This window comes from Tasmannia lanceolata, unplaced genomic scaffold, assembly GCF_043159265.1.
Source record: "Tasmannia lanceolata isolate RefF3 unplaced genomic scaffold, GAP_Taslan_0.1 ptg000019l, whole genome shotgun sequence".
NCBI lineage: Eukaryota > Viridiplantae > Streptophyta > Magnoliopsida > Canellales > Winteraceae > Tasmannia > Tasmannia lanceolata.
The window spans coordinates 4,691,543-4,752,899 of record NW_027518696.1 but is presented as its reverse complement, the minus strand read 5'-3'; the positions used below and the strand labels follow the sequence as shown (position 1 = coordinate 4,752,899).

General features: G+C 37.6%; 2 protein-coding genes across 2 annotated transcripts; one reads left to right on the top strand and one right to left on the bottom strand.

The window, feature by feature from the left end:
- Nucleotides 1-12,854: 12,854 nt before the first annotated feature.
- Nucleotides 12,855-13,833, bottom strand: EDL3 (EID1-like 3). The gene has a single exon (XM_077362674.1). It carries the CDS (start codon nucleotides 13,799-13,801, stop codon nucleotides 13,037-13,039), a length of 765 nt encoding a protein of 254 aa, XP_077218789.1. The 5' UTR covers nucleotides 13,802-13,833; the 3' UTR covers nucleotides 12,855-13,036.
- Nucleotides 13,834-18,301: 4,468 nt separating this feature from the next.
- LOC143852220 (ERD (early-responsive to dehydration stress) family protein) lies at nucleotides 18,302-60,610 on the top strand. The gene is made up of 12 exons (XM_077361603.1): nucleotides 18,302-18,567; nucleotides 22,596-22,935; nucleotides 23,564-23,713; nucleotides 27,410-27,545; nucleotides 34,341-34,442; nucleotides 39,500-39,619; nucleotides 39,774-39,854; nucleotides 43,760-44,100; nucleotides 51,717-51,962; nucleotides 52,412-52,736; nucleotides 59,206-59,439; nucleotides 60,107-60,610. Exons 2-12 carry the CDS (start codon nucleotides 22,622-22,624, stop codon nucleotides 60,344-60,346), a joined length of 2,289 nt encoding a protein of 762 aa, XP_077217718.1. The 5' UTR covers nucleotides 18,302-18,567; nucleotides 22,596-22,621; the 3' UTR covers nucleotides 60,347-60,610.
- Nucleotides 60,611-61,357: the final 747 nt, after the last annotated feature.

The window sequence follows — 61,357 nt, the reverse complement described above, 5'->3', positions numbered from 1 at the left end:
TTGGACCCTTGAATGGGTATATATAAAGTCCCAACTCCATGTGACCGTTTGAGGGGTAAAACAGTCAAAACTGGGTCATAAAATCAACTAGCCGTTGCACCCCAACGGCTATATTTTTTTGAAGAAAAACATTTCTCGGAGTTCCGAGCAGAATTCTCGGAGTTCCTAGCAGAATTCTCAGAGTTCCGAGAATTCAAACAGAGCTTTTAATTTTGGAACCTGGTGCATTTCTCGGAGCTCCGAGAATAATTCTCGGAGTTCCGAGACTGGTTTCCAGCAAACAGTGTTGAACTTGTAAAATTAATATCTCCCTCATTTCTCGTCGAATTTTGACGTTCCTATACTCTACGGATATGAGAAAAATGAGAGATATCTGTTAAAAATATTTTCAAAAATATTTGAAAATGTTTTAAATAAGTTTTGATAGGATTTAGTTGCTGGTCCAGGTTGTTGCTTCGGAACTTTGTTTTGTTCATTCTTGTGTTGAATGTCATATGGGTCCCAACATGTTGGTACACCACCATGGCCATTCACTTATCCATTTAAGTCCTTAAAGGGTGTGTTAGTCTCTTTGAAAAACATATTTTTAGGGGTTTAAACAATGTGCCTTGACAAGAGAATATGCAAGAGAGATAGGAATACATTCTACCATTTCTATCACTCTCTTGAACTCTTCTTTTGAGCTGGGATCTTCTATGGTTGAGCTTCCATGCTTGACATCTTCAAGTTGTGGTACAAGCTCCTTGGTCCTTTGCATTAGGTTCTTGATCCTCCACCTTTGGCCTTCATGAACTTCCTTTGTTTGTTCAATGCTTTGAGATGGTTGATGATGAGATTCTCCTTGGTACTTCCAAGGTGTGATTGGTCCAAGTATGTTCCAAGCTCATTTGCCATTGTGTTTGGTTCATCTTCAAGCATAGGCCAACAAGGTGCGTGCTAGTACGATTTGACTTGTGTAGGACCTGTCTAAAGCACAACACTTAAGGCAAATGATCAGTCCATAAACAACTAATCAATTTGCGTTTGTTAATCATCAAAACAAGATGATTGAATTTACCCATGGGGAACCCTTGGGCTTACAATCTCCCCTTTTTTTATGATGACAAACCAAATTGATTAGATAGGTGGGAGGAACCTCTTATGAGGATAAGATAGACAAATTAATCATTACTACTCCCCATCAACATATGCATGAGTTATATTTAACAAGTTATAATACAAGAATGCATATGGTAATGGATCTAATCAATTATACAAATTCTCCCCCTTTTGGCATTAGCAAAAAGGAAGGATTAAGCATTTAAGCACAATTACATAAAGCATCAAAGATATTCAATGAAAATATGATGCTCCCCCTAACTTCTTATCATGAGTTAGCAATTAAAATCAAAGTATAATCCAAAGTATATATGGCATGATAAGAGACAATCAACATAGGAAATGAATAATCACAAAACAAATCAAGCCTATGTTGGCAAAACAAAGAGACATTTCAATTTTAGCACAAATTTTTAGGGTGTATCTTAGTATATATATATCCAATATAAATCTACCCTATGACCCGTAATATAATAATAGATTAGCAAGTTAAAGCTTATAGTTTACTTATTATGAAAGAAAAATAAGCAAGTGTATAGTTTAGCATGATAAGACCCATTTTTTCTTTTCTTTTTTAAATCTAATGATATGCAATTTTTAGCATAATTAGTGAGGAAATGTTTGAATGGATAGTATTAGCATCTTACAATGATCCATATAAACGTAAAGATAGCAACAATTAGCTCTCCCCCTTAGTATTTGTCAATGGCCTTAGATAAACCTAAGATTTAAGGCATGGCATGACAGAATAAGCCAAAGATATGACAATGGAATACTTTGCCACCAAAACTTATTCTTGGAATAGATGATATCATATTAGACCATCCAAGATAACTCAAGACGCCTAAAGGATATGACACTAACATCTAGGCAATGGGCTTCTTGTCTTCAACTACACTTGAAAAACACAAGACAAGCCCGATCATAATCCATATGGAGCAACAATGCTCCAAATGAGTGTACTTATCATATGCATAATGATATACACATCTAATATCATATGATAAGCCTTTTAGGACAAAATCTTATCATACTAAGCCCCCCCTTTGAAAATGAGTCATGCAATGCATGAATCCAAAGGGATGTCCTTGCATAGACTCCAAAGGTTTTTGGATATATTTTCCAAAAGATACCAAGTTAAACTCAACCCTTGGGCTACAATGACACTTACTCTCCAAGTGTCGGTTTATCATGATAAAATGATAGCCATAGTTTAGCTCATCATGATAAACAAGAATAGCACAAAAGATTTTCAATCTTTCGCTCATGCTCCCCCTGAATGTGATTTAATATTTTTCAAATTCACGCTTTACTACCCTAAGTATGTAATATACATAAGTAGCTAGGGAGATCACATATAAATGTATATCTATTCATGTTTGAGATGTTGGCACAAGGCCAATTTGTTAGATATTTTAATTAATGTGAATGTACCATCTCCCTTTTAGAATCTAAGAAGGCTAAGGGCACTAATTGAGTAACTTTTAAGATTAAGGTTTAACATCTCATATGTGTAGATATTATCAAACAAGGGGTGATAACCATAGAATATGTATATACCAATTTGAGTTCATTCTATAGGACTAAGACATAGTGAGAATAGTCAATAAAATACCATGTCTTAGAGAGACATCCATGATTCATAAAGGTGAGAGTATACCTTATGAGAAAGATATGATAATCAAGGTTTCCATGGATAATCTACCATGTTTGGACACAAAGGACATGACACATAATGTACATGGTCCAAACGTTACATCTACACCCACAACCACATGTAAAATGACAAGGCATTAGGCACAAAGTACATAAGCCAATTGAAAACCAAAAATGTGTGGGAGGCACATATTCCCATCACAATCTAATGTATACAACCACCTTAGTGAATTTTCATTTCACTCAAGTGAGTAAATGCCCAAATAAGGAGAGAAGGAGAGGGAACATCTAACTCTTCTAATTCTTCAAATGATATTAAATAATAGAATATTAGGAAGGAAATTTAGAAAATCATAGCAATGTTGTAGAAGAGTTTTGAGCAAAACAAACCTGGGGTTAAAATACAGGAAAGGGTCACTGCTTCCAACTGAAGACAACTGCTATGGATCTTGAGAGAATGCCTTGGAAGATCTCAGCTAAGAGAGGATGTCCGCCAGAAAATGATGGCAAGAGTCGAAATCATGAACGGTTCCAAGAGAAATTTGGAGACAGAGAGGGTGGACACCGATGCGTGGAGGAGAGGGTACGAAAGAAACTGGAATGTAAGATCGAAAAAATCTTCATAGAAGAGAAGAAGAAGACGTGAGCAGAGAGACATGTCGTGGGAATTTAAGGGCATTGGAGGTATTTTTCAATTAGATGTGTTGGAATTTGAGGGGGGTGATGTGTTAAATCCACAGAATTTTCAGAAAAATGGAAAATTTTCTCTAATTTCTCTTCTGCTATATATATATATATATATATATATATATATTCTCCTCACTCTCTGCATAGATGAGCTCGTGCTTATAAGCTTCAACTTTTCAAGTTTCAAGCTTTATTTTAAAAGATCTCATCGCAAGTAAGTTGAAAACACAAGAAATGAAAATGTAATATTTTTGTGTATAAGTGTCGATATAGTTGATTAATAAACGGAATATAAGATAACAAATAAGCAAAATAAATTAGATTATCAGATAGATAGAGTTAAAAAAATACTAGTCATGAATAATGAAATGACATAAATAAGGTGTAAATAAAATGAAGAATATTAATGTGAATAAGTGAAAAGGAAACCGTACTTTTCCGATCCATGTGATTCATCGTTGATGGCAGAATCGACATATGTGGACTGCGGAGAAGAATTAGACGTTCAGGGCTGCAAATGCCCTGTGTGAAGATCAAGATGGGTGTGAGATCCTATGTGTTGCCCTGGAGAAGACAAAAAATTGTAAAAAAAAATATGAATGAACGAGTGGAAACAAGATGAGAAAGGAGAAGAAGCTTTGTCCAGTGGTAGAGAGAAGGTGAAAACATTGAAGACTCTTTGACCTTTTTTATATAGACAGGCGATAGGGAAAAAAACCTCGAGAGAAGTGTCTTTTTCCAAATGAAAAGAAAGAGACCCAAAACCTTGGGATTGTCTCTATTTTTAGAGAAACATTTTAAATCTCATATAGGAGAGAGAGAGAGAGAGAGAGAGAGAGAGAGAGTAACTATACCTTTCCAAATGGTTTATTTTTTAATAAAATTTGCATTCAATATGTTGAAGAGTTTCTCCGATTAAAAGAAATATTTTTAGTAAGAAGATATTAGGTGTGTGGGAGGATGAAGAATATAGAAATATTAGATCGGGAAGTGATAAATGCACCCCTATTCATTACTTGGGACACCCAGCTGCAGTGTATCAATGACCGAAGAGGGGCTGATGTACTTCACATGGGAAGGATTCAACTTACCTTATTGCCACGTACAATCCATCCATGTGTCCGAAGTAATGAAAAGGGGCGCATTTATCATCTCCCATTAAACTATGATGATTTGTACAGTGTGATAATATTTGTTTTCATATTAAAATATTTTGTTTTTGAAAAGTTGTGTTTACATTTGCCCCACCCTGTCACTTGTTGTATGCAGCAAGTGGCAAGGAAGTAAACACGGGAATGAATAAGATCCCAATTTTGAATAAAATGAGGCTGGTTAAAGGGGATGCCTATAAGATGTCTCTCTTGGATGTTCCATGTGGGGTATCCAAATAGATAGGCATGGAAATGAATAACACAATGGCAAGGAATGTCTAGGAGACAAGATAGACGAGAAAATAAAAAAATCGGATATAGGGGTCTATCAACATCAATGAATTGTGATTTTCATGTTGATTTGGCAAGCATGGTATGCGAAACATTAAGAATGGTGGCTGGATCTACCGTACTTGCCCTTTAAATGTCATATTATTGATTGAAAAATAAATTACAAAGTTAAATAAAAATCAGATAAAATAATTTCGATTATGAAATACAAAATAATGGAAGTACATGATGATATATTTGATAAATATAAATGCAAAATAAGGAGTTTGATTAAAAAATAAGGCAATTACATTGTAAATAAAGTGCACGGTAAAAGTAAGAGAAACATGTGTATAATTTTCCAAACAAAGACAAAATATTGTGATGAAATTGTAGCAATTTCTACGAGTAAAAAGAGTCCTGCATACATATTGCGATAAAAAAATTCTAGCGAGGGAAGTCGCATCCATCCCGTCATAAGCACCTACAATGTCACGATCACATTAGTTTACCCTTTTTTTCTTGGTAGTTCAACGAACGGTCGCCCCTTTGGACGGCATCCTTTCGGTAAAGTCGTTGCGTTCAATCCCTCACCCGAGGGCCCTCAGTCTACTTCTAGTCGTCAGAGCATGAGATTCCTCTCTGCCATCACTCCCTTTTAGAACACTAAAATCCACCATCGTCTTAGAGCAAATAAACTATATGTGTGTGTGTGCGTGTGCGTGTGTGATGTAAAGACAGAATGAGATGAATTGTACATGTGAGAGAGCTCCGGACAAAAGAAGATTAATACGTTTTTATATAAGATGACGTTGAAGTTTGACGCAACATGATACTTGTGGTCATCCTGAACCATATCGAAGGCGACGTGGCAGTTAGGGTCATACCAAACCCTATCGAGGGGCAAAAGTGGGCATGCATTATGGTCATACGAGACCATTACGTGGTAGTTTCGAGTAATTTCAGACTATAAGTGGAGGTTTTAATGGCCTGTCAAACTATTTTATCAAGGCAACAAGGTAGTTTAAAGTCCTACCAGACTGCAGTCGAAGGCAATATAATGGCAAATAATCTTAGTGCGTCGAGTAATCTAGCTAGTAAGTTTGTCAGGCATAGGTATATCAAAGGTGTGTAATATTGTTTGTATCCTAGCATAGCTAGTATAAATAGTAAATGAATAAGTGGCATATCAAAATATACATAAATGAATGTGATGTGTGGGCATATGGATGACTTAAGTAACATTGTAGATGCATATATAATGGGTGAAAAATAAAAGTGAGAAGGATGTAAACGGATAAGAAATAAAAGACTAGGAGAGTGATGTGGCGGAGGTAAGAATGTGGAAAATGCACGTAGTAATGTTGTGCTTGTTAGATCTTACCAGTGTTTGTTCGAGCAAAGCCAATTTATACCTATAATTGAATTGTGTACATTCACACGACTCATTAAAACAACCTTTTTTCTAGAGGCATAGAAGTCATCCGATATACCTTCTTACTAGTTGGGTAAGAAGCAAAGCAAAATTGACAGTGGTTTCCATGGGCCTATTTTGTCGACAAGAAAAGATTTTATGAGAGGATTCTTTCCTGCAACGATTTTTTTCTCTCACCATTTTTGGAAAACATTTATAGCATACAAGAAAGGAAAAATTTATAAAAAAAATTTCACTTACAAAAGGAAAATGAACACTCCACCTAACAATAACCATAGTTATAGAGCTCAGATGTCAACATGACAATTGTTTGAAAATTGGGTTATGTTTTGGAAGAGTTTGGGAAAAAAATATAAGAAGATGCATGTGTTTTAGTATTTACACAACTCATACTGTGGCCATTGGCAACCATTAATTCTGTTTCAAAGAATATTAGCTTACTAAGTGTTGACAGACGGTGGGCGAGAGAGCGAATTGAAAGGGCGTGAATGTAGAGGTGGCAACAGGGCAGGGAGGGGCCGGATGTTGCATTCCTCCCCCTCTCCGCCCCCGCCCCCGCCCCGTGAGGAAAAGCTAATCCTCGTCCCTGCCCCGCACACTACGGGGGGGAATTCCCCGCCCTTCTATAATAACAATTTCTAGTTTTTTTTAGTTTAATCAAACATTTATTAAATAAGAATCCAAAGTTCCAAATTAAAATATAACACTTTATGAAGGTATTTTTGTAGTATTAAAGATGCGTATGGATATTTATGTAATTTTATATATGGGGATTACGGGGTGGGGCCATCCCCATCCTCGTCCAGTCCCCGCTTCGTGTTTTTTTATTTTTTATTTTTAAATCATTGTCCCCAATTGAGTGTAGCTGAGATGCAAATGCTTAGATGGATGTGCGGTCACACAAGGTTAAATCGAATTAATAATGAAGACATTAGTAAAAGGGTGGGGGTGGCACCAATTGAGGAGAAGATGAGAGAGCACCGCTTAAGATGGTTTGGGCATATCCAACGTAGTCATTTGGATGGTCCAGTGGGAAGAAGTGACTCGCACCAAGTTGATGGAGTAAAAAGAGGTAGGGGTAGACCGAAAACAACTTGGGCGGAAATAGTGAGGAAAGACTTGAGGGCTAGGAATATAACAGAGAACATGACTTTGGATAGGATAGAATGGAGGAAAATGATACATGTAGACGAACCCGACTAGTGTCAAGATTAGACTTAGTCAATTTGAGCTGGGGAGATCGTTTCACCTTCTTCATGAAATTTTTTAAGGGATTCATTAGCCGACCCCAACTAGTTTGGGACAAAGGCTTAGTTGAGTTGAGTTTAAATCCCCATCCCCACTTAAATTGGGGAATCTCACCTCCCCCGCCCCGCCGTGCGCGGATCCACATTTCTGCGGGTTTAATTGCTAGCCCTAAGTGAATGATGATATGGTGCAAAGTGGCTGAAAGATAAGGAAAACAAAAAATCTAGGGCGATGATATTTTCACCCCCCCCCCGTTAAGCATTTGCCCCCGTTTTAACATGATTTGACGTCAAAAAGCGTTAAAGTTGCCCACCTATAGACACCCCATTTTGACCGGACCTAGGTTGATAGTGTTTGTGAGAGACCTCATCAAATTAGTGAGTCAAGGTCCTGAATTCTATCCTAAGTTGGGTTAGAGTCCCATCGAGGGCCCTGTCAAATCTCATCAAAATCCAAGCATATTTGTCAAATAAGACGAGCGATGTAAGGAGTGTGGTGCGAACCTAAGGGGGGGGTGATTTAGTCGCATCAAGGAGTATCCAGTTGAGAAGGGGGGTGAATTATCCTGCGATGGGAGCGCCCGGACCTAATAGGACAAATCTGGCAGGCGCGCCTCATCAAGTGAGGGTGCAGATATCAACACGTTTATTTTGATATAAAAAAAAGAGAAAAAGAGAGGGGATTGTTCATCTTTCATAGAAAATATTAGAGGCAGAGAGAGGGAGGAAGAGGGATTAGGGGGTTTTCTTCTCCGACCTCACTCCCCGGAGCTCCGGCCAATAGAGAAATCTCAAATCTCAGATCTGAGATCTCAGATTTGAGAAGAGAGAAAGAAAAACAGAAAGAGAGAGAGATCGAGATCGGAAAAAGAGGATTTTTCATATCTTCTTCTCCGGCTAAGCTCGTCGGAGCTCCGGTTGTCCATTCTACCTCATTTTTCTTCATCTTCTCTCTTATCTTCTTCACTCAAGCTTCTTAATCACGATGTTGAAAATCCAAATCCTCTGCCATTTTTCAAAAATTATAGAATAAAGATATAGATCTGAAGAGGAATCCGATTATGTTCTCTGGTTTTCCGGGTGGAGCTTTGGTCATTCACTTGCAGCTTTGACCTACCTCCGTTAAAACCCTCTTTCATTTTCATCTCTGCCCAGATCTAGTGCTGGAATAAGCCTCCCTTCTTTTCTTGCCTTTCAAAAAGCCAAACCCTTGTTATTTTATCCGGCAAACCTTGCTAGACCTCCGATCTGAGCAAACCGACTCAGATTTGTGTATTTCAAATCTCAGATCTGATTTCTGGAAGGGCAAAAATAGAAGTAGTGGCTTCATTAGTAGGAATAGTCACCAATTTCTAAGGAGAAGTAGAAGAGGATTTGGCCCTTCCATTGCCCTGGATTTCAGTCCATTTGATCCTAATTTACTTCTTTATTTCATCAGATTTCTATCCATTGCTATGGTCTAATCGCAGCAAGTTTCGGCATACTCAGCGGTGAAAGAAAGGGGAGCTCACAGATTCAACATCCTAGGATTTAAAAAAAGAAAAGAAAAGATGAAAGATAGAGGAAATGAGGAGTTATCAAACAAGCTCAGGTAATTTTGTTTTTTATCCATTTTCAATGTTGATCTTTGCTACAATTTTTCTGAGATTGATTGAATTGGTTTCAATGAGGTTTATAAGTAGTATTGTGATAGTTGATTTTCTTCGGTCATGGCTGTGATTGTGCTTAGATATTTTGAGATTTGCATCATGATTAATACTTGCAAATAAATTCAGCTTGAGAAGGCTTTATCATTGTTGGAATAATTAAGAAGTTGAGCTCATTGAGCTACTACCTGTTTTTTAGTTGTCATTGAATTGGTTTCCATTTCATTATAATTGTGAGTTTCAAGTGTTTGCTGAATTGTAACTTAGGGGACTGGATGGTATTTTGTTTTCCATCTCGTGGATTATACAAATGATGTTGGGTTAAATGGATACAAGCTGATCCATACATGACATTTGTCAGGGTTTACATTTTATGTAGAAGTTCTGTCCGCAATGCATCTAAGTTTTGGCACAAATTAGTCCTCAAATCTGCCCAGTTTTGTTTGTACAAGTTTTACTCATAATCTGCAATAGTTCAGTCCCGGTTTTGGATACAGTTTGGTCAGCAATTTAACCCTTGTTATGCATAGTTCAAGTCCCATAACAGCCCCTGTCTTACTCCATAAGTCAGCTCATGTCTTTCACAGGTACTGCATTTCATAGCATATAGGTTTGTGCGTACAATGAATATTTTAGAAGAGGTCGATCTTGGAAAGGCAGTGGAGACATATTGCGGCTGGGGAACTTTGGACAAACTGATCTCCTCCATTAGCCGCATCATTTCTGTTCCTAAGGGCACCGAGGGATTTGTTTAGCATTGCTTTTGAAAATTTCTGAGAGCTTATATGTTATGGTCATAATTGTTGGAAATTGCATGTTCATAAAGTGGTTGTAAAGGCTTGTTCCCAAACTACTAATGGTTCTATAAAACTCAGTACTTGTCACGGGAATTCAGTACCACCTGAACTGTTAGAATAAAAGTGGAAAACGTAGTACAACAATCCCGCAGATCCTTCCAGCCCGAGAACTCCATTTCAAATTGCTATCAGTTGGAAAGGGCAGCATCTTCCTGCCTGGTTCAGAAATTTTGAAATCAGTGTCGCCAAGAAGGTCGCCAACATGGTTTAATACCTTGTCGAGATCAAGAACTATAGGAGCCTGATTTCAGCAAGGTTATCTCCTCCCTGCCACCAGTCTTCAACCATATTGAGACATTGCGATGTGATGAGGAGAGAGCCCAAAAAGAAAAAAAAGCGGGAAAAATTCTTGGCCCAACATCGCCGAGAACGGGAGACTCGTTGTAAAGAGAAGGATATTCTTGATTCCCTCACCATGTAGTTGCAGAGACTCGAGAGGTAGACACATACATCTCCTTCTCCACCCCTAGAGGCTGATGATGAGGTTTGCAAACGAGAAGGGAAAGAAGGGTGGTGGTGGACCCTGATTTTTATATGGCCAGTCAAACGAGATTGTTGACACTACCGTTTCAGAGCCAGGCGGTGGTGGTGGCGAGCTTGGCGCTAGTGATGTTGATTCTAGTGGTGATCTTCTTGTCCTTGATAGTGAGTTAAGGACGATGAAGGCGCTAGCCCAAGCCCATCCTTAGGGGACTTGCTCAGTCCAAGTAGAGCTCCCCTCCTTTGTATAGTAGACTTTAATAGTCTTTTAGACACCGATAGAAATTAGACCCGTACTAGGAGACATGCTATGTCTCATTAGGCCATGCTCCTTTAGAGACGAGCCTCATTTAGAGCCTACCCTCACGGAGGTTGCCTTGATTCTGATAGATAATGTACCCATAGGAGGCATGTCTTGCCTCATTTATAGAGCCCTTATTTGGAGACAAACCTTGTCTCATTTAGAGGATTTCCTTTTTTTAGAAGACTTACCCATCCTTATAACAGAGCAGCTTCTTTTAGAGAGTCTTTGACTCATTCTTCCTTTAAGTTGTAGTATCAGAGAGCCTTTGGCTCATTTGTCTTCGTTAGTGGTTTTTATTAGAGAGTCGTTGACTCACTCGTCCTTTGCATAGCATTGTTAGAGAGTCGTTGACTCTCTCGTCCTTCAGGTAGTATTGTTAAAGAGTCTTTTGACTCAGTTGTCTTTAGGTGGTTATTAGAGAGTCTCTGACTCATTCGTCCTTAGTGGGGAGTCTTTGACTCAGTTATCTTGCTTAGCAGTATTATTAGAGAGTCTTTGACTCATTTGTCCTTGTTAGGAAGTCTTTGACTCAGTTGTCTACTTTAGCGGTATTATCGAGAGTCTTTGACTCATTCATCTTTTCGTGGTATTATTATAGAGCCTTTGTCTCTGTTGTACTCTTTCCTTAGTATTATCTGTTAAGAGTTTCTCCTTAGTGTTGTCGTAGTTCTTCTTTGTTATAGACTAGCATAGTCTCATTAGAGCTTTTCTTATTTGTGATCTTAGACCATTTCCCTCGTCTTTGGCGTTTAGTTTACATGGTTTAGGGGTTTCCTCTGTTAGCCCTAGGGTTCAGCCCTAGGATTTTTGCTTTGTATATTCCCTTAGGTCTTTGACCAAAATGATGAAAACTCTTTAAATTTTAAAAATATTGGAAAAGCTTTAAAATTCAAAAACATTAGAAATTTGAAACTCAAAAACATTTGAAAACTTTAAAAATATCAAAAACATTTGAAAAACATTAAAACCGTTAAATCATTTGAAGTGTTAGGCTTTAATTATGAGAGTTCGTTTCGAACTACGTTGGCTTGATCCTCTTCCACGATGTACGTAGTGCAGCTTGAGATTTATATCCCAAGTCGAGCCAAACTTTTGTAAATAACATTTTAAACATTTTTGAATAAGCAACCTTTAAAACCTTGTTTTCAAAAGATCTTTCTCTAGAGTTAGGAGTTTCTCATAAATAGAGAGTTTTATAGTTAGGAGTTTCTTTTGATAGGGTGTTTGTTTGTTGTGTATTTGTTTTAGAGTTAGGGGTCTGTCCTAGAGTTATAGGAGCGCATCCGTCCGGTCAGTCGGCGATCCACATCGCCGAGTGATGACTAGAGTAGGATACGTTAGAGATCTCATTGTTTTCCTTAGAAAGCACAGCCTAGTTACACATAGATTGTAGGAACCACCTGCATTAGCTTAGGGCTAATCTGCATTTAGTTAGGGCATATAGGGTGTCCTAAAATCCACAATTCACTGGAATTTAAATAATCCACAATTTAATATGCACGTTAACAGGGGCGAATGCGTACTCCAGGGGTTGAAAATATCATCGCCCAAAATCTATTATGAATAGAGTTTTTCTTTCCCCTTCTCTCTCTCTCTCATGGACCTTGTCCCTCTCCGGCCCCACCACTTGATAGGCCCCAAACACAAGCAATCCCAAAAGATCCTTACAACAACCGACAAAACTAATAGGATTTCCATCCGGGAAAAGTAGATTTGTTCCTCACATGCGCTATTTGGGTTCTCTTATGTGACTTGTACACATGTGATTGGATCCATTGGTTCGACTAGCGACCACAAGTTCGGTCAAATGCCTTTGAGAACAATTTAATCCGATGATCTTAGTTCCTTAATCCATCAAGCCTCTAATAAGGACCAGCTTATAAACTAATGATACCAGAGTAAACCCGTGTCCCAAATTTTACCCTCTTTTGTTTAGTCTTCTCTTAAAAAAGAAATGCATTTATCTATTCTGTTTGTCTTTTCATTGAAACGATGTTATTTTCAGGAGAAAGACAAATGGAAGGAGCTGAAAATGATGGAAATGGGGGTGGAAATATCATTTATTACACTACCATAGCTACAAAATAATGCCAAAGGGGATGGAAATGTCCTCAACAACGAAAGCAAGCTCAATGACAAAAAACCAAACAAAAGTACACCACACACCACCGATACAACAACAAAAAAAATCTCAACTGGGCCCACCTAATCAGAAACATAACTCCCATTGGACCGACCACACAGTGCCACGTCATCATCCTCATCACTCGATAGTGGGACCAACCAGCAACTCCCGTGCAAATGCCCATTAACACAAACGAAGTACTCGAGGGTCCCATCATGGGACCCAAGTCTCCTCGACGCACTACGTGGCACGAGCCTAGCCGTCCTCATGCTCCAAACACGAGCCCCACAGTACGGACACCGAACCCTGTGCTCCAATTGGACCTGTCTCTTAATCAAACACGCGCGCGTCTTAGATTTCATGAACGCCCTAAAAACTCCTCTGTACACTCCCACGTCATCCTCAGTGGGCCCCATCGAATGCTCACACGGGTCACTCACGTACAACAAATCCCCCCAACATTTCCTCACTAAAAAGCTCTTCCCAGACGTTTTAGAAAATCTCGACTCTCTCATAAAGTGACCCCCCGAGCCGCGGCTCGGCTCAGAGCCACAGCAAAAGAACAAAAGCTTAGCCAATGCGTGGAAGCCACCACAGACCCTCCCTTCTGGCGAGCCGCTCATCAGCGCCCAAGCCATCCTCGGGGCGCGCGAGATACAGAGCTCCCTCCAAAGCACGCGCCGAGCTACTGCCCTCAGCTTTCGGCTCACGCATGCGGCAACACATACCACGTGCGGGTCCCAATTGATAACCCCGAACACGAGCACCAGAATACGCTCGTTCTGAATCCCAGACTCGCCGGAATACTCGCCGCCGGCAGGGTAACTTCTCGTTCTCCGACTCATTTCCGATCACAACTGCTCTGCTCCCCCCGCGTGTGGTTCAATATATATATAGCTCGACAAACGGTTGGACACGTGTCGAGCTTACATTAGCAGATTAACTACCTCCCTTTCTTGTCCTTAGCAAAGACACCTGGCGAATGCTACACTGTCGATTATTAAACGTGTTGAGAGGAGATTGAACCGAATTGCGATTCCAAATCAGATTTGCGTCAGCAATTGGATGATGTTCTTAGATCAGCACCACGTGTCGTGTAAGGGTTGGATAGTGAAATCTCGCTTTCGGGACTCTAAGAAAATATCTGGATTAGTAAGTGCTGAGTCTGCCACGTGTCGTGAAAGTGCTCGGATGGAGTTTTGGAGTTTTCCTCTTTTTTATTTGCGGGGCACGTGGCTTCAACGTAGCCGTACACGTATGTCGTTTAATTGCTTGTGGATTCCGCTTGCTTTGGTTTGTTTCGCTTTTTTGAACTTTTACGCGTTATTTTAAACCATGTGCGCTTAAAACTATTAAGATAGATTAGTGCGGTCATTAATTACCAGGAAACCACCGGGAAACTCGATTTGGAAAGGGAAATGATATCCACTTGGCGCAGATATCATTTCCCTTTGGAAAATATGGGCACATGGGAAACATCGGATTCCTGAAAAACAACATCTAACGCATACCCTATATTTTAAGAAGCGTTTTGCTAACGAGTGCCCTTAGGTAGGGGTGGACATGGTTCCGGTTCAAACCGAGGAACCGAACCGAACCGGCACATATGGTTCGGTTCGGTTCGATTCTATATGTATATGGTTCGGTTCCGGTTCCGAAATCCGGGAACCGGTGCAAATTCGGTTCGGTTCTGGGTTTCGGATTCCGGAACCGAAAACCGAACCGAGAACCGACCCTCACCTTAAGTCCTTAAAATCACCCCACGGCGTTTTAATTCACTCCCTTTTAACTTATAAGTTTTAACTTAAAACTAAAAACTAAAAACACAACAGAAACTCAGTTGAGATGGGTTGTCACTTGGTGAAGGGCCATTGGTGAAGGTTGGGTAAACCCAGAACCGAACCGATTATATATGGTTCTGGTTCGGTTCGGTTCCATACATATATGGTTCGGTTCTGGTTCCAATTTCAGGGAACCGAATATATATGGTTCGGTTCTGGGTTTAGCCCAAAACCGAACCGAACCGAACCATGTCCACCCCTACCCTTAGGGTATCCGTTAAGGTGCATTGGGAATGATATTTTCCAATCATTTTACACAATGTTTGATAAAAATACTCATTTTCTGTGAATTTATAATAACAAATGTGTAAAATATCATTTCCTATGCACCTTAACAAGTGCCCTAAGGGCACTCGTTAGCAAAACCCTTTTAAGAAATCTATCCCTTAAAATTACGAATATATTTTAGAAATCAACTTTCAAGTTTTAGAAAATTAATTTTCTTATGTTTTGGGAACCTTTTTCTTCATTCATTCAGACAATTGATTGTGAGACCAAAACTGGTTATTGGACTCAAAATCACAATTAATTTCGATTCCAATAATTGGTTTTGGACTCACAATCTATTGTCAAAATCTAAAACGAACAAAGGCCTTAGCCCGCGAGCTAAATAGCTATACCAAAAACAATACAATAAAATTTGTTCATAGAAATAAGATTCTAACAAAATTTTCATAGGAAGAAAACAAATGATAGAGGAAAGAAGCATGTCTAGTATGAGGAATTCTAAACTCACGGAGCCCTTGTAGAAGAGTTGCCGAATGGCAAGATTGGGAGGTAACACCGCAGTTAAAATTATTTTATTATTACGTAGAGGAAATCATAAATTGAGAATCCTCACCAATTTATGACGAATATTAGGAAGATGGATATTTGATTATTGCCAAAAGTTTAGATCAGAAGTCATTATCTTTTGATGATGACGAAGCGATCGCCGGATCACTTGAAGCGATGATTATTGTGCCGCTTGAAATCATGGACAATGAACCAAGAGAAATTGGATCCGACAATATATTAGGTGAACTAATGGAGATTGAAGAGATGGGAGAACGAAAAAATATTATATCAACTTTTTCATCAAATTATATTGATCCCTTTATATTTGATGTTGTGCTGGAACCTACGGTGAATATTTATGAATTCGAGCAGGTTCAAGTTCAAGATAGATTATATTTTCCTCTTCAGGATTATGAAGAAAGATTAGATGTTCGACGGTTTCAATTGATGATTGTTCTTCAACACTTTAAAACTCGAGGACGAGTTTTTTTTTTAAGCAGGGGAGTGTGATGTGGACGAAAATTACCAAGAATGACAATTTTCTTATCTTTTAATTTGTATTTTCGTCATTTTATTTGTAGTAATTTTTTATGGCATCAAATCTAGTTATTTTGGCATCATTTTGGTGTTTTTAGAAAGGTTTTTTTATTACCTTTATAAAGAGCTCAAGATTATGCAATTTATACTTGATTTGGCTAAGTTATAGGCAGTTTTAGAACATGGTAAGTGTCTATTACGGTATTACTATTTTAGGTAAGTTTTAGTCACGTTTTAGGTTTTATTTATGTTATTTTAGATGGACGGCTACGATTAGTTGCTTAACCCTTAAGTTAGATTTTAGGGTTTCTTTTATTATAAATAGATGTTATGAAAGTAATGTAGTGGACTTTGATTATTGAATGAAATTTGCCTTTGACTTTTTGAGAATTTTTTGTTGCTTAGATTAGCACCTGCAGGAGTATTTTCTAGTTTTGCTCTGAGAAACTCGACTTCGACGGGATCGAAGTAAATCACATCCCCTTCGATGGTGATCAAAGTTTTCTATTCCCTACGACGGTGTTCGAAGGGCCCATTTTTCATTTATTTTATCAATCTTGCATCCGCTGCTGAGCCACGAAGAGCGTCAAGATTTTTGGACTACATTCAAAATCCACTTTCAAGTTTTAGAAAATTAATTTTCTTATGTTTTGGGACCCTTTTTCTTCATTCCTTCGGACAATTGATTGTGAGATCAAAACTGGTTATTGGACTCAAAATCACATTTAATTTCGAGTCGAGTATTTGGTTTTGGACTCGATCAATTGTCAAAATCTAAAACGAACAGGGCCCTAAAAAGCTATACCAAGATCAATACAGTAAAATATGTTCATAGAAATAAGATTTTAACTAAATCTTTCGAAAACAAATGATAGAGGAAAGAAGCATGTCTAGTATTAGGAATTCTAAACTCACGGAGCCCTTGTAGAAAAAGCCTACAAGGGCGGGGCACTATTGGAGCCTCACAATTCTACAAGGGCTCTTGTGAGTTTAGCATACCTCGTCTAATTATCTAATACAATAAGCTGGGATGAAAAGAAGAGAGTTTTTTCGATTTTTTTGAAAATTGCGTGAGAATTACACCTGACATTTTTTGACTTTTTTGAACAAATGCATCCATTCAACTCATATAATTTCAATCCTACCACCCTTCCTTTATGCTTTTAACAAAGGCACCCATTGAATCATATAATTGCAATCCTACCCCTCCTTTATGCTTTTAACAAAGGCACCCATTAAAGCCGTATAATTTCGATCTTACCCCCCTCATTTATGGTTTTTTAATTAAAAAACTATAGGGTGATCTTAACCATCCGATTTAAGATAAGAAGAATTATGGAAACATCTATAGATTGGAGGGCTAGGATCAGCCTATGGAAATGATTTTTGGGGCACAACCTATGTATGTTGTGTTCCATCACATGGACGGTTTGGATCAACCTATGACGTGGTCCGTCTGTTCTTTATCGGCCTGTGCATCGCACGGGAATTTTTACTAGTATACTATATAGTAGAAGAGAAAAGAAGAGAATTTTTTTATTTTTTTAAAAATTCTATGAGAATTACACATTACTTTTTTGACTTTTTTTAACAAATGCACCCATTCAACCCACATATTTTCAATTCTACCCCCTCCTTTGTGCTTTTTAACAAAGGCACCCATTAAAGCCACATAATTTCAATCTTACCCCCCTCCTTTATGCTTTTTTAATAAAAAATCTATAGGGTGATCTTAACCATCCGATTGAAGAGGAATTATGGAAACCTCGATAGATTGGAGGGCTAGGATCAGCCTATGGAAATGATTTTTGGGGCACAACCTATTTATGTTGTGTTCCATCACATGGACGGTTTAGATCAACCTATGATGTGGTTTATACAATTCTTTGTCGGCCCGTGCATCGCATGGGGTTTTTTGCTAGCATATTATAGATGACCTACTTTCATCGCATGGTCTATAAAAGAAGTAGCTTGCTTTATATAATTATATATATGCTAATATTCCAATTGATTGCGCATACATGAGTAATCAACGGTCCAGATCACACGATTCGTGTCCCGTTGTGTGACCCATAACCGATCATTAGGGTTGAATCTAGTCTAGTGAGCGAGAGAGAGAGAGGGTAACTTAGATATATTAGGAAGAAGAGAGGGCGTTTTTCTAGAATGGGGGCCATTAGATTTCAAATTTCGTCTTTTTGTTCGATCTCTAACGGGCATTACGAGGGAAGTTAGAAAGGGCGGAAGAAGAGGAGAGTAAACGGACCCGCTATTGTTGCCGCCCTCCCTCTTCCCAGAGAGAGACAGAAAAGGGAACAAAAAACAAACCCTAGAAAAGAATAAGAGAGGGAAGAAAAACCCTAATTTTCTGAGATAGCTTTCACTTCCCTTTCTCTTCCACTTTTCCTCTCCGAATCCGCTTCGTCAAGATCGGAAACTAATATTTTTTTTTCGAGGTATTGAAGCTAAACTCTCGATCTCTGAGCATTTAGCATTATCTTTGCTTTGCCTATTGGATTTTTCTCTAAATTTCTGATTATTTATTAGAAATATGTATAACATTTTTAGTGTTGATAAAACTGAAAGACAGTTATATTGTTAAATCAAATCAAATCAAATCAAATAAAATGATAAAGAAAATGGTCTAAATGATTGAGATGAACAGAGAAGAAACGAGGTGATGAGGAATTCAATGATGAAAGCTTTTAAGAAATCCTTTGCAAATCAATATGTATTTAGAAAGTGATGAGACCAAAATCCGGATCTGGTAGAGACTCTCCGCTGGATATCTACAACCACAGAAAATGAGGTCAGGGGTCCCGGGCTTGGTCCCGGACGACCACTTCGACACTCAAGTCAGAACTTAGCTCAACCAGATAATAAACCAACAAGACAATAAGGAAGACAACCTAGTTACCAAGCTTAAGAACAGGCTTTTTCTGGGTATTGAGTGGGAAAATATGAGTGGAAGACTAAGGAAAAAGAGAGTTTTAGTGTCTCAGTAGACCCTTTCATCTTCTTTCCCGCGAGTAGAACCAAGCTTGTAGAATAAGAAGACTCTTTTCTGAGTAAGGTGAATTCTCTTTGGTTTTTCTCTTATAACGAGAAGGTTTTTGAGAACTCGATCCTTCTTTGCACGTCTATCTTTCCCTTATATATTGGATGCATGCTTTTTCCTCCAGATCGTGCTCCACGTGGACCATTTTAATCATTTGGAGGCAAGTTTGAGAAGTCTGGATTGGAGAATGGGAGAACACTCCATCCACCACAAGGGCAAGGTAGCGTGTAGCCGTGTACGGCAAGAAGATTATGCATGTTGAGATGTGGTAATGATGAGGAGTAATTGCGGATCTTTGTTGATGAGTATATGACACGTGTAATACTGTTTTTTATCCCAACAGAAAGGTCTTACAAGATAATTTCTGATAAATTTTGATAGAAATTATAATCCCTAGGTTGGGAGCTGTTTTGAACTTTCAACTTTTAATCAGAGCAGAGATGCGATGTGGCCAGAGAAATGGATGAAGGCTGGTAGTTACATTGGGACTATTTCGAGGAATCTACAATGAAAATCAACTAGAATGACTCTATTATGGGAATTGGACTTGATTTTTAGACTAGCCTTTTGAGGTTGTGTCATGTTTGTGCGATTGCGATAGATATGAAGGCAAGACTTTCTAGGCAGTTTCACTTTTATGCTCATCGCCAAATTCTGAACTGGTTTCCATTACTCAAAAGTGGTATTCCGCTCACTTCATAGTAATAACTAATAAGTTCCTCACTTTCAAGGTGCCATGGTGTTTGTCTTGTAGATATAATAAGGGTTTAAACATACATACACACGTAAAAAAATCACTGATTGTTTTTTGAAATGGGTAAAAAAAAATCTCCCCACTGTTTTTTTCGAAACGTGTAAAAAAATAACATATCTATGGTTTTCTTTGCATAATTCGTTCAACATATATCTTTTTTATTGAAATGGGTAAAAAAATCACTGATATGCAATGTTTACTTTTATTTCAATGTTTTTTAGAATAATGTGTTCAACACATATCTATGTTTTGATGTTTAATGTGAATTATAATGTTTCTAGTGTGCTGGTGAGTCAGTCAGAACTTGTCCTTTCTGCTTGTCTGTGAGCTTTTTAGGCTACTACTTGAAATAAATTTATAGAAGCAAGTGAACAAGAAATGAGGTATAAGTGGTATAAGTAATGAAACTAACAATATAGGTAGTAAAGGTAATGCACCAACTCAACTATATAAATGCATCAAAACAAGGTATCAGTAGTATTCTAGTAGGTACACTTCGCTATTAATCTATTATACAAAAGTAGTACAATACTACAAATGGTAGTGTTATGAATTGGAGACGAATATTCAATGTAGCAGCCAATGGGTAGTTAACTATTAATCTATTATACAAAAGTAGTGCAATACTACAAATGGCAGTGTTATGAATTGAAGACGAATATTCAATTTAGCATCCAATGGTTATTTAACTCTAGATATTTACCTCAAATACTCAATACCAAAATGAGGTCCTTAAGGTAGAGGTTGATGATGAAAGAAGTAATAGTAGGCACCAACACTACAATCAGGATTTTGTGACTGTTGATTACGGTATGAGTTGGTGTAGTACATCAAAGAATCATACCCATAGGTCCCATACCCAGACCCACCATATCTAAAATCTTCATAACAGTGAACTGCGTAATCAACAGCCTTCGATGGTTCTCCTAAAGGACATGCATTAGCCACCACCAAAGCCATTCCCATTGGTCTCACCTTGCCCCATTTATCAATATCACCACCAGTCTAATGTATATTTCACCATCTACCAAAATCGTAATTTCTCCGTGCCTTACTATCATAATTCTCATAATAATCATTAACCAAAATCGTATATTCACGCTGTGTGGATTGCTGTGTGGAAGGTCTATGAAGTACTTTAACTCTTGTTTCTGGACCTGCTACATCCTGTAGAGCTGCTTCGTTGTGTGGGCTAATTCAGACTACCATATAGCCTCTATATGAACTATTGTGGCCTTCTTTGGAGCTTTTTCCGTGGGCTGTTGTGAAGCTTTTATATGGGATGTTGTGTTGTTTTCCTTGTGGAATGTTCTGCTAAGCCTTATTACTGTGACTGCAAGTCCTTTCCGGGTTGCAGAGCCATTCTTGTAAATATATTCCCATTTCTTGTATGGCTCATGCTATTTGAATTGGTGTAACGCCATTTATGTGGGTTGATTGTGCCTTCTCGTACCATCTCATACCTTTGTGTTGTGATTGTTGTTGTGTGGATGCAAATGCACTTTTACAAATATATATATTTTTGGCTCCTAGATGTTTATGGTAGGGTTTGGTACTACAAAGTTGGTTCCTGAATTTGGCAATGATGAAGTCCCAATCATTTGACAAATGCCTTCTAGAAAGAAGTTAACTGTTGGAACTTTGAGACATTGCAGTCGATAACATAGACTTGGAATGACGTGGCCTAACATTTTATTGGCACAATTAGCCGTTAAGGAACCATGTACCTCAAGGAGGCGGCTCATACACCTCACAGTTTTCTTATATGTCTCAAAATTGGAACAAATCTTATGTACGGATAAAACACGTGTAATAAAAAAAGAGTCAAAATCCTGATTAGAAGATGTAGCTTGCCTGCAAGTTTGCTCATAGATAACTGCATACATATAACTAAGAGTATACTGTAATTCTTGATGACTGATATGAAGCTTAGGTGATAGTTAAGAGATGTCATCAATTGGCTATTGAATGATACAATGTCCAATAAAGAGAGATAGAAACACGATAATTAACCTAGCTAATTCTATATATGATGCTGGATGGCTGTGCAAAAGATTATGTTGTTCGTCACATAACCCAACTATTATGTTGATATCATTGCCATCATCGGCATATAAAGTATTTTGGGGCTTTCCATGTAAATCCCAACAGCTTTATCAGTGGCTATTGTGTCCATACAATGTGTATGACTGAAAAAGATATCCTGGTTATACTAAATTTTTTAAAATGGATCTACTCTAAAACCTAAATACACCATGTTTTTCCTATTCTTTTAGTTATGGCGGTACTGATTAATATGGTACCAACATTTCAAATTAGTAGCACAACAAAAGATGTTCCTCAACAATCATATGGAGTCCTTGTCGATGAGAAAATGATCCCAATCTTAAGCATGTGAAAATGCTTCCAATTAACGTCAACATTTGTTTTTCTTTCTTTTTTTCCCTGCTTTGAACTATATTCTTTTTTTTTTCCCATTTTGCACTTCATACAGATTTGTCCTCTTTATTGGGTTTTCCTCTCCATGCCCCTTGTTCGACTACTGATTTCTCTTGACTATATTTACTGGCTTTAAGAGTTGCCTTCTTTATATCAACTGACTGTTTTATTTGTAATATTACTCTTAGTTTGTAGGTTGAATCTCACTCTGTTTTCACATCTCAAAATTTCAGGAGCGTAATTTTTGTTGTTGAAATAAATGGCTACCGTTGGAGATATTGCTCTTGCAGCAGCTATTAATATTCTATCGGCATTTGCATTCCTAGCGGCATTTGCTATATTACGGCTTCAACCATTTAATGATAGAGTATACTTCCCAAAATGGTATTTTAAGGAGTTAAGAAGCAGCCCAACACATTCAGGAGCACTTGTAAGGAAGTTTGTTAACTTGGATTGTGGAACATACATAAGGTTTCTGAATTGGATGCCCGCAGCATTGAGAATGCCTGAACTTGAGCTTATTGATCACGCAGGACTTGATTCTGCTGTATATATTCGGGTTTACCTTCTTGGGTGAGTTTTGAGGATGCGAGTTCTGATATTAATTTATTGCCATTTTATTTAACTAATTCATTTTGGTTTTGTTAAAGTATAAAGGATTTAATAACACCATCTCCAACAGCTTAAGCTTTTGGAGTAATTGGTTTTTTCACATGATATCAGAGCAAAGGTCCTGGATTCAAACCTCCTTGATAGTAAAAATCCACATGCAATGGCTAAACCCAAAAGTGGGACCACATGTGCCACTTGTAGGCCAAACCTAAAAAGAGGGGTCACAAGTGAAGGGGAGTGCTAACACCTTCTCCAACAGCTTAAGCTTTTGGAGTAATTGGCTGTTTCACAGGTTTCATGCGTGTATTACAGTTCTTATTTACTTTGCAAATTATGCTTTTGCGAAATAACATTTTACTATCCTTTTAAAGTAATCAAATAGACTTAACAAATAAAAATCATGTTGAGAGAAGTTTAGGTTGCTTGTCTTCTCCTCTTCCTTACAAATTAGAGGTCTAAGAGCTTTTCCCCCAAAACTGATTATTTCTTTTACGAATTGGTGTTGTATTAATTTGATTTGATTATTTCAAATCTTGATTTTTGTTCCTTGGTTACATGGACCATCTAATTTTTTCTCTTTCTTATGCAGCTTGAAAATATTTGTCCCCCTAACCATACTTGCTTTTTCCATCTTGGTGCCTGTTAATATGACTGGTGGAACACTGGAGCATCTTCATGATTTAACATTTAGTGACATTGATAAGCTCTCAATATCCAATGTTGCATCTGGATCAAAAAGGTTACAATACTTTATTACCACTTCTTTTCCATTTTCCTGTTTGTAATATCCTAAAAGTATGATACACTCAATAAGTTCATCTCCTTTCCTCCGTGGTCATTCTGTAAAAGTGGGCTATGCTTCTTAGTGGTTTTCTTGGAGAAATGGGTCTTTATGTTTTGAGTTTTTATTGTACGTTATAGTTTTGTCTCCCTGAACTAAGTACTATATATTGCATTGAATGATGCCATAAAGTTAAATATACCTTGCAAGTCTCCCGTTATTTTCCCTTAGTGTTTTACTCTCCTTCCATATATAATCGAAGGAAATAAATAGACTAAATAAGACTAATAAAGATTAAAGAGTTCATGTCTACCTTTCAATAGAACAAAGAGTTCTTGTGAGATGGTACATATTAGATGCTTGATGGTTGAAATGGTAAAATTGTATAATATATTACTGACACAACAAGGTGATGTTTTGAGTTATATTTGATAGAACTTAGTTTAATTAGGTTCATCACATTTTGAGATGATAAAATTGTATAATATATTACTCTAAAATTTATACTTATGATCTCAACATAATAATTTTATCTTTTTAAATTATTTTAATGTATACTTCATAATATACACAATTAATAGATCTTATGAACGTTTTAAGAGTGTTGTATGTACACTATTATAGCTTCCTAATAAAATTTGAAACATAAATTATTTTTTTAAGATAGAGGTGAAAATTCAACTCAACCCAGTTTTAAACGAAAAGTTGCAATCTAGTCGAATAATTTTTTTCCTCTGGCTAGATGTATTTATTAAAAAAAACTAGAATATTGCCTTTCCAAACCTATTTACACACTAGAACTAGATTGTCGATGTCGATAGAAATGGCCTCACATCATTAGTTTCACATAAAATCTAAGTATACCTAAAAATGTAGTGTGCACCTGTGCTGCAACAATTGTGCATCTACTGTGTTGAGAAAATCCGGCAGATCCAATCCAATCATGCACAAATTAATAGAAAAGTAGAAAATTAAACAAGCCACACGATGAACACCAAGATTTACGTGGTTCGACGAAGCATACGTCCACGGGCGAGAAACACGATCTTCACTATGAGAAAATAATATACAAGGATTATAATGGATTAAACTTAGAACCCACAGAACCCACATACCTGCAACCCTTTCCTTACTTCTCTCACCCATGACCGTACACCGAGAGTAACCCAAGAAGAAACCCCAAGAAGAAACCCTCATTCTCCTCCTCTCTCTTTTCTCTGTCCCCTTTCTTTGTCTTTCTATCTCTCACTCCCTTGAGGTAGCCGACACACACCAAGCCTCTCACGACTCTTGCCGCAACCCACAAGAGCCCTTTCATATCACTTGGTTTATCAAAACCTAAACTACTGCTTTCTATTTTTTTTTTGGTTTCACCGACATTCCACATTGCCATGGGAAACAAGGCAACTTTCCAACAATCTCCACCGTGCCTTGTTTCCCAGCCACATGAAGATTTTTCCGTTGATGTTGCCACCAGTTCGCTGTCGCCGCAAACCACCGTTGGCCTTCCAAAGTGCCTGCTACACACCCTCGAATCATTATGGTTCAGACTCTTTCCGATTCAATCAACACGGCCAATGCACATGTGTAGCTGCCAACCCGTTGACTCACCTAGTCAACCCTGGAGAGGGATCTCTATCAATCCTCCTCAACGTAACGCAAGTACCATCACCTTCTCACCATCGCCTACAATCTGGAAACCCATCTTCGCACCAACTGCGAAAGAGACCCTACATGCAGTTGAAGAAGTTGAATACCAGCAACCCCTGGAGTCCAACTGGCCAAGAGACACCAGGTTCTTTCTCATTTTTGGGACATACGCCACACCACCCAAATTACGAACCACTCCATCGAATATCTTGATCTTCACCATTCCAACTCCCGTGACGTCACAAATAGACCCGTCACCCAAGGACACTACACCTGCACTTGTCTCCTGGAATGTATCAAAATATTTCCTCCTAGAGAGTACATGAACAGGCACCCTGAATCTAAAATCCACTCATCATGAGGAGAAGTGTGGTTACCTGCGGAGACTGTGAGAACATCTCCAATCTCTTCGCTCTACTCATTCATTACCATCACAACAATATTCATTACATCATTGTCCGTCTAGTATGCTCGCTTATGACAATCCCGCTTGATGTGGCCATATTCCTTTTTTAAGGAAGATGTGGCTATATTCCTTGCAACGATAATATTGCACGCCCTTTCCGCTAACCCTGGATCTTGACTTGCCTTTTCCTGATCTTTTGTCAGACGACCTTCCTCTTTGATTCCCACCATGAACAACGAGCCCATGCTCTTGACTCCCATCAAGAACATGTTTCTTCCGCATCTCATTCGACAAGAGCGACTCCGTGACTCCCTTTAACTTTACCGCACCAAGTTGTCATACGAATTAGGAAGCGAAGTAAGAAGCAAAAGGGCCTTGTCTTCTTCCTTCAACTTTTCATCAACCTTGTGGAGTTGATCCACAAGCTCGTTGAACAATGTAATGTGTTCCAGAAGATTCTCGCCTTCCTACATCTTCAGTTCGTACAACTCCCGCTTCAGATATAATTGGTTGGCCAAGCTTTTTGAAATGTAAAACTTTTCCAACTTCTCCCATAACTTAGGTGCTTCTTCTTCTTTAATAACGTTAAACATAATGTTATCTGCCAAACATAGCCGAATCGTGCCGACTGCCTTTGACTCAATGCCTTTCCACTCGGCATCTGTCATCTTCTCCGACTTCCCATCCTTTCCCTTCAACGCCTTAACCAGTCCTTGTTGAACTAGGATATCCTTCACCCTCATCAGCTATAGGGTGAAACTACCCTTTCTGTCAGACTTGTCGATGTTGAATTGGGTAGAACTCGATTTTACCTCCATCTCTGCCAAAATAGCTCGCTGAATCGCGCGAACACAGAGCTCTGTCAAAAAACAAAAAGAATGCTCCTCGGTAACTAGTGACTCAAAGTTTGATTACTCCGCACTTCTCGGTGTAGCGCTCCACCTTGAACGAGAATCTTTCTTGGACAATCTTTCTACTCTCAAAGATCACTCCGCCGTGATCCAACCATAACACCTATGAACACTCCATCTGGTCTCAATAATCGCTCCAACCACAGTTCTGATACCATTTGTTGAGAAAATCTGCTTGGCAAATCCAATCCGATCGTGCACAAATTAACGGAAAAGTAGAAAATAAATCAAGCCCCAAGATGAACACCAAGATTTACGTGGTTTAGCCAAGCCTACATCCTCAGTCGAGAAACACGGTCTTCACTATGAGAAAAGAATATACAAGGATTACAATGGATTAAACCCAAAACCCACAAACCCGCAACCGTTTCCTTGCTTCTCTCACTCAAGACCGTACACCAAGAGTAACCCAAGAGAAGATCCCGAGAAAATTCCCAAGAGAAAACCCGAGAAGAAACCCTAAGAAGAACCCGGGACCATACACCGAGAGTATCCTTTCCAAATTGTTAGATACTTTTTAGTAGTTTTTAATGCTTATTTATAACTTTTCGTGCCAACTTTCATTTTTTGATTCTATAATACCATAAATCAATACTTAAATTTCTAGTTTTCACTCTAAGTTAATGAGTTGAACAATTAAATGATAATTTGTCTTATACTAAGAGATTATAAGTTTGTCGTTTGCAGGTTCTGGGTGCATTTAGTAATGTCTTATGTCTTTTCATTTTGGACATGCTTTGTGTTGTATAAAGAATATAAAACTGTTGCTTTAATGCGGCTGCGCTTTCTTGCATCTGAAAGCCGTCGTCCAGATCAATTTACGGTTAGTTCATTATGGAATTTGTACGATTTCTTCTTTATCTTTCGTATCTTGTTTATATGGTTTATTCATGGTCTCTCTTTTCTTAAATTCTATAGAACTAAAATTCCTTGACATATGAATTTTCTTGTATATGCTATGTTTGAGTCTCTGTCTTATCCTATGTCTTCCTTGTACTAACATAATTTTTCTTTGATAGAAGTACAACGACTACCAAGCAGAACATTGCAGAAGAAAAATGGGAATCAACTATTGTCAATCGATAGTGTAAAAGTATAAAAGATAAATAACGCCTTTCTCCAACAGCTTAAGCTTTTGGAGAAGTTGGTAAGTTAACATGTTATCAGAGCCAAAGGTCTCGAGTTCAAACCTCCCGGATAGCAAAAATCCACATGCGATGGTTGGCCCAAAGTGGGACCACATGTACCGCGTGTTTGCCAAGTGGACCACACGTGCAGTGTAAAAGTATAAAAGATATATAACGCCTTTCTGCAACAGCTTAAGCTTTTGGAGAAGTTGGTAAGTTAACAGATAGTATTAAGTGCATACAAAAGATAGATGGTAAAATCACATTAAGATGATTTACATGACTCAGGTTTCTTGAACCACTTTTAACCCAAAGCCCCTTAGAAACATTTTCCTTGTCTATGTATAAAGTTGTTGATCTTGAGGAGGAGGAGGAGGGTAAGAAGAAGCAGAAGAGAATTCATGGGAATGACGGTGTGCTCCACTCACGGGGCATGCCTTATTTATTAGTGAAAAATTACACAATGATAAAATGCCGCCGACTTAACTTACATGAAATAAACAATGAAACATACCCTAAGGAATGACACACTGTACTAAAAATGCTTGAAACTAGTGTCTTTCAACATCCCCCTCAAGCTGGCATGTGAATTGTGAATGTTTAATATGTCCAGCTTGCCTAGAATTCTGTCAAAAAATGAAAATAAACCTTTATCCCCTTCTCTCTTAGAATTGTTTGGAGCCACATGAGTTCATGCATAGCATGCAGTCATGCACTATGGCTATGTATTCAGCATTAGTGTTGGATCTTACAACCATGTCATGTTTCTTGTTCTCTCAGATTAGAGAGTTAGCTCCAACAAACTTGCAGTAACCACTCGTAGGTCAGTGCTTGAGTCAGCCCAATTTGTATTTGCATACCCCTTTTATGTTCAGGTGTACCCTTCTGGTATTTAGAACACCTTTCTTGGTTCTCCTTTAAGGTATCACAATATCCTTTTAACCAATTTGAAATGTGGAAACCGTGTTACGTGCATAAATCTGCATACCATATTCTCAATGTAGGCGATGTTTGGATAGGTGATGGCAAAAATCAGCTTCCCAACCAATCTCTGACACGAATCCTGGACAGTAAGCACCTCTGGGTTCCATGGGGCTAGGACTTCCAGTTTTCTCCTAATGTCATGCCTCCATTCGATCTTATTCGTTTCACTTGTTCTCTCTAGACAAGTTTGAACAAAACTTCTTCGCTATTTAATTTCTTCATGTTCATTGTAAATGGGAGATTCAAGTGTTTAGAAACCAACCTATGGATCTCCTCCACACTCCAATCCAGAGATTGTACCCCCTCGAAAAATCCAATTCAGAGGAAGGTACATTATTCCCTTCACTGGATACTGTTTCTTCAACAACCATACTCGAATTAGCACTGGAAATTGAACCTAGCTTCATCCCTTCATTCACACCCTTTCCATTTTCATGTACTCATTTCCATCACTGTTGTAGATACGATTACCTTCGATTTCAAGGGGTTCATCTTCAACTTCTCCTGAACTTGTGTTGACATATCCCAAAACAATCATATCTTGATTAATCTCTTGATGCTTAGGGCTCTTCTCTCCTTCAATTTCTCCCATATTGTTCTCGACATGCCCCCGGCAAAATTGGCGCCCCTTGATTGCGTAGGAATTGAGTAAGCATTAAGGTTATTTGAGCAAGTTAATCTTTTATCTCTTTCATATCTAGATGACGCTTCTCATCTTGTTGTCAGATCAATTCCCTTTTTGTCACATCAATTCTCCTTTAGTCTCACCAATTCCCTAATATCTTCCATCTTATTGTCTTCAATTGATTCTTTACTCGATACAAGATCAAATAGTTTTCAATGAGCCATCTTAACTGTGATACCAATTGATGAAGACAAAATCTACTATGGATGCCCTGATACCATTTTGAGGTAGAATGCTTCTACCTATTATTGATGATCTCATACCGGTTGATATAATTATAATTAATATAACTGAAATTTCGTGAATTCCAAGCAGAGATAATTCATTCCAAAACCCTTGAAAATCAAGAAACATGTAAGAAAAGTTTTCAGGAGATATTTTGTGAACAACAAACTGATTTATACTGGAGGTTTTCAGGAACTCAAGATGGCTATATCTCTCCAAACACAAATACACACGGCCTACTTCAATTCTTGAAAGAAAAGTTCTCAAAGAAAAGATTACTACTAAAAATTATTACAGCTACTAACTTGATGTAGACGACATGTCCGAGTGCTGAAATTACAGTCAAAGCAAGTGATGCAGATAGTAGGCCAAATAAGTGGCATATTCGCTCATTAGGATTTCTAAGCATTTATTTCCATATTATTTAGTTTTTTTAGGATTTTATTTTCCATGTTATTAGAATTAGGGAATTTATTTATTTTCCATGGAATTTTAGTTTAATTGCCTATATAAAGGCCTCATGTATTAGAAATTCTAAGTTTTGATGATTAATTGAATTGATTGAGATTTCTCCCTTCTAATTCTTCTCTTCTCCTACTTCTACTTCTCCCATCTTCTCTTCTCCCCTAATTTCTTCTTCTTTCTTCCTCTATTCTTCCCCTTCTCTTCTCCTCCTCCTCTTATTCTTCTATTTCTCTTCCCGGTCCCGCATTAATTCGGTATCAGAGTGAAAGTTCCAAGCGCCCTTCGCGGTTAAATTTCAGTTGAGGACGCCATCCTCTTCTCAGACTCGTTTCCAGCCCATCAACAGCCTACTTTTCCCTCCTTTCTTGATCGATTAACAACTCCACAACCTTTACAAAATCCCTTCCCAAACTAATCCAACAGCCCATTTACGCAACCCTTGCCAAAACTTTCCATAACTGTCCCTTGAGCCATCCTATTCTCAGCCCTAGCGAATTCCCAACATCGTAGCAGATTCTTAGCCATTCAACATCTTGCATTAACAGACCACCCACAATCTTCCAATTTCTTCATCAGCCGACACCTCTTCACAAACCCTAACCCCAATCTCTACCCAGTAGTGATTAAAAACCCACATCCTTCAATAAATCAGTCCCCCTTTACCAACTATAACCCTAATCTTCTTACCAACCTGCCTCAAGAACTCATTCCTGTAGCCAACCACATACCTTCAAATCCCCATGATATTAGCCACGAGAGCAGCCTCTTGAAGTCTATAGCGGCTCCAATTTTCTCACCGTCACCGAGACCTCAAGACTCCCTCTCCGGCAGTCCCTTTCTTTTCCATTGACGGCGACGGGAGGCGGGCAATCGGCACGGTTTCTCTGGCAACTTTCTTGAGTCGTGAGAAGAAGGCAACTCACAAGTCTATTTTTTGAAAGTTACTTGGCTCGGTTCACTTGCGTTCCCTGGAAAGCAAATCCCTGGAAAACAGCTTATTTTTTCCCTGACAAGACCTTGATAAGACAGAATTCTAGTGTTCACTTGCTTTCCAGGGAAAATAGAATTACACATGTGAAATATTTGTAAAAAAGCAAAAAATGACATGGAAAAGCCCATTTTCCCACCCTTTAGGGATTTCATTTCCGATAAAAAACACACGGATTTCGTTTCTTGGAAAACTAGTGCAAAAAGGAAGGGCAAGCAGTTTCCCTGGAAACCTTTTCCAGCGCAAGTGAATAGTCTAGGGAAACTTTTTCCTGCACAGATTCCCTGGATTTCTTTTCCTAATGCCACATCAGATTCCCGGAAAACATTTTCTTTTCCTTTCCCCGGAAAACAAGTGAACAGAGCCTTAAGGCAACTTGCCTCATATATATCTGGTGAAGGTGAGTCACACTAGTAAGTCTCTTTTATACTTTAGCAAGTATATTTGATAACTTGCACTCATGGGTAAGGTGACCTACAACCACAGGTCAAAGTCAATTAAGCTTCGAAAAGAAAGAAAAGAGAGAGGTAATCTACACACTCCCCCTTTTCCCCCTTGGACACCCCCCTTTGCGTTTTTATTTTTTTATTTTAGAGGTTCCTTATCAAGCAAGCAACATTTAAGAAAAAAGTGGGGCCCGCATTATTGAAGCGCTAGTTGTTTCCCATATACTCGTATACAGTACAATAAAGGTAACCTACGTTTAATTTTCCCCCTTGGGCACCCCCTTATCTAATAATTTCCTTATCAAACAGATTTTGACACCCCCTTTTTCCCTAAGACACGCCCCATTATTCATTGAATCTGCGATAGATTCAATCAAATCTGTTCCACAAGAGTTGTTGCCATAAGAAAAAAAAAAGGAAAAAAAAGAAAAAGGGAGAAAGCGATTATTTACTGAGCCAGAGAAACTGCGAGACGGTAAGCCCAGTCGTTTTGAATTTGCATGGTGACGGCGCGTCACCACGAGGGCAAACCTCCATTCCGTCGATGGGAGGAGATCCATCATGAGTTTATGAGTTTTTATGCGATATTGGCACATCTGTATGAAAAAAGATTGATGCGTGAAGAAGCCGCGCGGCAAACAAATATCTAGTGCATTGCGTACGTGAGCGGGATTTGCAGTCACTTAGCTACTTCTACTCCCCTACCACCTGTTGATGATATTAGTTCTCAAGAAGGGGAGAAGGAATTTGCTAACACTACTGAGGAGCCGTATGATGATCTAGCTGACATTATGATGAGACAACTATAGTTGTTGAGCCTGAGATTATGTCAGATGTAGAGTCCATGATGGTAGATACAGAATCAAAGATGGAAGATATAGAGCTAGAGAGTCCAGTGACTGATGAGGCATTGCCAGCGCATGCAGATCACAAGCAGTTCATTGAGGATGTCGATTCCATATCAGTACATGAGCACAACGACAGTATTGATTCTCCAGTAGATGCTCTGATCGAGATGATTGTGGTGGTTGAGACAACGTATTTCAGTGCACATGAAGATCATAAGGAGATTTGTCAGTCTGACATCATTGAGCCGCATCCGATATCCACGGATGAGTTTATTGGTAATGACCTTTTAGATGATGGTCATGGATTGGTACTGCCCATAGCTATCACACAGATCCAGGAGGAGTACGTTGCTATCTTTCTAGCCAGTTTACTTCTCCAGAGCAGTTTGTGTTCATATGATTCTACATGGACGATTTCTTCTATATCGTTCCGCCAGCATTTCAGATCACTTTCACGGTTGTCACAAGTATTAGACATCAGGAGCGCTTTTGACGGATTATGACTCCTACTGGTTCAGTTGGTCGTCTACATATTTGATCCGGGCGGACTAAACTCGAGGGCGAGGTTCTTTTCAAGAGGGGGAGAATGATGCAGATTGTAGGCCAAATAAGTGGCATATTTGCCCATTAGGATTTCTAGGCATTTATTTCCATGTTATTTAGTTTTTTTAGGATTTTATTTTTAATGATATTTAGAATTAGGGAATTTATTTATTTTCTATGGAATTTTAGTTTAATTGCCTATATAAAGGACTCATGTATTAGAGATTCTAAGTTTTGATGATTAATTGAATTGATTGAGATTTCTCCCCTCTAATTCTTCTCTTCTACTTCTAGTTCTCTTCTTCTTCCCTCTTCTCTTCTCCCCTCATTTCTTCTTCTTTCTTCCTCTATTCTTCTCCTTGTCTTCTTCCTCTCCTCTTATTTTCCATTTCTCTTCCCGATCCTGCATCAGCAAGGTTTAGTCCAGGTTGACCTCATGGATTAACCCTTTATATGCCTTTCAAAATCTTTAGAAAAACATTCTTTTGTCCTAGCTGTTTACATTTGTAAAGTACCCTTTTAGTTACATTTGTAAAGTACCTTTTTAGTTCATGTTTCCATCTCTTTGTCATTTTATTTTTTTAAGTGTGAAATTGTCTAGATTGGATGGGTCACTCTGAGTTAGGAGTGGAGGAACAGGGAAGTGGAATATCATGACCAAAATGGAAAGGGGGGAGTTGAAAGATGGAAAAAAGAGAAAGTGCAGCTAATAATGGTAAGCCCATTTTAGGGATTATGCAATTAGCAGGGTTTAGATACACTTTCTTGGTTTAAGAGGTTGTTCTTGCAACAAAGAGCGTTCATGAGAAGTTCCTTAAAAAAAAACCCTTAAGAAACGTAGTCAATGATTAGAATAACTTAGCATGTACAATAACCTTCAAAGCATTCTCTCTCTCTCTCTCTCTCTCTCTCTCTCTCTCTCTCTCTCTCTCGTGAGTGCACACACCTGCCTTTTTCCTAGTCATTTTTATGTATAGGTGCAATCTTTACTTCTACTAAAGTAGTTTAATGGCAACACATTGATTTCTTGAACAAATGGCATCAATGAAACTTGTAACCTTAAGTTTTAGATGCTAACTACTAAATAACACATACATTTCTGAGCTAATTTTTATGTAGCGATTATCTATTTAATTGTAGAAGATTGGAAGCGCACAAACTTCCAATTTGAAATGAATCATTCTTGTGCCTTACACAGTTAGAAGCTATATTGAGAAATACTTTTTGTTTACATGACATGACGTTTGCTACTAATTTGTGGCTCTTACTTTTGTTTATTGCTGTTCCTTAATGCTATGGTGTTTCAGGTTCTTGTTAGAAATGTTCCTCCAGATCCAGACGAGACAGTTAGTGAGCATGTTGAGCACTTTTTTTGCGTAAATCATCCTGATCATTACCTCACCCATCAGGTTTGCATCTCTAGGAAGTAACTGTATGTTGTTTCCTTGTAGTGTTGACTTTAGAAATAGTGTTTTCTTGATTATGACATAACAACAGAAGGAAAATAACTTCTAAATATGCAATTCCTTTATTCTTCTGTAGTGTCATATTCCACAGTTAACTACTATGCACCGTTATTCGATTTGCATTTCAAATTTCTGTTTCATATTGATTGTAAGAGCCATTTATGTAGATTTGAATACAATTCCTTTGCTCTTCTTTAGTGTCATATTCCAAAGTTAACTACTATGCATCGTTATTCAATTTGCATTTCAAATTGGTGTTTTCATATTGATTGTAAGAGCTATTTATGTAAATTTGAACCTTTTCTTTTGCTAATTGTTAGGTAGATTTCTCACTCACATGGTGACTTTTGAAAGACGCTTCTATATGAATTTCCTAAATGATGAGATGCACAGTTTGAGAGTATTTATTTGTGGTTCTTGTGTATGACTTTTTAATAGTTATTATTATGTGCTGGTGTCTTGTATTCTAACTACAATTAAACTTGATCCTAATGGGCAGTGCGTTGGGCTTGTCCCTCGTTTGTGACTGATTTGGGGGAGTCTAGGCAATTCATGCTCTACACACTTTTACCAAAAGATTAAGCATTTATCTAGCATGTAAAAATTGAATATTTATTTAATCGGTTAGAGTCTAAAGTATAAAATAGAAGAATGATTCAATTTGTAACTCTCTCTTTGCACATAGATGAAACTGTAGTTAATAGGTACTTTGGAGAACTTGTTATGTGGTATAGTTACATGGTATGCAGTTGCACGACTAGTATAAGAGCATTGATACATAGGGCTAAGATTAGCTTTATATAACTCACAATATTTTTCAAGCGTATATCTTCATTATTTTGTTTGGATTTTCTTTGCCCTCTTTTTACCCTCTAATAGTTGATTAATTAGCGGTAGTTATGTAAATTAATAATTGATGACTGTAAGTGAGAAAATCACAGATTTTCCTTGCACATTTTTCTTAGGTTAACATGGTATTAAATCAGGAAAACTAGGAAACCATAAACATCAATCGTCTTTTTTTTTTTTTTTTTTTTGAATGGTAACATCAATCGTCTTCTTCCTCCTCAATGGCTAATCGATTAGAAGGAGATATTAGAAAGGGCGGCATTCAGATGAGAGAATGGATTAATGGGTATGCCTATGGAAACTATTGCTTTATTGTTGGACTTACTAGATCAAGATGTAGATGGTGGTTTTTGGAAGCACTTTGTAGTGATTTTACTTAATTTTTAGAATCTGTTTGATGGGCCTCCCTATGAAATGAGCCCTTAGAGGCCAAAAGTGGGATCCAATTATAGAAAGGATAAAATTTGGGATTGAAAGCTAGAAATGGGACACACCTCTCTTTCCCTCGTCTTATTACTCTTCTGGAAACTTCATTATCCAACTTTCCAACGTATTATCTCTTTATTGTATACTCCCTGATTTGTGGTCGATAAGATCAAGTAAGTTCAAAGGAACTTCTTATGGAACAACGATTCAAAGGAATTTTAGGGAGTTTTAACTGGTTAATTGGAAACAAGTTTGCCTCAAGAAAGATGGTGGCCTCAATACTGTCTCAAAAAAGCAAAATTCGGCTTTGTTGGATAAATGGTGGAGGTTTGTTTTGAATCCTAGCGATATTTGGGATAGAATAATTTATGCCAAGTATGAGAGGCATCACTTGTCTCAGCCTTGGGAATGGAATTTCAATGGCTCCTCCTTGTGGAATTCTGGGAGAAGAAGCCACCTGAGGAGCTCTGCAACAATCAGCCTTCAGCCTTCACTCTAATGTTTGCATTTTAATATTCTGTTAATTTTTTGAATTTTAGTTCCTGCAATATGATTTCTCAGTTTTAGGCATGTAGATCTTTTCCTTTTTGCACTAGTTTAGCAGTTTCAGTTCAATAGCGTAGTGGGTGCAGTTTTTTTATGGGTAAGTTTCCAATATTGCTTGTAGTATCTACTAGACTATTTCATTGCAAGTTCTACCATATCCATTGCTTAATGCAATTAAACAGATAGTAGATTTGGTATTTCGTTAACTACGAAGTAGGACAAAAAGTGGGGAATCAAACAAACTTCAACCTGCACACCAAGAATCTTCGAAGAACTCAAGTACATTTCTGTCCTTCAATCCCTTGCCTCTTTATTGATGATATTAATACCATAAATGCTGTTGAATAACATGTAAGGGTAGTTTAGGTATTACTTGTAGTCTTAGAGGTATTGTAGTCATTGTACATTAGATGCACTATTTGGGGCCTATATATACATCATTTACACGAGGAGTTCCCTAGTGGAGACTTCCCATCTTCTTCACTCATTTTCTTCTTCCTCTCTCTAACCCTAGACTCCATTTCTAACAGGGTATCAGAGAAAAGATCCAGGGAAGAAAAGAAAAATAAGAGTTCACATCTCATCCGCCATTTCCATCCACTCCATTTACGACATATATTTCTTCTATTTTTTCCCCATCCGCATTTGTGCATTTAGCCCCCATCCATTCGCATTTGCGCAAAGGTTTGTCTCTTTCTTTCTCTCGGCAAACCCATTTTGGGTTGCCCAAAATCTCAAACAAAAGAAAAACAACCTTTTCCCTCTTGTAAACCCATTTTTGGGTTCTCCTCCAACCCAAATCTTTCCTTTCTTACTCTTTTGAATTCACTTGGGAAGAAATCTTCTTCCCAAATCCTGTTTGGCCTTCCACCAATTCCTTTATTCTTCTCTTTTGTAGATCTACTCCCCAAAAGCATTTTCCATTTCCAAATCTCCACTCCAAATCTCTTTATTTTCTCTTTTCTATATTTTTTGGTCTTTATGGCCTTTGTGTTCTTATTCAAGGCGCCCACCTAGTGTTAGATGAAATGTCCGAGAGACGTGTGGTGCCTTGTTTGTCTCTGTTCCTTTGTCTTCTTCTTCAAGGCGCACATCAAGTGTTCGATGAAATGTCCGAAAGAAATTTGGTGCCTTGGACGTCTTCTTCTTTCCATTGTTTAGTGTTGTCTAGTGAGGGGGGGTGTTATCTAGTGTCGTCATCTCCTTCTTTCCATTATTTTCTATATCTTTTAGCTTGATGTCATCTCTTTCTTTACATTGTCTAGTGTTGTCTTCTATGTCTTTTGTGTTTATGTCAAAAGCGCACACCAAACTTTTGATAAAATATCTAAGAGAGGTGTGGTGCCTTGTTTGTCTTCTTTTCGTTGCAAGTTAAAGTCTTCGTGTTGTCCGGCTTTATGCCTTATCTCTTCGTGTTGTCTTGATATTGTCCTCCTTGTCTTGTCATCTCCGGGCTCATGTAGTCTCACCCGAGTGGGAGTGTTGTTGGTGATTATGTTCTTCATCTCTTTGTGTTCTTGGCTTTATGCTTTATCCTCTCTTTTCTGGGCAATGGTTTTTCCATCGTTGGTCAGCTCTCTTACATGATACGGCTTCGTTTTCCCGTTGACATCTCTTTCCCGGATGATGGTTTCCTCATCGTTGGTTGGCTCTCTTAGTGGCGATGGTTTCCCCATCGTTGGTCGGCTCTCTTACAGGCGACAACTTCGTTTTCCGGTCGACCTCTCTTTTTTGAGCTATGGTTTCCCCATCGTTGGTCCGCTCTCTTACAGGAGACGTCTTCGTTTCCCGTCGACCTTCTTTTTTGGGCGATGGTGTCCCCATCATTGGTCGGCTCTTTTCAGGCGACGATGTTCATGCCGTCGACCTTGTCTCCAGACAATGGCGTCCCAATCGTTGCTTGGTTATCTTCTCCCTCCTTTTCTTCCTATCTTCAGGCGATGATGTTCATGCCGTCGACCTTGTCACCAGACGATGGTTTCCCCATCGTTGGTTAGTTATCTTTTTCTCTCCAGGCGACGATTTTCCCATCGACCTTGTCTCCGATGGTTTCCCCAACATTGGTTATCTTCTCTTGGTATTGTGCTTCTTAGTCGGTGTTCCTGCTCATGGTGCTTCGCCGTTGCTCATGTGCGCACCTTTGTTGTGCCTATCTTGCTCGATGGATCGTTGCTATTTCCCTGCCGAGGTATTGCCGTTCGATCCTTCGTGGTTTGCAGATGTATTTGCCAGGCTCTCATTCAGGGGGAGACCCTGTTTTCTATCGCTCTCGCCGTCATGCTACTTCAGGGGATCTGCTCTATTTTATGGCCATTGATCTCGATGCTGTTCATGGTGGTCGTTGTCTTTTGTTTATGCTTTTCATTATGTATTTACCACATCAGCTTGAGGAGTGTTATACCAAGCTGGATGTGTGCATGAGATTATGTACTTTTTGTTATTTTTAGTTGTTGTTGTAGTTTTATTTATACCAAGCTGGAGTTCCATGGCATATACACTCCAGCTTGAGGGGGAGTGTTGAATAACATGTAAGGGTAGAGTACGTAATACTTGTAGTCTAAGGGCTATTGTAGTCATTGTACATTGGATGCCCCATTTGGGGCCTATCTATATACATCATTTACATGAGGAGCTCCCTAGTGGAGACTTACCATCTTTTTCACGCCTCTTCTTCTTCCTCTCTCAAACCCTATACTCCATTTCTAACAAATGCGAACAAGAAAAATGAAAGCCTTTAAGAGCAACTTCCACAAGGTAACTTCATGGGAATCCTCCTTATCAAAGCCTGTGAGATGAGATTATAGCTAACTTCTCCCAATAGTAGTCATCCATTTAGTCATTTTTTTTCATCTAGTACAAGTGATTGAGGTCGATCATTGAATCCATGAGATTTTTGTTAGTGACCCTTGGGTTCTGGATCACGGGCCATATTTTGTTGTTTTGGTCATTGATTCAGGATCTGCACCATCAAAGGAGCAAAACAAATGTTCTATATGTAGTTTTTTCACACATTGATCTATTGCTCTAATATTGTTTAGTGGAAAACCATCATTTAGATTATGTAGGGTTGAAGGTTCTGTTAGTTACACTGCATTGGCATTTATTTTCCATATAGTTCTAAATCTATGCGTTATGACTCGACTAAATTTTTTTTTTTTTTTTCTTTTTTTGGCTTATAGGTTGTATACAATGCAAATAAGCTTGCAAAAATAGTGAAGAAAAAGAAGAGCATGCAAAACTGGCTTGACTACTACCAAAATAAATATGCTAGAAATCCCACAAAAAGACTATTGACAAAGGTACTTTCACTCCATGCTGAACTTTTTCTCAAAACTTCTCTTATGTGCTTTTGGATTTTATTGTTTGTTTGATTGAAATTTTAAAATCATCTTATTATCCATCTATTTTTTAATCTGTCTATCCACTATCTCATAAAAGTATTCTTTTATATAGACAGGTTTTTGGGGCCTTTGGGGGGAGAAAGTGGATGCAATTGACTATTACGATTTAGAGATTGAGAATTTGTCTAAAGAAGTAAGTTGTAACAATCATGTTTAGTGTGTTTCTTTTTTACTTCCCGATTTTAATGTTTATTATTGTTACTAGCAATCTGCTTATTATCATCACTTATAAATTATATGTTCTTGGATAATGAAAGGTTCTTCGATAACAAAAATTGTTGGAATGAATGATACAATACAGTAGCTAAACCCCCTTAATGCTACATACTGTTATTTCATGGAAACAAATGTACGTATAGTGTCAAAACATTTGTAGCCTTTCCAAACGGTCTCCAGGAAGCTTGGTTATTGGTATTGCAATTGAGTGGAAAGAATATCATGTAGCTTATAACGACCATTATTTTTTTTTAAATCACGTAGCTCATAACCAAGGTTTTAAATTTCGACCGAAATCCGAAATTTCGGGTTTCGGTTGAGACCGAAACCGAAATTGGGTAAACTCGAAACATTACAAAATTTCGACCGAAATTTAAGGAATATCACCAAAAAATCTGGGTTTTAATTGTTATTTAATATTATCCCGAAATCGGAAATTTCGGCCAAAATTTCAGGGATTTCACCGAAATTTTGTAGGGGATAAAATATCACGTTAATTGATTTCGAGAGATTTCGTCCGAAATTTTGAAATTTAGGTTTCGGTGAGGACTGAAACGCACTCCGAATCCGAAATTTAAAACCTTGCTTATAACATTGTAATATGATTAATGCAGGACAATACCTAAATAAGGGAAAAATCCTACACTCCTAATGGGATTAAAGAGTATAGGAACTCTTAGGGCTAAATCTGAAGGCTAGAGGCACCTAAGAGAACCACTAAGGCTAATTTATTGCGAATTTATTTTGCGGACAGCAGCAATATCAAGGCTTAAAACAGCAATAAGAGATGGAAAAATAAGTTATATATTTGCAAGTGATTCCATTAGAAATTACCCATTGACTAATTCAAGAAAACCGAGAAACAGGGTTTTAGGTGTGAGACCAAGTAAAATAATTAACACAGGTCCAAAACATATGAATTAAACCTTATATTGATGAGAAATCAGCAATAATCCAATAAAAAACAATAATAAATTTCTGCAGCAACAAAACGGGGTCAAATGGGTCTAATTTAGGCCAAAAGGGTATTTTGGTAATTTGGACAGATCCGTAATTTCGGGATTTAGGGCTGATGGTTCGGAGGGTATGATCTAAAAGAGTAAAGAAAACCAATTTCAGACCTAGGTTTCAGTTTTGATGGCCGTTGCACCATCAATTTCCAAGAAAACTTGTTCTAGGGTTGAAAAGGGTGTGAATTTTCAATTGGCTGCAAAAGGGGTTTAAAACTATGGACCTTGGATGCTTTGGCTGAGGTTTAGTCTCAAATAAAGTCCTTCAAAGTCTTAGGATTGGATCTTAAACGATGTAGGAGATATTTGGATTTTAAGTTTTCATATTTTAGGGTTCAAGAACACAAAAAAAAAATTGAAGAACTAATGACTTACTTGTTTATGGCTGATTTAAGAGGAGAATAGAAGGGAGAAGATGAGGGGATTGAGAAGAATGGCTCCAAGCCACCAAGAAGAGAGAAGAGAAGAAGTTCCAAGCTTCAATAGCTTCTTTTGCAAAAACATTAATTCCTTATTCAATATTCAAAAGTCCCTTACATCACTTTAATAAGATGTATTTATAAGAAAAGAAACCCTAGAAGATAGCTTAAAACCTAATCAACTAATCTCAACCATTCATCTAATCCAAAGTAAACTAAATAAAGTTAAAAACTTACCTAAAATAGTAATCCCGTAATACACCTATACCACTTGCTAAAAACACTCCCGTAATACACCTATACCACTTCCTAAAAACACTCATAACTTGCTCAAATCACATCCAAACCATGTGATCTTGGGCTCATTAGATAGGTAATTGAAAAGCCTTTCTAACAATACAAAAAAATACCAAACGGATGAGATTTGATGCCTAAAGTAGGCTACAAATAAAATGACGAAAATAGAAGATAAATAATAATAAAAAAGGACGCCCATGTCTATGGCCCATGCTAAAGTCTCCACCATCAGTCTCGTCCACGTCTGTGCTTGTAAATCTTAAATTCTTTCGCATTGTTGATGTTCCCATCAATGATGCAAACTACTAACTCTTGTTAACCCAAGTAAATGAATCCCTTGGTCACATTGATCTCTTGGTGAGCTCATGCAACACACTTAAAGATGAAAATTCAAGGGTGAGTTTCTCTAACATAGGGGAAACCAGTGAAAGCAAAGTTCATGAAAAAGTCATAATCTAGCAAATATGATTTGGGAGAAGAGGAGGCTCAACCAAGATCCAAAACGAGGCAAACAATCGAAACATCTGCTAGATGATTTGGGAGAAGAAGTGGCTCAACCAAGATCCAAAACGAGGCAAACAGGTAATCGAAACATCTTGCTAGCATCAATGCTCCATGTATCATGAAAATTGAGAAACTGAGTCATTATGATTTGTAATGACTTTTAGGATTTTGTATAATTTTGGGTAAATTTTAACTAGGATTTGATGGGCCCTATGAAAAGTAATTGTGAATGGTATTTTTAGGTCAGAACGTATTTTCAGGTCAGAACTTGGATTCTTTTGAATGTGAAAACTTTTCAATCTGGGAAAGTGGTATATTTGGGCTGGGATATGTAACTTGTAGGGGGTGAAGGAGTCCTTAATTCAGTTTAACGAGTAGAGACTCTACTTTTTGATATTCTAGTTTTACAAGTTGGTGCTCTAGGTTTTCCTGTAAACGCTTCCTAATTATTTTGAGCTTCTCTGAATTAGACATTAGGCTATGTTAGGTTGATCTGAGGGAAGAACTGATCCTATACAAATTGTTTGGATTAAACTAGGTTTTTAAGTTTTTTTTGGGCCTATGCATATGAAGTTTACTTTTCAAGAGGTTAATGAATACTTTTGAGTTTTCCTTGTTGGGTTTTTGGGCCCTACCCTACTTTGATGATGTTTCAATCAAATTCATATTCATTTTATCTCTCTCTACCGTTTTTTGTAAAGATTTTTGAATTTTTGTATGATTGTTCATGTCTCTAACAAGTTCTCTACTTTTACTGGATTGCTAGTATTTCACTCGCATCAAACTATTCATCACGTCACTCAACTGATTGACACATTTATAGAGACTGTTATCAATGCATTAGATCAAGTGACTAGTCATATTTTCCATTACCCTCCTAATGTGATTGTATGCACGTATGACAGTCAACTCCTAAAAGAACCTATCGACATGTAGATGAGTTGGGCTGGTCCGCACCACAATGCTAGTTATGCACTTGTAGTTACAACTGACAAAGATTTACCCTTACAGTCCAATTCTGCATGCCAATACTGATACTAGCACTAGTTAACTCCTTGTTGGATAATAATACATCCTAAGGTGTGGCATCCACACCATGTGTAGGATGTATTTCATTCTCATCAAATACATGAGATGAAAAGGAACAAAACACAAAATGCTATAAAAAATAATTTGCGGTCCATCTATGCTTATTATGCACAAGGAAAATTCTAGTTGTTGGAAAACCCAAGAAACATGATAGGATTTGAAAATGATCCTAGCTTGCTAAGGCTAATAAATCATTTACAGTGCCTAATAATATTTCCATTTGATGATGTACAGAACTTCATTGTCTATTGCCCATTTTTTCTGTTATTATGAAAGCTTTTGCTTGCAAATATTTTAACAAACTAAGTGTCCTATCAAATGTTTTTGATATCTTGTGTGTTGGGGAAATGTCTCATTGTTAGTCTTGGTTTACAAACATCGAATTGAAGAATTTAAATTATTCATGACAATTAATCTTTTGTAGGTCAGTGGTTTCTTATAACCTTGTAGAAGCTTTTTTTTCAGTGTTTTCTGGTTGCATAATTATGTTGCTTTTTGCCCAGGAAGCCACTGAAAGGGAAATTGTTATAAGTGATCCCAAGGCTATAATGCCTGCAGCATTTGTCTCATTCAAAACACGATGGGGGGCAGCTGTCTGTGCTCAAGCTCAACAATCGAGTAATCCAACATTATGGTTAACAGAGTGGGCTGCTGAGCCTCGTGATGTTTATTGGTCTAATCTCGCAATTCCATTTGTTGAACTCACAATCAGGAGGTTGATTATGTCTGTTGGACTTTTCTTCCTCACTTTTTTCTTTATGATCCCAATTGCATTAGTTCAATCCCTTGCAAACATCCAGGCGATTGAGAAGGTTGTGCCCTTGTTAATGCCACTTATTGAACAGTAAGTGTATCCCTTTTCATTAAATTATACCATGTTTTGCTTCTCTTGATTTAGTCCACTTTTCTTGATCTCTGGTGGAATCCATGCTCTCAAAGTTGTTAAATATTATTCCAATTACTAGTTGTTGTAATAATGCAAAATTGAACGATGTGTATCCATACTTTTCAGTTAATTATATCATGTTTTATTAATCTTGATTTAGTCAATTTGTCTTGAGATTTGGATTCCATAGCGTAAAAGTTGTTAAATATCATTCTAATAATGCAAAATTGAAAGATGTGTATCCTTACTTTTCAGTTAATTATATCATGTTTTATTACTCTTGATTTAGTCAATTTGTCTTGAGATTTGGATTTCATGGTGTCAAAGTGTTCAATATCATTCCGATTACTAGTTATCATAATAATGCAAAATTGAAGGATCACAAGATAGCTTAAGGTAACAGTAAACATTGCCGAAAAAATTGAATGATTTTCAATCCGATAATAAAGTCAAATTTATATAATTGCAGAAAAAATCTGTAACAATCACTTATATTTAATCCTCTTGGCAACCCTCATCTGCTTCCATCACTGTAGTTCAAAATTCAGAAATCCAAACATACAAATTTCAAAAATCCAAACAAGTCATAAAACCAAAAGATTGCCATAAGGCAAAGATAGCCCCTCCAAAATTTCAAGGGATGATAATAGAAGTTACATTTACTTGTATTCTTTTAGTCGTCATGCATTTACATCACAAAGGGTATTAGTGTAGGCAAAGATTGCCTTAAAAAATTTAAAGGGATGAAAATAGAACTTATATTCAGTTATATTCTTTTAGTCGTCATGCATTTACGTCACTTGCAGGGTATTAATGTAATTTCACTGCAGTATATTATTTATTCATTGAATTTCAGTCTCTGTGATAAGAATTTGAGGGGTATATGGTATTGAAACTTTGATTATTGAGACGCTCATTGTCAATATACAAAATCATTTTTAACGTGGGCTATATTTTCCTTCATCTGGCTACTTTCTTATTATATTCCTACTCCTTTATTCGTATTTTAGGAAACCCTAGAATTCTATCTTTGTTTCCTTTTCTTGATTCCTTGCTCATTCTTAAATCGCCTATTCATTGGAGATTCTCTGGTGGCAATACCTCGGCAAAGATCGGAGCAAGATCTAACAACAAAATCCTTTATCTCTTACTTTCATGTCTTTTATCCTTATTATTTTATTTTATTTTTAGTAGACACAAGATGGAACCATGGTTCTAAATGGCACCCAAAATCGACACAAAACTATCGACATGTTTCTGTTTCCATCCCCACCTAGCCAAAATCCTTTAATCGATATGTCTAGATCGTCATATCAACTGAAACTCTATCACTTTACTATGAGTTCAGAGTTGCTGATGACTTCCTATCCACTATTTGTGAGGTGGATGGTCTTTTATTACCTTAATTAGACAAGGGAAAGTGCATCCTTACAAACCTTTGTTGATTCCTTTCAGTGGCATTGCCATTTGGGCCACCCTTCAGTGGAGAAGCTTCGAAAGTCATTCTTAGTGTCCAATCCTATTAGTTTGTTTTAATGTGAGTCTTGTGTGAACTGGGAAAACACCATAGTGTGTCCTTTCCCTCCAGATCAGTTAGTTGAGTTTCGTCTGTTTGAGTTAATTCATTCTGATGTATGGGGTCCATGTCGAACTCCATCTTTATTTGGCTTTAAGCACTTTATTATCTTTGTTGATGATTTTTCAAGAATGACATGGCTATTTTTAATAAAAGACTATTCATAAGTTTTCTCTACATTTCGTGCTTTTTATTATGAGATTTGCAATCAATATCAGTGTTCAATTAGATGTTTACGCATAATGCTAGAGAATACTTTTTTACTTGTGATGGTTTTCAATCCTTCTTGGAGTCCCGTGGTATCATTCATCAGTCCTGTGCTTATACATCCCAGCAAAATGGAGTGGCAGAGAGGAAACTTTGGTATCTTCTTGATATGGCTCGGTCTCTCATATTTCAGATAAAAGTCCCTAAAACCTATTTGAGTGATGTTGTGCTCACAGCTTGCTTCCTTAGTAATCGCCTACCTTCTTCTGTGTTGGATAATCAAACTCCATTTTCGGTGCTACATCCTTAACCCTTTTCATTTGGTCCCACGAGCCTTTGGTTATGTGTGTTTTTTTCGCAAATTATCCCCTAGTTTAGATAAGTTAGATCCACGTGCTGAAAAATGTATTTTCCTTGGTTACTCACGTACTCAAAAGGGTTATAAGTGCTATAGTCCCACCTCGCGCAAGGTATTTGTTTCTGCTAATGTTACCTTCTTTGAAACCACTTCGTCCTTTTCTGACTAATGTTACCTTCTTTGTTCGTGACACTGGCCTGCCTCTTTCCGTTCCTTCTTCCTCTTTGGATGTCTCACCTTCTCAACTACAGGTTTATACTCGTGACCCTCGAAGGATTTGGCAGAGTCATCAAGATGCACCTACCTTAGATTCACTTCCACGCACCCAACTGCCTTCCCAGCTACCACAGGTAACTAGTTATCTACTGGTCCTTTTGGTTCCATTGTTGTTGATTCTTTAGTTGCTTCTCAGACTCATTCACGCACTGCCGCCATTATTTTTCTCACTTTGTCTTCTATGATCGTATTTCTCCTTCCTATCAAACCTTTCTTTTGCCTTGTCTTCTGTTGTTGTGCCTAAATCTGTTGCAAAAGCATTAGCTCACCCAGGTTGGTGGGCCACCATGGATGCTTTGATGGACGCTCTTCAATCCAATGGCACTTGACAATTGGTCCCACTTTCGTCCGGTGCTCAAGCTGTTGGCTATCGATGGGTGTTCTCAATTAAGTATTTTCCCGGATGGCACCGTTAAGCATTTGAAAGCACGCTTGGTTGCGAAGTGCTACACTTAGACATTGGGGGTGGATTATATCGAGGTGTTTTCTCCAGTTGTGAAAATTCTGTATGTTCGGGTTCTTATTTCCTTAGCTGTAAACTGGGGTTGGCCGCTCTATTAGTTGGATGTGAAGAATGCTTTTCTACATGCTAACCTAACCAAGGAAGTCTATATGGATCAACATCCTGGGTATGTTGGTTATGGGGATATGGAACTGGTATGTCGTCTTCGTAAGGCTCTTTATGGACTGAAATAGTCTCCTCGAGTGTGGTTTGGGAGATTTAGTGGGGATGTTATGCGCTTCAGTATGAAGTATGAAGCAATGTGCTGTTGATCACTCATTCACTCTGATGCTGAATATATTTTCTTGATAGTCTATGTGGATGATATTGTTATTGCTAGAAATAATAGTACATGCATACAAAAGCTGAAAGAATTTCTTCAGACAGAATTCTGCACCAAGGATCAAGGTTATCTCAGGTATTTTCTAGGAGTTGAGGTGGCATATTCTCTTGATGGTCTCTCTATGTCTTACAGGAAGTATGTAGTGGATATATTAGAAGAGATGGGATCCTTGTGAATGAAACCAATTGAGGTGATGTGAAGCTCTATCCAGATCAAGGGGAGTTGTTGGAAGATCCAGGCGGGTATAGGAGATTGTCTAGCAAGTTGATCTATTTGGTTGTGACTCGTCCTGATATCTCCTTTGCAGTGGGAATGTTTAGTCAGTTTATGAGTTCACCGCATACCTTCCATTGGGGAGCAGTTCTTCAAATACTCAAGTACTTGAAGAGTGCTCCAGGGAAAAGCTTTGTTCTTTAGAAAACATAATCACGTGAAGTTGGAAGGATTCATTGATGCAGATTGGGTAGGATCTCCAGCAGATATGAGGTCACCTACATGATATTGTACCTTTGTTGGAAAGAATTTAGTATCGTGGAGGAGTAAGAAAGAGGATGTGGTGACTAGATCTAGTGCAGAGGAGTATCGAGCTATGGCTTACACTTGTGGGGAGTTGACTTGATTGAGGTCCCTTTTGTCTGAGATTGGTATTTCTTCATCATCTCCAGCATTCTTGTACAGTGATAATAGAGCGGCTATTCATATCGCCTCAAATCCAGTCTTTCATAATAGGATTGAGCATATTGAATTGGATTTCCATTTCATTCGCGAGAAGCTCCAAAAGGGAGAAATATGTACCGTGTTTACTTGATCTGGAGATCAATTGGGTGATATGTTTACTAGACCATTATGAAAGCCTAAGTTCAGTGATATTTGTACAAGCTGGGGTTGTATATACACTACGTAGTGATAGTTAAAGCTGGGAACAAAGGGCGATGATAAATTCACCCCCTTTGAGTTGGCTTTCACCCCTTTTAACGTAAACCGTCAAATTCTCGTAACTAGCCGGTTACAAAAAAAAAGCGTCTAACCTCTCTCTCTCATCACTTTCTATTCAAATCTATACTTTCAACATCACACAAAGAAATAACTCTTTTTTCTATCCTCATCTCTGCAACCCCACCCCGTCAATTATTTCTTTGTTTTTTCTTCTCCATAACCTCCTTCCTTTCTTCCTTTAACCCAAAACCCATGCCCCAACAAGAATTATAAACAAAAAACAAGGATAAATCACTTCTTCTTCTCAATCCTAAACCCTAATTCGTTGAAAGCTTGATTGTTAGCTCGATATGAAACCCTAATTCGTTGGAAGCTCGATTGTTAGCTCAATCTTAAACCCTAAACTCTTTTTCTATATTTATCATTCTTCTCAATCCAAAACCGTAAATCACTTTCTCTCAAGAAGCTAACAATCAATTGAGCTCGATCCGAAACCTTAATTCGTTGGAAGCAGTAAGAGGGTGATCTGTGGCCATGGATGCATTGTAATCGTTGTCTTCGCCCTAGTTGAGGGTGAGATGGAAGACTTCGGAGGGTCATTTTCATCCCAAACCCCATGAAATGGTTCTGAATTTTTAGGGTTTAAAAGATAGATGGGAGTTATTGATAGGGTTAGGGTTGGGCGCGGGGGACCACGGAAAGTATGGCAGGAAGAAGTCTGGTTTTTATGTAATGAGAGAGAGAGAGAGAGACGCTGCTTCCCCCGGTTTTTATGTAATGAGAGAGACACTTCTTTTTTTAACCGGCTAGTTACGAGAAGTTGACGATTTACGTTAAATGGGAGAAAGCCGACTCAAAGGGTGGGTGTATAAGCCCCCGAAACAAAATGTAGGAAAAGTGTTTTTAAGGTCCTTCATTTTCCAGCACAAGCTTCAAGGAGATCGTGATTCATGTATTCTAAAGATGTGAAAGATGGTGAAACTAACTCGATTTGGAAATTAATGAAGGCTGCAATCACTTTAAATTATGAGGAGACTGTCGTAGATCTCTGACTTTTTAGACTATTTGAAGGGCACAAAGCAATTGCAAAAAGCATCACCATATTTCCCTTCACTTTTTTGTGAGGAATATATATTACCCAAATTTAGGAGACCAAAATAAATAAAGTAGTGGATTAGTACCCCCTGTTTTCAAGATATGAAGAAAAAATCTTCTAGCACTGGCCTTAGTATGACATTAAGTATAAATCATATTTCAAGGAATACATCTTTCTCCAGAATGCACTTCATAGTGTGCGCGTGCACACAACACAGTTATATGCGCGCGCGTGTGTGTGTGTGAGAGAGAGAGAGAGAGAGAGAGAGAGAGAGGGAGGGAGGGAGAAGATAACTTATCTACTCCGTCGGCTTAAAACACAGTGGGACCACATTATTTGGGTGATCCAAACCATACACTTGATGGGCCCTTACATAGATAGGGTGTGCCCAAAAAATCAGCTCCTTAGGATCTTCCTAACCCTTCGAACTGTGTAGGTAAAAAATGGGCAGATTTGTGAAGGTTTGTATCCATCCATTTTAACTTCCACATATCGAAGGGTTGGGATGATCCTATGGAGGTGATTTTTTGGGCACACCCTATCTATGTGAGGGCCCATAAGTGAATGGTTTTCATCACCCAAACAATGTGGGCCCCCACTGTATTTTATGCCCACGGAGAGATAAGTTATCTACTCTATGGAGTAGGAACTCTTCTCTCTCTCTCTCTCTCTCTATATATATATATATATATATATATATATATATATATATATATATATATATATATATAGAGAGAGAGAGAGAGAGAGAGAGAGAGAGAGAGAGAGAGAGAGAGAACGGTTCCTACACATATGTGTAGAGAGTTCTCTACACAGAGTTCTCTACGCACTAGCTTAAAATACAGTGGGGGCCCACATTGTTTGGGTGATCCAAGCCATCCATTTTAAAGGCCCTCACATAGATAGGGCGTCTACAAAAAATTAGATCCATAGGATCATTCCAACCCTACGATTTGTGGAGGTAAAATGGATGTCTTTAAACCTTTACAAATTAGTCCATTTTTTGCCTCCACAGTTCGAATGGTTAGGATGATCCTATGGATCTGATTTTTTGTGGACACCCTATCTATGTGAGGGCCTTAAAAATGAATGGTTTGGATCACCCAAATAATGTGGCCCCCACTGTATTTTAAGCTAGTGTGTAGATAAGTTATCTACACATATGTGTAGGAACCGTTTTCTCATATATATATATATATATATATATATATATATATATATATATATATATGTATGGGAAAACGGTTCGTGAGCTTGAGCTCATATAGCTTATATGAGCTAGAATGCCACAAACACATGGGTCCCACATTTTTTGGGGTGATCCAAAGCATTCATTTGGAAGGCCTTTATATAGATAGGGTGTGTACCAAAAATCAGGTCTATAGGATCATCCTAACCCATCCAAAAGTGGAGGGAAAAATGGACAGACACTGTTGTCGACAAATCTGCCCATTTTGCCCTCCACTTTTGGAGGGGTTAGGATGATCCAACCATAGCACTATATATATATATGTGTGTGTGTGTGTGTGTGTGTGTGTGTGTGTGTGTGTGTGCGTGTGTGTGTGTGTGTGTGGCACTTGAATGCCCTTAGTACGGCATTAAGTATAAATCATATTTCAAGGAATACATCTTTCTCCAAAATGCACTTCATAGCACTATAATACACACACACAGAGAGAGAGAGAGAGAGAGAGAGAGAGAGAGAGAGAGAGAGAGAGAGAGAGAGAGAGAGAGAGAGAGAGAGAGAGAGAGAGAGAGAGAGAGAGAGAGAGAGAGAGAGAGAATGGCACTTAGTAATACCAACTTCCTTCAAAATGCACTTCACATTCTCATCTGTTTCTTTTATTGTCAAATTACAAGGAGCTATGCATGACAAAGGAGTGACAATGATAAAGATCTACTTTCAAAAATTAAGAGATAATATGGCACTTGCTCACTTAGTAATACCAACTTCCTTCAAAATGCACTTCACATTCTCATCTGTTTCTTTTATTGTCAAATTACAAGGAGCTATGCGTGAAAAAGGAGTGACAATGATAAGGATCTACTTTCAAAAATTATAAGGATCCCTTATTTACCCTTAATAAAATGATAAGGATCTACTTTTCAGACGGGTTATATGTTCCATTATTTTTAATATCGTCTCAATATCTTTAGACTTTCATATTTAGGGATGACCTTTTGTGCTTTGTAAAAGTTCCTTCTTTCATTTCTGATCAACGACTCAGTTAATTTTGGTATATGCCTAAGATCTTAGAGGTTGAAAAAATGCTTTTGCAGGAAGGTTGTAAAGTCCTTCATACAAGGTTTTCTACCAGGGATTGCATTAAAGATATTTCTTATTCTTCTTCCAACAGTACTCATGACCATGTCCACTATAGAAGGTTGGACGTCACTATCAGCTTTAGAGAGGAGATCTGCTGGGAAGTATTACCTATTCATACTGGTCAATGTATTTCTCGGGAGTGTAATCACAGGGACAGCATTTCAACAGCTTCATAATTTTATCAATCAGTCAGCAAATGAGTATGTTACTTTTAATATGTTCAGTACTTGTACAAAGAAAGGTTTAGCTCAGTTAGTTCTTATGTGGCTCAGTGCCAGATGAATTTATTATGGGAAATCTGTTATAAAAAATCTAATATAGAAACAACTGTCTGATAAGGTAATGGACTTCTTGATATGTTCAAAAAAAATCTAATTATCAAAATCATTTTGTATTTTTTTCCAGACAAGAAAGGCATTTTCATTCTTTCCTTTCTGCATATCCACACTTTATATTTGTGTTTTTTCTCTTCTGAAATGGCACTTTATATTTGTGTTTGCTGATATATACCTTCAAATATTATTAGAATACTCAACTCAACTCAACTCAAATATTATTAGAATAGCTAAAATTAATAATTTTTTTGTTTACTCTTAGTAAGAGATCTTGCCTGCATTTTTGCTATGATTTCTTTTCTATGCTTCTGCAGAATTCCCAAAACAGTTGGTGTGTCCATACCAATGAAGGCAACATTTTTCATTACTTATATAATGGTTGATGGTTGGGCTGGAATTGCTGCAGAGATTCTTAGATTGAAACCATTGATTATGTACCATTTGAAGAATACCTTCTTGGTTAAAACAGAGCAAGACAGGGAGCAGGCAATGGATCCCGGGAGCTTGGGATTTGCTTCATCTGAACCTCGAATACAATTGTACTTCTTGCTCGGACTTGTATATTCTGTGATCACACCTATCCTTCTCCCTTTCATAATTGTCTTCTTCGGCTTCTCCTATGTTGTTTTCCGTCACCAGGTCCGTTATCTAGTCTTTATTATGTTTCAATGGTATGCAACCTTTTATTTCATGCCTTGCTAAGAAGATTAACTAAAACGTTATGCATTGACATCAATTTGATATTAAAATTTTCCTTGTAGGCCTTTTGCCTCAATCTAATCCTAGTGAAAATTTTGATTTATCCATTAATTTTGAATTTTCATTAATATGCATTATGAGGAGAATTTTGACTGTTTAATGTTTTCTATGTGAAATTTGTGGGCGTGGCATCAGAAGAAAAATTATTTAAATCTCGTGGTCTTCTCTCCATGCTTGCGAAAAGGTCAACTAAAATACTTTAATGTATGATAATCTGTGTATTAGAGGGCGAGCCTTGGCACAACGGTATTCTATTTCACCTGGTACCTCATAGAGATAAACGATACGGCCTATCTGAAAGAGAATCCAATACTCTTGGTCGGGAATATCTCAATAGGACGAGTCGGCCCCGTGGATATCTTTGCTTCGGAACAAAACAATTCGAATTAGGCTCGGTCAACTGGAATGAATAAAAAAACTCATTCAAATATTTATTTGAACGTTCAATAATACTTAACCAAGTATAGTGGTATGGTATAAGTCCCCCTCCACTAGTTGGAACCAAGGAAGCAGGAATCTCTACTCATAATGGGGAATCTCAATTCCCCCGAAAATCGATTCGGAAACGGGAATCTTCTTGATTCCCCGATTTTTAGGAATCCCGTTTCGGAAACATGGGAAACGCGATTCCCACTCTACGGGAAGCGCATTTCCTATCTAGCCTCCTTGTCTCTTGCTAGTCATTTTCTCTTCCTTTCTTAGTATTTTACATGTAAAGTCATTTAAGTACTTAAGATTTACATGTAAATAAGAGAATAACCCCCATTTGAATCTGTTAAAAATAGTTTCAAGACCCAAATCTAAAGGATAAAAAGTCAACTTTCCAGTTCTAGTACAACATTCAAAAAAACGGGTGGGGTCAAAATCTTAACTTCTAAACAATGGGGTATTTTTCCAATTTTAAAAATTCATAAATTCTATCATGTCCAAACATTATTAAATCTCAAAAGTCAGGTAAAAACATCTCATAATTTGGTTTCTAATTTTTCTTCTTCTTATCCGGCACTAGTCAACAGACTCGTCAACACAGGCGTTTCAGTTGATAGTGATTTTCCTTTAAATGTTGGATCTTTTAATAAAAAGTATTTTTAAAAATATTTGGTTCATATAATTATTTCTTATATTTTTTAGTAATTTTTTATTTTTTTAATTTTTTTTTAAATATTTAACTATTAAAAAAATTCCTCGACCCTTCACGCTTCCCAAAATCCTGAGAGCCTTCACTTCCCTCTTTGGTAACCTTGGTTGGAATTATAGGGTTATATCCTCGGTCGAGGTATATGACTAAAAATTGTCCCTTTTTTTCTCTCTCATTTTTTTAATGATTCATTTCTCATTTATCTCTTTTCATGGATCCGACATAAAAATGAGATTTTTATTATTGTGAAAGCGAATCGATGGGGAAAGTTACAATCCCCACCTCACAATGCTCCATTGTAACCCGGTGGTCACGAGTTCGAGTCACGAAAGCAGCCTCTCTGCAAAGCAGGAGTAAGGCTATGTACATCTAGCTCTCCCTCAGACCCCGTGCCACTGGGCCACCCTTTTTCATGATAATCAGTGTATTAATTGTCAATTGATTTAATGGAACTGAAATATATCCGGTAAATTCTTATTTACGTCACAAAATTTGACCTTATTGGTCCGAGAATATGTTGAGAAACTTGTATATGCATGGATTTTGAGCAATTTTCACCAACCTGACTCCAAAAAAAAGGAAGCAATTTTGTCCAGCATTTTGAACTCGTTAATTGAAGAGAAACCTTATTACATATACAGACTAACAATAGAAATATTAAAATTATATATATATATATATATATATATATATATATATAGAGAGAGAGAGAGAGAGAGAGAGAGAGAGAGAGAGAGAGAGAAAACGGTTCCTACACATATGTGTAGAGAGTTCTCTACACACTAGCTTAAAATACAGTGGGGGTCCACATTGTTTGGGTGATCCAAGCCATCCATTTTAAAGGCCCTCACATAGATAGGGTGTCTACAAAAAATCAGATCCATAGGATCATCCCAACCCTACGATTTGTGGAGGTAAAATGGATGTCTTTAAACCTTTACAAATTAGTCCATTTTTTGCCTCCACAGTTCGAATGGTTAGGATGATCCTATGGATCTGATTTTTTGTGGACACCCTATCTATGTGAGGGCCTTAAAAATGAATGGATTGGATCACCCAAATAATGTGGCCCCTACTGTATTTTAAGCTAGTGTGTAGATAAGTTATCTACACATATGTGTAGGAACCGTTTTCTCATATATATATATATATGTATGTATGTATGTATATATATATATGTATGTATGTATGTATGTTCTGATATTATATATATACATACATACATACATACATATATATATATACGTATATATATATATATATATATGTAGATACATACATACATACATATACATACATACATACATACATATATATATATATACATATATATATATATACATATATATATATACACATATATACATATGAGGAAACTGTTGGTGAGCTTAAGCTCACCAAACTTATGGTGAGCTAGCTTGCCCAATCACATGGGTCCCACATTTTGGAGAGTGATCCAATCACATGGGTCTCTCTCTCTCTCTCTCTATATATATATATATATATATATATATATATGTATGTATAGAGAGAGAGAGAGAGAGAGAGAGAGAGAGAGAGAGAGAGACCAACGTGTTCTGACATTAAAATATTCCTTGTCGGCTTGTATTCAATCTATTCCTAGTGAAAAATTTGATTTATTCATTAATTTTGAGTTTCATTAATATGCATTATGAGTAGGGGTGGCAATGGCTCGGTGTCGGTTCGGTTTGACCCCCAAACTGAACCGAACCGAACCGAACTGAAATTTGAATCGGTTTGGTTTAACCAAACCGAAACCGAATTTTCAGTTCGGTTTCGGTTCGGTTCCATCAATTTTGCCATCCCTTAGTCATAATCATTGGAAATCTTCGGTTTCGGTTCGGTTTGACCCCCAAACCGAACCGAACCGAAATTTGAATCGGTTTTGGTTCAACCAAACCGAAACCAAATTTTCGGTTCGGTTTCGGTTCGGATCGGCCAATTTTGCCACCCCTAATTATGAGGAGAATGTTGATTGTTTAATGTTTCCTATGTGGAATTTATGGGCATGGCATCTGAAAAAACTTATTTAAATCACGTGGCCTTCTCTTCATGCTTGCGAAAAGGTCAATTAAAATACTTTAATGTATGAGAATCTGTATATTAACTGTCAAAGGATTTAATGGAAGTGAAATATATTTGGTAAATTCTGATTTACATCACAAAAATTGGCCTTATTGGTCTGAAAACAAGTTGAGTAACTTGTATATGCATGGGTTTTGAGCAATTTTCACCAACGTGGCTCCAAAAAAAGGAACCAATTTTCTCCGGCATTTTGAACTCGTTAATTAAAGAGAAACCTTATTATATATACAGGCTAACAATAGAAATATCTTTGTTCAACTTTTCTTTTCTTTTTTTCTTTTATTTAATGTATGATTCCTATTTTAATCCTAAAAGGAATGGTAAGTGTCCATTTTTATTTAGGTCTCTTTAATTCTATCACTATTAAATAAAGCAATTACAAAAGGAGACTAATATGCGAATTTTTTTAAACATTATGTGGCCTAATAGGACAAATCCCGTCATAAGGCCCCACCTTAATGGAAAAAGGCCCATAACTTCGCCAAATCGCGTCCAAATCTTAGGCCCGTTGGATAGATAATCGAAAAACCCATCCAACGAGACCAAAATCAAGTCAAACGGACAAGATTTGATGCTCTAAAATCAAGCTATAAATAAAATGACGGGAATATACTATGAGCCATTGATTTCCCGAAATTTCTTGATCCCTTGAAGATCAAGGGGGATCGATACTCAAGTGATGTGGTATGTCATCCATTCTAGCTTGATCGACGACCCGAGGGATTCGGTAATTGATCCAATGGTCCGAAAGGCTACAAATCACAATCTAGACCATTGATCTTTTATCAAAGGATCTATGGCCAAGATTTAATTAAAATTTATTAATTGTCTCAACCCTTGGTGGGTCTGGGTGTTATAGATACTACCGTTCAGTATTTTCAGAGGCTGAGGCACGGGGCATAACCCTCATGTTGCGAGGTGTAGGCCTCATGATTTTTCTAATATTTTAAATAAAATTAAAAAAAGGAAAATTAATAAAAATACCAAATAATATGCTACAAAATCTATAAAAAATGTGCTTAATTTCAAAGCAATTATCTTAATCCAACCATTATTACACTAAGAAGATAAAGTGACAATCCGATTTAAAAAATATTACTAAAATATGAGAGTCAGGCAATCAACTAATGGCTTAGTGGCCATGAGTTTGCAAATAATTACCAAGTTACCAACTTCTCCTCATCTGAATGGCCATGCGACAACCAAACCTTCTTGCTTCAGCATACAAATCTAGTTGGACATAGACATTTATACTCTCTATAATGTTCTTGAGAAACATAAAGCCCATCTTTTACCTCTACCTCGGTCGAAAAGATATCTTTATATCTGAGTTGGGGATTTAAGTAGTGGCCAGGTGCATGTAGAGGACAATTTAACTATGGAGTCCTTCTTTCATCTATTTCTTCCAAAAAGGATCTCTTTTGTTATTCCCATAGATCATATATTCTTTTGTTATTCTTATAGTTAAACATTATCTCTTCCTTCGTTGGATCCATCATCTCAAAAAAAAATCCCATAGCAAGTCTCTCCTCTAAATTCACCTCTTTGATGAAACTAACCAGTAAGACTATAGTCTTAATACCCAATTCAAAAAAAAAAAAAACACTATAGTCTTAATACACTATGGTTAGATAGAATTAAAAATGAAGACATCCGTAAAAAGGTGGGGGTGGCACCAATTGATGAGAAGTGGAGAGAGTATCAATGATTTGGGCATATCCAACGTAGGCCTTGGATGCTCCAATGAGAAGAAGTGACTCGTGTCAAGTTGATGGAGTAAAAAGAGGTAGATGCAGACCGAAAACAACTTGGGTAGAAACAGTGAGGAAAGACTTGAGAGCTAGGAACATAATAGAGAACATGACCTTGGATAGGAGATAATGGAAGAAAATGATCCATCCGTAAAAAGGTGGGGGTGGCACCAATTGATGAGAAGTGGAGAGAGCACCGCTTAAAATGGTTTGGGCATATCCAACGTAGGCCTTGGATGCTCCAGTGAGAAGAAGTGACTCGTGCCAAGTTGATGGAGTAAAAAGAGGTAGATGCAAACCGAAAATAACTTGGGTAAAAACAGTGAGGAAAGACTTGAGGGCTAGGAACATAACAGAGAACATGACCTTGGATAGGAGATAATGGAAGAAAATGATCCATGTAGACGAACCCAACTAGTGTCAGGATTAGACTTAGTTAATTTGAGCCGGGTAGATTCTTTCACCTTCTTCATGAAAATTTTCTAAAGGATTCATTAGCCGACCCCAAGTAGTTTGGGACAAAGGTTTTGTTGAGAGTAGAGTGAGTCTTAATACAAAAGGCTACATGTGGCCAAAATAAAGGAACAAACAATATAGTACCACTTGCTTTTATGCCCTCATCCTTCTTGGCATAACATTGCCGGTAAATGCCTCAGACAAAATCAATGGAATAAGAGGTTGCTTCTACTCGTATAAGCTCTGTTAAGTTATAAGTTATACCACACAATATCAACTAATGTGGCTCTCTATAAGTACCTCTTTAAGTCATAATTCACACACCCTAGCAACCCAACACCACCCACTTCTGTTTCTCATCTTTTTTTTGTGTGGAAATTGACGATTTTCAAAATCTTCTGTTTCTCATCTTATTGCTTGATAGATCCATTGTAGAGGAACACAAAGGTTTTGATATTAAGGTTGAGAGGAAAGAATTGGCAGAACGATAAAAGCTGTTAGATCAAATCTCAGAGAACGACCTCGGAAAAAAAAGTAAAAAACTACCTTGAACCAAAAAAAAAGAAAAAAGAACCAAATCTATCAAAAAACTAACAAAATAAATACAGGAGATCATGCAAGCATGTATGGCCTTCCAGCCCTTGATTGATCGATCGATCATGCAAGCATAATTGATCCCATCTGGACATTTTGAAGAGCAAACCTAACCTGTCTGTGACATGTCGTGTGCTTCATCATTTTGAATCTGATTTTTTTCTTTACAGATTAATTTTTTTTTTTTTTTGCATTTGACTTAATTTGAAAAGGTTATTTGTATTTTTGAATCTGACGCATCTTCAAAGTATAGTATATTCATTTACGAACACTTTTCTTAAGTTTCTTATTTTCTTGGTGCAAGATTATTAATGTCTACAACCAAGAATATGAGAGTGGGGCATCTTTCTGGCCAGATGTGCATAGGCGTATAATTACGGCATTGATAATATCACACCTTCTGCTTATCGGATTGATGAGTACGAAAGATGCGGCTCAGTCAACGCCATTGCTCATTGCACTTCCTGTATTGACCATCTATTTCCATAGATTCTGCAAAAGTCGCTTCGAAGCTGCATTTGTTAAATTCCCATTACAGGTTAGTCGCTACTTCCAACTGTTTATCTGTTGCTTCTTTACTAGAAAAAAAAAGAATAAAGATAAGGGTATAATCTGAAATACATTGTATGACCACACAGAATAAAGATAAGGATATCATCTGAAATGCGTTGTATGACTGCACAGAATAAAGATACGGATATCATCTGAAATACGTTGTATGACTGCACAGAATAAAGATAAGGATCTTGAAGGAAAACCCTCATTATGCCATAAATTTTATGCCATGGATGCACGTTAACTTTGAAGCACATGGGGCCTTGTCTTTCCATCACCCCATCACTATAGTATAAAAAGAAGACTATTTATTTGCTTTTATACCATCTTACATAATTAAAAGAAGATAATTACTTTTTTGGTGTTCGTATTGGATGCCACAGAAATAAAGGAAATTGAATCCACAGCTTAAGGATGCATTCTTGAAGGAAAACGTCATTACCCAATAAATTTCCTACCATTAATGTGCACGAGTTTTGAAACATTTCATATGGGGACTCATCTTGCCACCACTCCATCATCATAGTATAAAGAGAATATTATTTACTGCTCCTGCATAAGCAAGCGGGTATTATGTGTCCTTATGTGTCTTTGCCCATATGTACCCTATTCTAAGTTGAGGAAACTGAGGCCCTTCTGTTTGATCGCAGGATGCAATGGTGAAGGATACATTGGAGAGGGCCACTGAACCAAACTTGAATTTGAAAGGCTACCTACGGGAGGCCTACATCCACCCTGTCTTTAAGGGTGAGGAGTTTGATCGACCTCCAGCCATTGATGATGAAGAGAACAATCCACTTGTGCCAACCAAGCGAAATTCTCAGCGGGGTACACCCGAGACTGGTCAGAGCAAATATGGCTCCGAAATTGGTTCTGAAACTGGAGTGTAAGATGTCTTTAGTCAATTGCATTCAGCAGTACTAAATGAGATTAAATCAGTTACAATGTTTGTAACATATGTTTTGGTCACCCTTTAACAGTAGTACCCTCTTCTAGTCAGATTAGAAGGGACATTTTTCTATTGAAGTAGTCTTTCTTTTACTTAGCAAACTACGAAGTCGTCCACATCTCACTGTAAAGTGTATCATTCCTTTCAGGAAATTCTCTAAATATTTGAAAGATTTGGATTATGGATGTGAAGAATAACATATAAATTGTTCTTGCTCAGTGACGAATAACATCTAAATTTGGCCCTGTTCATTTTGAATTTTTACAATTGATTTTTAATCCAAACCATTCATCTACTAGGCCTAAAAATGTATGGACTAATACTGAGGCTCTGTTTGTTTTGGATTTTGAGAAGCGATTGTAGTCCAAAACTGATTCTTCGCCCAGTCCTAAGCCCAGCCACAGATGGAACTCCAAGCCACGTCTAGGAAAACACGGAAGTGTTACGGATCTTCTAACAGCCCAGCCACAGATGGAACTCATGCTCAACTGCCTGTTCGTTTTTAGATTATGACAATCTATTGTGACTAGTAAACCAATTATTGGACTCAAATTTAAATGTAATTTTGAGTCCAATAATCTGTTTGGCATTCACAATATTGTCATAATCTTAAGGCCCTGTTCGTTTAAGATTGTGCCAACCGATTTTGAGACCAAAACCAATTATTGGACTCAACATTAACGTTTAATGTTGAGTCCAAGAATTGGTTTTGGAATCACAATAGGTTGGCATAATCTCAAACGAACAGGGCCTAAATGAACAGGCATACAGCCCGTACTCTCTCCAACATGAACAGTGGGTGGGGTCAAACATTTAATATGCTCGTATCTTCGAACAAGGTAGGCCCCACCCAATACTTATCATCACTAGATTTTGTATGGTGCAAACCCATATAGTCCAGTATTTTTCCAAATGTACAATACGGCCCACACCTTAGGATGATCCAAACCGT

Coding starts and splice junctions, on each gene's coding strand:
- EDL3 (XM_077362674.1), bottom strand. CDS start 13,801: ATGAGTCGGAGAACGAGAAGTTACCCTGCCGGCGGCGAGTATTCCGGC.
- LOC143852220 (XM_077361603.1), top strand. CDS start 22,622: ATGGCTACCGTTGGAGATATTGCTCTTGCAGCAGCTATTAATATTCTA. Junction 39,620..39,773: donor CAAAAAGACTATTGACAAAG/GTACTTTCACTC, acceptor TCTTTTATATAG/ACAGGTTTTTGGGGCCTTTG. Junction 39,855..43,759: donor TTGAGAATTTGTCTAAAGAA/GTAAGTTGTAAC, acceptor CTTTTTGCCCAG/GAAGCCACTGAAAGGGAAAT.